The 72089-nt window shown below is 39.2% G+C and overlaps 1 protein-coding gene across 1 annotated transcript; it reads left to right on the top strand.

Moving 5' to 3' along the window:
• The first annotated feature begins 23557 nt into the window (after window positions 1-23557).
• zgc:174356 (uncharacterized protein LOC100137120 homolog) lies at window positions 23558-65261 on the top strand. The gene is made up of 7 exons (XM_056245541.1): window positions 23558-23883; window positions 35103-35850; window positions 38026-38123; window positions 42944-43082; window positions 45470-45553; window positions 49721-49877; window positions 65100-65261. The coding sequence occupies exons 1-7, from the start codon at window positions 23767-23769 to the stop codon at window positions 65149-65151; spliced, it is 1395 nt and encodes a 464-aa protein (XP_056101516.1). The 5' UTR covers window positions 23558-23766; the 3' UTR covers window positions 65152-65261.
• The last annotated feature ends 6828 nt before the right edge of the window (window positions 65262-72089 follow it).

The following is a 72089-nucleotide window of genomic DNA, read 5'->3' as shown; positions in this document are numbered from 1 at the left end:
ATATTATTTTATATATGTGTTTTTTTACCATTTGTTTATTGTGCTCTAAACAGTGTGATGACATGGAAAAAAACTAAATTCAAAAAACTTTTTTTTTCTGGGTCTCAGGAGGGTATTGAAAAAAAAAAAAAAAACATTTAAACAAATTATTTAATGACTTAGGACTATAAATATGTTTTATAATGTGAGCTTTTTTACTTGATTTTACTAAAAGAAAATTGCAAAACGTAGTCTTAGTCAATCTGTCTATTAGTTAGCGATTAAACCTCAGAGAAAGATGCTGCAGGGTGAAAATGAGCCTGAGATCAAATGGAGGAACAAACAAAAAGGTGCCCATTTCATAAACAGCTCTAGTGTAGGTCAGCTATTATTCTATGTGAAATTCAAGGTGATAATTCCAAAGTTCCCCTCTGGTAATTCATGGGACTCAGTCTGGTCCATAGATGGTGGTTCATTCAGATTCTCTGAAAGAAGATCAAATTGAATTTCACGTTCTGTGCTGATAAAATTCAAATCAGATTTTGCCATTATTTGATCTTTTCAAATTCACAGGTGGAAAATGTATTTTCTTGCAAAAGGTAATTTTACACCGTTGCCTCTATGGTTGTATGGATCAATCTAGAGCAGCATTACAGTCTTTTTTCAAAGTAAATGATATACTTCCCACCTGCTTCAGATCACACAGGCTAGCATGGCTCGTTTTTTTAATAAGCTCTTTGCCTAAATATATAGGGCCTACTGAAAATACTGATACCCTGACTTGATTGTGTCTATCAAATTATTTAAAAAAAAAATGATGTTAATTTATTTTAAAAGATAATTTTGCAATCACCATCGCACACCTGCAGGTGATAGGTGCGATGAGACCAAAATGGGTAGGTCAAACTCCCGCACACTATTACTCAGGCCCGGCTGCAAGATGAAATGACTGAGGAGGGGGCATGCGAAATTGTTAAGGGGGCTTAACTTTATACAATCAATGAACAATACACACTGACAACTCGCTTTGCAACGACAGATTTTTAAATGCAGCTCTCCCTAAAACACTTACATATGCAACTGCACTGGTAACCAGAAACTGACTAGCAAAGTTTAAACAGCAGCGTCATTTATATTATGCATATATTAACCCTTTCACGCTTAAGTTTAAAATATTCAAAGTTTTTTTCAAGGCGACCGTTATTTTAGAACGTCCCCCCATTTGACGCCATATGGGCTCCACCATGTTTCTTTGCGCCGCAGTTCAGACTCTGAATATCAAAGATAGAGGAAAGGGGTATAAATGATGAAGCATTATTTAATGTGATGTTATAAAGTTCATGTTATTATTATTACTTTTTTATCTTTCTTTGATATTAGGAATAATTATTTGTAACTGTTTATGATGATGTGGTGTTATGTATTCAGTCTCATTGAGCTTAATTCGTTACAAATGGATCTTTACGGTGATTGGTCATGTGATCATTTTAAATGGGATTGAGTTTGAATAGTTGTATATGCCTGATGAAGGTCGTGAGGCCGAAACGTTGCTAATACAATTTTGTTACTCATTTGCAAGTGTTGATAGTGTGCGGGAGTTCCTTGTTGTTTAACATTTATTTAAAAAAGAAAAAATATTTTTCTTTATTTTTTATTACACTTTTTTTTATGAGAATACAATGGGAGAAAAACAAAAAAACGCTAAACGCTGTTTTATTTATGTTTAAGTTACTTACTCACCAAACCAAAAAGAAAACTTCAAATTTTAGTTTTCATTATTGAAATGCATTATTTCCCCCTTATATTTGCAGTTTTAATCTATAACAAAATTCTGTACTTTTTTAAAAGTATAAAAAATTTTTTTGTTGAACTGTTGCCCGTTCTTTTCATTTCTCTAGTCCTGCTAGGTTAACCCCCTCAGAACATCTCAGCACAGCAACAACGAGAGTGAGAAAGAGATAAAGCCACTGCACTCAGCACTTCTTTCTTTATTACATTGGAGTGCTGCTCCACCTTTACTTTATAGCATGAGGTCCGATTCTTCCTGAAACAGCGCTGAGAGCCAAATGAACAAATGCTCATTCCGTTGGAGTTTCTGAGATGCCATTAGAGAAGTCACTCGGGTTCATTCTTCTCTTGACACATAATGAACAACAGTAGCCAGACACAAACCCATAATCTGCTAATGTGTTGGGTCCTCATAGCAAGCTTCACTGGGCAGCTATGCCGTAATGACGCTTTTGCCCTCTCTTTTCCGTGTGCATGGAGACGTGAAGCTTCACAACATCCAAACAATATGAACATAGATGATGTTTGTTTCTGGCCTGGTAAAGTCAAAGAGAGGATCACGTCTTCTCATCATGTCTGATTCACCCATCCCTCTAAAATACATTCAAATGTGCCTTCGGTAAAACATTGGTTTTTTTAATTTTCGCTTCAGAGACCGCAGAGAGTATAATAAATAGTAGGCTATAACCTCATAACAACCATTATGAAAAAAGAACTATAATAAAAGTTATTTGTACTTGAAACAGTTTTGTTGTTGCACCCTAATGCACTTTTTCCTCTTTTAACGCAGTCCATAACTTCATAAACCTTCATAAACACACTGAATTGTTGTGGCTACAACATCAACAGTGCATTTTGGTTCAGCTTGTATACTGATTTAATATGCATCCTTTGCTATTTATAGCGACATGTTGCTTGTCACATTTTAGAACAGACAGAATTCCCTCTTTAGTGGATGGTGTATTGTCAAAGTGATATAATTAGATGTGTTCTCTTTAACAAACCGCCAGAGGCAGTTCTGCACCCCTCCATTTCTTGTCCCTGTTCAGGCCGTGTATCTTTCTAAACAGGGTTTAGATTTCATCAACCTCATTTGTTTTCTCAGAATTGTCTGTTGCTGTTTAAAAGACAGATTTGCTTGAGTCTATTCACTGTAAAAAAAATCCCATTGTTTTTACGGAAAAAACTGGCAGCTGTGGTTACCAGAACTTTACCGTCAAAAATACGGTATCAACGTTATTGGTTTTACAGACTTACCTTAAAATTTACAGAAATAAACCGTATTTCATTATCTGATATAATGTTAATTTACCAACCTATTGAAGTATTAATATCTGTTTTGTACCATTGTAATACACTGACAACCAACAATCATCACAGCAGTGATGAGAGTCACATGATAAATCAAAGCTCATCACAAGCAGTCTTCCACAAGAAAGTTAATATTATTATATAGAAGCTGCACAGTGTTATTCGCACAAACATTAAACACCATCATGGTAACACACATGAAATTTAAAAAATGCAATAAACATTAATTTAACAACATTAAATGTAACATAAAACCCTAATGTACATAACTGATTAGAAAAGAACAAAGAAAACTAAGAAGAAACAGTTATTTCAACAAAAATAAATCAAATGTCAAGTGTCACGGAGGGAATTGTGGGAATGTCAATTTACGTTTTTTCACTGTAAATTATACAACGAGTTGTTCTTTTTCACTTTCAAAAATTGCAAATTTAACGGTATTTTACAGTAAAATTACATTAAATGTACCGTTAGATCTATCACAGATATTTACCGTATATAGTAAGGAAAGGTTCTGTTAACCAATTAACAGTTTTGCACTGTAGCATTTTTACAGTCTTTTACCGTTAAAATCACGATAATTTTTTACAGTGTATTCTGGGCTCCTTCTACCACCATCAAAGCCTGTGATCTTGCTGGTCTTAAACGCTATAAAACCTAGTGTATTATATTTAATACATACATTTATCAGGGCTCTAAATGACTAGCTGAAAACCTGTTGCACACAATCTACTACATGCCTCTTTGATGCACTTTGATTGATGGTTTATACTTTTTTAGTTAATAAAAGACCTTAATTCTAAATAAAAAATAAATAAGTATAAGACTTAATATAACTCTACAAATGTCCCCCCTTCATGTTTTTTTTTTCTTCCTGTGAAATCTTTAATGATATTTATTCAGTTAACGTTAAATGTTATATTGTTAGTAATATTTCTAGATAAACATTTACTGGACTGAAGCAAATTATGTAAATTAGCAAAAAAAAAAGAAAAAAAAAGAGCAAATTATCCATACATCATTTGTATGCGTTTACAATTTATTCTTGCATCAGGCTTTTGGGTAAACTTTATTCGAACATCTTTCAATCATCACTGAATTGCATTACATCCTGTTTTGCCCCATACAATTCAAAGTACAGAGCTTTGATCATAAAATGAAGCATTTAAATATGATTGTACTAAGAGATATTATATATTATAAAGATAATTTTTGTGACATGCTATCAGAAATCCATCTTACTTTTCAGCCATAACTGCACTAAATTGCATATTTTTGCTCAGTTTGGGCCTCTGAACAAAACTTAGGTGTTTTTTCTCTTCTAGTGTGAGCTATCATATACAGGTCATAAAAGCCTGATGTTTCAAATATAAAACAAAATAAAAAACAATTTTTTAGATTGTGTCTAAAGGTTTCATTTAAAGAAAAACTATTATTTCATATGTCAGGCTTTACAGGGATAATTTTGTTATGGTCTTGTGTCTCTTATTTTGAAAGTCTCTTTTCTGGTCATCTGTTGTTTTCTCACCGTCGCTGCATTTTTACAGTGCTTCTTAAGAAGTCATAAGTGGCTTAGCTATAGTGAGAATCTGCACATAACTCTTCAGGTTTTTGAGCTGAGAGTATTTTAAATGCAACTTCCAAAAACACATACTTTTACCTTTGAGATTTACACTGCATAAAAGTCACATTCACAATCTCATATCTACAATTAAGTTGCAACTTCCAAAGTTCATGCGTCTTTATAATAAAGAGAGATTAACCAAAAATGAAAATTCTGTTATTAATTACTCACACTCATGTCGTTCCAAACCCATAAGATTTTCGTTTAATTTGAACACAAATGAAGATCTTTTTGATGAATTCTGTTCCTCCATTGACAGCTACACAACTACCACTTTGACTCTTCAAAAAGTTCATAAAGAGATCTTAAAACGAATCCATATGAATTGAGCTGTTTAGTCCAACTCTTCTGAAGAAACACGATCGCTTTATATGAAGAACAGATTGAATTTAGGCTTTTATTCACATATAAACATTCATCAACTCACTCATCGGTTGTGGTAAACGGAAGCTCAATGATGTTCGCTTGACATGTGAGAACCAATGAGGTTCATTCTCGTGTGTTAAATTAAAACTAGTAATCGAGTCTCTTCAGAAAATTGAGTAATGGACAAAAAATTGACTAAACAGCTCAATTCATATGGACTAGTTTTACAATCTCTTTATGAACTTTTTGAAACGTCAAAGTAGTTGCGTAGCTGTCAATGGAGGGACAGAAAACTCTCAGATTTCATTAAAAAGATCTTCATTTGTGTTCCGAAGATGAACGAAAGTCTTACAGGTTTGGAACAACACGAGGGTGAGTAATTAATGACAGAATTGACATTTTTGGGTAAACTATCCCTTCTGTAACTACAATGCACTAACATTTAAATGAATCATTGAAACAATGCACTGATTGTGAACATGCATGTTTTTACATTGTACATATTTTCAATTTGCATGTAATTAGAGTTGTAATTAATTTATGTAATAACATCCAATGCTTGAAGTGGAAAAAAAGGGCCGGTACTCCTGGGGGAACGGGGTTGGGTGTTCAGACCGGCAACATGTGAGAAGCGACAAGAAAAAGTGAGGGTACGCTACAGATTAATAAAATATAGAAGTTCAGGTACTGTGTACCGGTGCGTAGCGGCCCACTTTGAGCACTGATTACATCTGCAATTACCCTGTTGACCCCTTAACCCACCGTTAAACCTGTGCCTAACCTTAACCGTATCCCACCTCAATGGCAGCAATACACCATTGACACAATAAGTATATTGTACTTAACAATACATTTTATTGTTACATATTACATAAAGACACCCAATATGTCCTCATTTGCTTTATAACTAAACAGTCATCATACCCACCCTCAAAGATTTCTTTTTATTCTGTGGCCTCAAACCAAATAGGTGCATGACACTGGTGCTTCTCATGTTTTCTATGTGTAGCACGTTTGGGAAAGCAAGAGGACATCATGCTGGTGCTGACTGTGGCTCTCAGAGGAACAGGTCATCCGACCTTCATGTGTGCGCAGCAGGGTTCGCGATGGCTCCCCATACGCCGCAAAAAGGTCCCTTGACACACAAACTAATTAATTTTTAAAGGGGTCATCGGATGGAAAACTCACTTTTATATGGTGTTTGCATATAAATGTGTCTTTGCAGTGTGTGGACACAACCACCATACAATGAAAAAAATCCATTCACTCCTTTTTTTTAATCCTCAAAAAGTCTAAGCACACTCAATAATCAGGCCGTTTGGATTTTCTGAGCACTATGATCAGTGCCGCCGCTTCCACCACGCGCATCACACGCTGTGAGTAGGGCACCAATGCTGAGGGGGCATCCAAAATTCCATCATAAAGGAATTATGCTTAGGGCACCAAAATGGCTAGCAGCGGTACTGACTATGATGTCATAATGCCACTGACGGACTGTCCCGTATTAGCATATTTCTTCTGCCCTCCGCCATTCGACCCCCCCATGGAAGAGAGGGGTGAGCAGTTGCTCATTATCATTTAAAGAGACATGCACTGAAACGGGAGCTGTTTTTGAGCAGGTAAAAAGGGTGTTGTTTTACACAACCATTGAAGAATTTTAACCAAAGTATATTACAAACTTTACATGAAGACCCTAAAGAATCATACCAACTTGTGGAAATTGGGCATCTGATGATCCCTTTAAGAGCAAGAAAAAAAGAACAACCTTGGACTGTATACATTTACTCATTTTCTCTTGCCTTTATATTAGTACATTCACAGTGCAAATCACACGAGCAGTCCATACAATTCACAGGATGTAATTTAAGCCTCAATTTTCACAGCAATTTTTTGCACATTTTCTCTCTCTTCCAGGTAGATCCCTAATGTGTTTTGATATCTTTTTAGTATAATGTCATGAGACTCGTAGGTGTGTGTGTTGAGCGGGATTCGGACCCTTTTGGGACGTGATGCACATGTAATAAGAGCTGTTCACTGCGCGTCTGACCTTGCAGTGCATTTGGGCTGAGCTCATGCATAAATGCAGCCTCTTACAGTCCTTTTGGACATCATTATCAAACGATACACCAACTAGACAGATATTATTTGTTGGATGTTACATATCAACACTGTCGGTGTGGCTCCGAATAAACTAGAGCACATTAAACAGATCTGTTTCATATCCTTTGTTGTTTTTATCATAGTGCTCATTTACAATATTATTTTTCATTTGAACAATATTAAGCTCAATCAAATGCATCCAAATGTTACTGAGAACGTACGCCTCATAAAAACACATCCCACAATTCCTTCACTCTACTGCACTGTGATTGTCTGCCGCTAGATTTATCTTTATTTGAACTGAAAACAATGTGTGCATGCACTGCCATGGTCTTTAGGTATTCCAAGACTGTGAAAATGTCTTGCGTGTCAAGAAAGTGATATAAATTGAGAATGCGTTTGCAGTGAAAACAATCGCTGGTAGCAGGATATCTACAAAAATGCATCTGTAGAAATAATTACAGTTGGTGGAAGCTAATGGCAGTAATAAAAATGTTAAAAGCCTTTGAAAACGAGGCCAAACCATAAGACATCAATTTGGTGGTATTAAGGCACATTTCTACTTAGTTTAACACTGAGCACTTGGAAATGAGGGTAATAAAAACAAGACTAAGTGCTATAAGTCTTCTTGACTCAAAATGCATCTGCTCAAGCTCATCATCCATTCGCCACTGTAAACAGTTTATTAGTTTGAAAAAGAATGGCTTTATAGGTCATATTAACTAATGTAAGTTTAATTAAAATGTTAAAGAAGATAAATGAATGGTTGGATACCTAGATGCAGATAGATTAGATAGATAGATAGATAGATAGATAGATAGATAGATAGATAGATAGATAGATAGATAGATAGATGGATAGATGGATAGATAGATCTTTCACTTTTGTTCTCCGACTTATGTCTTGGCAAATCTGAGCACAGTTAGAGACATTTCTCAGAGTTCTTTCGGCATAAATAATGTTTGATTACTTAGATTTTCCAGGAAAATCGAATTCTCCATTAGATGTCCATCCCATTTATGAGAAACAATTCTGAAGGAGCTCTCATTCGTGATTTTACTTTCCTACGGGAATGAAAATCCGAACTGGCACCTGCACCTCAAACAATGGGATTTGTGTTGCATTTCCGATCTAATCAACAGTTTTAAGCTCCATCAGAGACTCATCTCATCACCTATCGGTATTAACAAAAAACACAGTGACTAATAAGTTCATGTACATGCATGAATTCTTGATTTATCAGCCTCAGTGTGAATGCAGTTAGGTGAGAGACCAGGAACTGTTTTATGAAGAGGTGAGGCAGAATCCCAAGAGATATATCAGAGGGAATTGTGGTGAGAAAGAGAGAAAGACCTGGTTCAAAGCTTACTGCATCAACACTTCGAATAGACGTTTCCTGAATGAACACAGCGAAAAGAAACAGGGATAATATATGAAAGCATTTGAGCAGAAAAGACCAGATCAGAGACCTTGCCCGATGATCTAATTCACATATAATATAATGCAATTACCACATTTAAAGCTAATAAGAAGCGGTTCTTAATTTGAAACCGCATATTGAAAGCAATACAGTTAGAGTCAAGATCAGGTTTTGTGGCTGAATGGGAAATGGAATAGAAAACCGTGCAAAACACGCCGTAGCGTGACAGAAAACCTGCTCTGCTGAGAACACCATTTTCTCAGTGAAAAGAAAAACGTAATAAATTCTTAACAAAATGAGTGAACTAAGACTAGGAGATGACACATGATTCACTGCGCATCGGAAAAGAATAAAACAAGAGAGAGAGGTTTTAAAATGAGAATCATTTTCTCTCAGAACGGGTGCATGTGTACGTCACTGTTTCTAGTGGTCTGTTCACAGAAAGGGCATTCCTATTTCTTTCATTTTGTGTGTGGCTCTTATGCACTTAAACCTTTATCTTAGGAGTGGACGCTTGTGAGTGTGTGCCCGGTTCACCGTGTCTAACAGCGTTGCGACATTTTCATCAAAAGAGCAGCACTGGTGTGACCTACTGCTATAGCACTATTACAAACTTTGTGCTAAATACGTCGGCCGTTCAGTGAAGGTCAGGCCATTAATCTCACCCTTCAGGAGAGCTCCAGTGTACTGGGTTCCGCACACGAGCACACAGTCCTAATGTATAGCGTGGACGAGGTCCAGGGGAAAAAAACTGTTTCCCTTTACAGAGCTTTTACGCTTGCAATTTTATGAGGTAATCTGCAACAATTACAGTTTTCACCAAGTAGAATATGCATTAATATGCATTAATTATTCACTGCTGTCTAGTCAGGTCAGTGCAGTTCTATGCAACGGTGTAGAAATCATTTTGAAAAAAATTGGGAGTGGCAGTGTTCCATCTCCCAAAAAGGGACAATTGACCCTTCGTGGAGTACTTTCTCTTAATTAATTACACAAAAATACAGTAAGGTTCTTAAACTCTTGTTCTAGAAAATGAAGAACAAATAAATTGGCATCAGATGTACTCTGTTTTTTTAATGTTTTTAATTAATTTATGAAGCCACTGCCAACTTTATCGTTACATGTTGCATTGTTATATTATAATGCCATCATATTATGTGCAATCAATTAGCTTAACTGCGCTGTAAATAGAAAACCTTGACAATATCACTGCCTAATATTTAAGTATTGTGGTATTCCGCCATGTTTCTCAGTGACAGGCCCACAACTCGGAAAGATCGGGGCTTAGAGAAAATCCCGAGCTCCCCACTGGTATTTACGACATTGTGGTGGCGTTCAAGTGCGTTCAACTCGTAAATACGATCTATACGAGATGACTTGAACGCACCATTAGTAGATTAACATGGGAGGATTTGAACTTGAAAAACGGAATGTAGCCTACTTATGCCTTTCTGCGGTTAAAACAACATTCCTTCTTATGTTCATTCATGTTTATTTGATGCTATAAATGAACTAGAAGGAAGAGATGATCGGATCACGAGCAGCTTTAACTGATGCTCTACAGCGATCTGTCACGACACATTAAAGAGCTACAAAACGGTATTTATTGTTTAAATTTCTTTTAAAAAATGACCAAATTTGAAAGGTGAGACTTTGTTTAATATGTTTAATATCAAAAGTAACCGAAAAGTAACCTGGTCTGTCTTGTCTGTCAGCGTGTTGTCAGTCCGCGATGTATTTTTCACTGCGTGAGAACATGGTGTGTGTGTGTCAGAGCGGCGTAGTCTTTGCGAACGGTCAATTGATAGAAACTTCGAAAGCTATCTTTCCCTTTCAAGGGAACTCACGCTGCGTCAAGCGCTGCGGGAACGCCCCTGCGTGAATGCGTCATGAAGTACTCGTGAAATCAGTCCAATGGCGTGACGAGACGTCATAGGCGGGTGACGTCATTGACCAGGAAGTATATAAGCACCCCTGAACCAAACAATGTCAGCTTCTGTGTCTTCACAAGTGCTCCATGTGAAATCGTCTGGCAGTTTTGGTGTGTATTATCTTTTCTATATGGATAAGCAGCAGTTTAAGCAGTGTGTTACTCCCTGCCCTCGTTTCATCACGGGTGGGGATACACACGAGTTGTGTGTGAGGTGTTTGGGGCTAGAGCATGCCCAGTCAGCCCTCGAGGGGGCAGGCTGTGAGCACTGTGAGAAGCTGGCAATGAAAACTCTCCGGTCCCGCCGAGCACTCTTCGAGGAGGGTGCTTCGGCTCGCGTGCCTCAGGGTTCGGGTCCCGCTGCTGCCGAGGCACAGCGGAGAAGCTCGTCCTGGGGCTCGCAGATGGATCTGACGGCGGGGCTTGAGACGGGTGATCCCCTATCTCTGCCTTTACCCGTCGGATCCGACGCTTCAGTTTGCGAGTCAGAAGCACGCGCTGTGGTTTCTTCTGCTCGCGCTGAAGCGCAGGTGTTGCACCATTCCAGTTCTGAGGAATTGGATTGTTGTGGGCCTGGATGCAAATGAAGATTTTGCATTATCTCACACAACCACACACACACAAGAGGAGCTTTTGGAGGTTATTACTCGCGCTGTTGCTAGATTGAATCTAGATTGGCCAGCCCGTGAGCAGAATGAGCATCAGTCAAAGAGCAAGTTAGACGAGCGATTTTTGCCACCCAGATCTCAACCTCCAAAGCGGGGCTTACCATTCTTTCCTGACCTTCACACTGAGGTATCGAAGTCTTGGAATAAACCTTCTTCATTTAGAGTATTTAACCCAGCAACATCTGAGTATTCTAATATACTAGGGTTAAAGGAACATGGTTATGTGGCGATGCCTCAGGTGGAAGAGACGCTTGCGAGCTATCGCTCCCCTGAGTCTGCATCATCGCTGAAAGCCCCGCAGCTGCCCCCTAAGCCAGTAAAAACGACATCAGTTTTAGTGGGTAGGGCGTACTCGGCAGCAGGTCAAGCGGCCGCCAGTCTACACACTATGGCGGTCCTTCAAGCTGACTTGCTAGGGGATATAGACGATGAATGTGAAGAAGTGGGAAGAGAAACTATAGCGGAGATCAGGAGAGCAGCTGATTTATCTCTTCGAGCCACCAGGGAAGCGGCAAAATCTATCGGCCGCTCTATGGCAGCACTGGTGGCTACGGAGAGACATCTTTGGTTGAATTTGTCTGATATCAAAGAGCGGGACAAAAAGTTTTTGTTAGATGCTCCTGTCTCCCCTACTGGTCTTTTTGGTGGCTCAGTAGACTCGGTCGTTGAAAGGTTCCAAGAAGCAAAAAAGCAGGCGGCTGCCTTTCAAAAGTTTCTCCCCCGAAAAAGCTATGTCTCTGGGGCTGCTGGGCGGGAGCAGCCCCAAACGAGTACACCATCCTCTTATAGAGCCCAACAAAAGGTGAGCGTGGCTGCCCGTGCTCCCCCACAGAGAAACTGGGGACCGGGACAGCGCGCTCAGCCGGGGTCTTCCCGAGGTAGATCAGATTTGAGGACTGTGATTGTTTCCAGGAAGTCCTCAGCAAAGAGGTCCTGACGCGAAGGGCGTCAGGATTTTGGTGGCAGTCCCCTCCGAGGGGATTCGGTGTGTCGAGACACCCGTTTCCTCTCGGTGCCATCAGGGGGCCATGTTGCCAACCCTGCCATCTCCGGTGTTTCAGGGCGCAACGGTCCTCAACGAGCACATGTCTTCATGTCCGCCCGGAAATGTAGCGGCATGGGGACGCTCCCACCCTCCGAGGAGGGTTCGAAGTGGGTCAGTTCGGTTGCTTCCTGCAGGTGCGCCGTTTCAGGTCACCGAGCTGGCCGCTCAAATAACACCAGAGACCAGCCTCGAGAGGCTGGTTCCCTTAGTAGATTTTCTGGCAGCGTGGAAACTTCTGCCAAATGTCTCAGATTGGGTCCTGCGTACAGTGGAAAAAGGATACAGAATTCAGTTCGGGTCATGTCCGCCCAGGTTCAACGGGGTAAAACATACGGTAGTAAACTCCGAGCAGGCTCTGGTGATGGAAGGGGAAGTACAGTCACTTCTGCAAAAAGAGGCTATAGAAAGGGTTCCTCCCCACAGCAGACAGTCGGGGTTTTACAGCCCATACTTCATAGTTCCGAAAAAGGATGGGGGGCTGCGGCCCATTTTAGATCTGCGCCAACTAAACCGAGCAGTAAAAAAGTTAAGATTCAAAATGCTCACGTTGAAACAGATTGTGTGTCAAATCAGGTCCGAGGACTGGTGTGTCACAATAGACCTAAAAGACGCATACTTTCACGTCTCCATCCTTCCACAACACAGGAAGTTCCTCAGGTTTGCTTTCGGGGGCGAAGCATATCAGTACCGGGTTCTTCCGTTCGGCCTAGCACTGTCACCTCGCACGTTCACAAAGTGCATGGATGCAGCTCTGGCTCCCTTGAGACTGCAGGGCATCCGCGTGCTAAATTATATAGACGACTGGCTCATTTTGGCAAAGTCGGAACATCAGGTGGCTCAGTGTCGAGATGCTGTGCTAGCTCATATGAAGACGCTGGGGCTGAGGCTAAACATAAAGAAAAGCGTGCTAATTCCACAACAGAATACCACTTTTCTGGGCGTGGTTTGGGACACAAATACCATGAGAGCCCGTTTGACGCCTGCCAGGATAAGATCGATCCTGGAAGCCATGCGCAGGGTAAGACTAGGCCAGTCACTCACTGTAATACAGTTTCAGAGACTTCTGGGTTTGATGGCAGCTGCGTCCAACGTGATTCCTTTTGGCCTGCTGTACATGAGACCCTTGCAGTGGTGGCTCAAAACCAAGCGTTTTTCCCCGAGGGGAAATCCGTTTCGCATGATCAAAGTCACGCGGCGGTGCCTACGCGCTTTGGTAGTGTGGAAAGATCCTTGGTTCTTATCCCAGGGTCCGGTGCTGGGAGCTCCTTGTCGTCGCTTAACGCTAATGACGGATGCTTCCCTCACCGGTTGGGGGGCGACCATGAGTGGTCGCTCGGCTCGGGGTCTGTGGAGCGACCATCAGCTTTCCTGGCATATAAACCATCTGGAGATGATGGCCGTGTTTCTGGCACTCAGACATTTTCTCCCAGACCTCAGGGGCCACCATGTGCTGGTTCGTACGGACAACACAGCGGTGGTCTCCTATATAAATCGCCAGGGGGGTTTACGATCTCGCCGACTTTGGAGGTTGGCACATCGAGTTCTGGTGTGGGCCCAGGGGAAGTTGCTATCAGTTCGAGCATTTTCAGATTCGGGCAAGCTCAGGTGGATCTGTTTGCGTCTCAGGAGACTACGCACTGTCCCCTGTATTATTCCCTAACGCACCCAGCCCCTTTGGGTTTGGATGCCATGGTACAGACATGGCCGAGGCTATGTCTGTATGCCTTTCCCCCTCTGGCGTTATTACCAGGAGTTCTGGAAAGAGTATGCCGGGACGGAGTTCGGCTCTTGTTGATAGCCCCGTTCTGGCCGGGTCGAGTATGGCTGTCAGACATTGTGTCTCTCCTCGAGGGTCCTCCGTGGGAACTTCCGGTCAGGAGGGACCTTCTCTCCCAGGCGGCGGGGTCAGTGTTTCACCCACGTCCGGAGCTATGGAAACTGTGGGCCTGGCCTCTGAGGGGGTTCAGCTCATAGATTCAGGTCTCTCTACTGAGGTAGTGGAGACCATGTTGCACTCCAGAGCTCCTTCTACGAGGAGGCTTTATGCCCTAAAATGGAGAATTTTCGTTGCTTGGTGTACAAGCCAGTCTGTGAATCCAGTTGACTGCCCAGTTGGTTCAGTACTAGATTTTCTGAAAGAAAAGTTTTCTTCGGGGTTGTCCCCCTCCACCTTAAAAGTGTATATGTCAGCTATATCTGCATACCACATTTCTGTAGATGGGGCGTCAGTGGGGAGACACCCATGGGTAACTCGCTTCCTCCGTGGTACTTTGAGGCTAAGGCCTGCGGCTCGCTCGAGAGTGCCAACTTGGGATTTGGCCATTGTATTAGAAGGCCTGGCCCTGGCCCCCTTTGAGCCCATTGAAGAGGTGTCAGAGAAGTTTCTCACATTAAAAACTCTGTTTCTTCTCTCGATCTCTTCTCTTAAGAGAATCGGGGATTTACAAGCTTTGTCAGTTGCTCCCTCTTGTCTTGAGTTTGCGCCTGGTATGGTGAAAGCGTTCCTGTTTCCAAAGGAAGGATACGTGCCTAAGGTCCCCACTAATGTGGCGGGTCCTATAATGCTGCAGGCCTTTTCTCCGCCTCCATTCCAGAATCCAGACCAGGAGAAATTAAATTTGCTCTGCCCAGTTAGGGCTTTGGATGCTTATGTCCACAGAGCTGCCCTGTGGCGCAAGTCTGATCAACTGTTTGTGTGTTTTGGGTCCCCGAGTAAGGGGAAGCCCGCATCTAAGCAGACTTTAAGTAAGTGGATAGTCGAGGCTATCTCTCTTGCATACGAGGCGGCCGGTCATCCTTCACCACTAAAGGTCCGAGCCCACTCGACTAGGAGTATGGCTGCTTCTATGGCCCTGTTGTCAGGGGTTTCACTTCAAGAGGTATGTGATGCTGCAGGGTGGTCCTCTCCGCACACCTTTTTAAGATTTTATAACCTGGACGTGGCTTCTACTCCGGGTTCTCGGGTGTTTTTAGTATAATGTGCGTTACGATTTCACATATACAGGCACTTGAGGATTATGGCGACGTGGGTATTCCGTTCTCGCAGCGCTTGACGCAGCGTGAGTTCCCTTGAAAGGGAACGTCTCAGGTTACGTATGTAACCATGGTTCCCTGAGAGGGAACGAGACGCTGCGTCGCTTTGCCATACTCCCGGCATGCCTGTGACCAACTTGTTCGACCTATCAGAAGCTGACATTGTTTGGTTCAGGGGTGCTTATATACTTCCTGGTCAATGACGTCACCCGCCTATGACGTCTCGTCACGCCATTGGACTGATTTCACGAGTACTTCATGACGCATTCACGCAGGGGCGTTCCCACAGCGCTTGACGCAGCGTCTCGTTCCCTCTCAGGGAACCATGGTTACATACGTAACCTGAGACGTTTTCATGTAATTTTTTCACCATTTTGACTTTGTGTCTGTGACTTTATTTCTCACGACTGCACATTTATATTCAACAATCTGACTTCATATCTTATTATTGCAAGGTTATTTCTCAGAATTCTGACTCATAATTGCGACTTTCTACATAATTTCTTGTAATTGTGACTATTTCTCAAGATTGTGCATTTATTTCTCACAATTTGACTTCATATCTCACAATTGCAAAGTTATTTCTCACAATTTTGACTCATAATTGCAACTCCACACTTTATTTCTTGTAATTGCGAATGCGACTATATCACAATTACAGATTTTTATCTCACAATTGTTACTATTTCTCACAATTTTAACTTCATATCTGATAATTGTGATTTAATTTCTCATAATTGCAAACTCATACTTTATTTCCTGTAATTGTGACTTTATTTTGTCACGATTGTGCATTTATATCTCACAATGTGACTTCATATTTTACAACTGACATTATTTCTCACAATTTTGACATTTATAATTGCAACTTCTTACTTTATTTCTTGTAATTACGACTTTTCATCACAATTACACATTTTTATCTCACAATTGTTACTATTTCTCACAATTTTGACTTCATATTGGATAATATTGATTTCATTTCTCATAATTGCAACTTCATACTTTATCATATTTCTCACATTTTGTGCATTTATATATCACAATGAGACTTCATATCTTACAATTGTGACATTATTTCTCAGAATTTTGACTCATAATTGCAACTTCATACTTTATTTATTGTAACTGCAACTAAGATTGTGCATTTATATTTCACAATGTGACTTCATATTTTACAATTGCAACTTTTTTTCCCCTTACAATTACAACTTCATACTTTCTTTCTTGCAATAGCAACTTTAATTCTCACAATTGCGCATTTTTATCTCACAATGTGAGGTCATATCCCACCATTGCAAATTTACTAATCTTCGGCATAAAACGGAAATTGCAAAAATCTGTCCCCCCATTGTGATGTTTATTCGAGTGAAACAGCTTCTCGAATAAGAAAAATGTCGGACGGGACTTGATTTTGTTCATCGGGAATTGATTGTATTGATTAGAGATGTCTGCAAGAGGGAGGGGACATTTTTTTTTATTGAAGATTATAAGGGCACATGAAAAAAAAAAAGATGTGCATCGATAAATCATTTATAATAATACTCCAATATTCAATTAAAAAACAAGAATTGTCAATTTTGATTTCATGGTGACTTTAAGTGACTTAATATTTTTAATTCATTACACTATTTTTTTTATCTTAACTAAGCTTGTCGCAATGTATTCTGGGATTGCTTTCTCAGCATCACGCCTATAGCGCACTACGTACGAACAACACTGATTCAGATGGTTATATATGGGGAATGTGGAATAGAGGTGATGTACATATCTGAGTGTATATGTAAACATGTACATATACACAGTTTAAGTATATATGTACACAGCATGACACAACACACTCACATTCGACATGAGTTTTTCAAGCTGAATAATGTTTAACGATAAACATTATTAAACATTTGAGCAGCAACAGAGGCAATACTGAAGAAGACAGATCTAAGAGAGTGCCGTATGATAGACCAGTCCCTTGCGCAGACAAATAAGACTCCTCAGCCAGTGCGCCTGTGTAAATATTTGAACTCTACCCAGCAGATATCAGGGCCTCTAGAGAGAAAGACACTAGTTCAGGTGAGAAAGGGTTCATTCCCGTACTGCATGCCTGCTGCCTCTGATCTCTCCCGCAGCTCATGTATTCACGCTCTGCATACAATAAGTACATAAACAGAATGAAATCATCTGGGGTGCTGAGCAAAATGTCTAATATTGAATCACAGAGATGACTACTGGATATAAAGGGTGATTTCTGAGGGGTAATCTTTTTTTCACCAAATTAAAATTTTAATTAGCTTAGTATTTGAGTGTGTGTGTGTGTGTGTTAAAGGGATAGTTCACCCAACAATTTTAATTCTGTCATTAATTACTCACCCTCATGTCGTTCCAAAACCATAAGACCTCTGTTCATCTTCTGAACACAAAATATCTTTTTGATGAAATCCGAGAGCTTTCTAAACCCCCATTAGACTGGAATGCTATTACCACTTTCAAGGCCCAGAAAGGTAGTAAAGACATCGTTAAAATAGTCCATGTGACTACAGTGGTTCAACCTTCATTTTATGAAGTAACGAGAATACTTTTTGTACGCAAAAAAAAAAACCTTTTCTCTTTTTTCTCTTCCGTGTCAGTCTTTGCGCAAAAAATTATTCTCGAAAGGAGGCATATATAGAGCCGACTCACCTAGTTACCTCAAAAGGTTTCTGCATTCCTCCGCCACCTCGATGACTCACTCTCGGCTGGTTCCTATTCCCAGCCAGGGATACGGGGGAGTACTCTGGGTTTGGGCTAAACTCTGAGCTCAGAGTCTCCACTCGCACAGCATGCCAAATATTCTTTATTCTTTTACTCTATCCGATCATTTGCCAGTGTGAACTCGTGAAAACAACTGCCACAGGTAATCAGGCATTATTTCCTTTTTTATTGATTTATTTTCAAAGATTTTAGTTTTTTGGCGTTTTTGCCTTTTTATTATGATAGGACAGTGAGTGGACAGGAAGCGAAGTGGAAGAGAGAGAAAGGGGGGGACCGGATTGGGAAAGGTCCACGAGCCGGAACTCAAACTCGGGTCACCCGAGCTGCCCACAAGGCTATCAGCGCAGACGACAGGACATTATTTTCAACTTGACCGCAGTGTTTTATTCTCCATCATTCAATGCATTTTGCCTGTACATAAATTAACCTTTATGTTATGTCATCGCAGATTAAAATCTATAAATCAAAATATTTATTGCATGTATGAAGGAAGGCTCAGCACCAAGGCTCCATCGCATATTGCCTTAATGGTGTACAGTGTCTTTGGGCGGATTGCTGAGGCGGATTGCTGGCAACATCCGTGTTAGGATTGTTATTGATTTGGTCTTAGTGACTTAGGAGTCCTCTTGAATTACCCCTAACGTCCTAAAACAGATTTAGGAGCTGGTTTTAGCGCTAAAATGCTTTGTGAACACACCCATTATTTGTAAGAGTTTCTCCTAAATCTGCAAGTTAGGGGGAGGCTCCTCACTGCAGAACAAATGGGAAGCTCTTTCTCCTAGACATCCAGCAAGGAGGAGCGAATGTAATTTGGGCCTAATGGGTGGAGCTAGAATGTCCAACCATAGCCTAACCCTACCCACAACTCTATCCCTCCAACCATTAGACGTCCTGAGAGGTGGAGCTGGATGTCATTTGACTCTGCAGTGAGTACCACTTAAAGTTAGGAGCTACTTTTAGCCTTAGGATGTTTTGTGAATACAGCCCCAGATTGTATATAATACAGCTAGGCGAATACAATTTTATGGACCCTATGACACAAGGCACAGCTAACATTTCTGTTAATTTGTCACTTAATGCATAACGTGATGCTGTAAGGAATGGGTTTCTTATCAGCTTGCTGACTGTTGTTGTTTAGATGTTACAAAACATGATAAACTGCAGCTACTGTAGAATTGTTATAGTTATGTCTGTTCTGTATCTGTTTCCCTGAGTTTTCCCCGTCATTGTGTATTTGGTTCAGTCCTGTTCCCAGTTTTCCCGCTCCTTGTTAGTGTTCAGTTTATTCACCTGTGTTCTGATTTGCCCCAGCTGTGTCTTGTTCCCTCATCCCGTCTGTGTATTTAATCCTGTCTGCTCTTTTGTTCTTGGTCAGTTATTGAATGAATGTATGTATTTTCGAGTGTCTTGCCTGTTCTGAGTTTTCCCTAGTTTGTATTATTAAAGTCTACTGCTGCATTTAGATCCGCCTACTGCCTTTGCTTCCACGCAAAACGTAACAGAATAACTGACCCACTAGGATCTAGCAGCCATGCCTACCTGGAGTCCTGATGTCCAGATCCTCCGTCTTCGCCAGGAGAATCGCGCCATCGAGGATTATGTCGCAGAATTCCTCGAGCTGGCATATCTCGCGCAAATGAACACCCACGGCCTGAAGATCTTCTTCCGCGGAGGATTATCGGAACCACTCCGGTCTCTGATGCCCGAACCTGGTCCTCACGGATCTTTAGAATGGTACGTTGACCTGGCCCTGTTGTGGAGCGGTTCCCCGTTTACTGTGGGCGTGGAGGAGAAGCTGCGAGAGCCTGCGCTTAACGTCAGCCCGGTCGCGCCCGCGCTTCACTTCAGCTGCTCAGCCGAGACCACGCTCCACAAGCCTGCGCTTCACGTGAACCGAGTCGAGCCCGCTTTCCACGACATGCCTGAGCTTCTTCCTGCCGAGACCGACATGCCTGAGCTTCTTCCTGCCGAGATCGACATGCCTGAGGCTGAGCTTCTGTCTTCCGAACCCGCACGTCGCTTCAGCCTCGACGAACCCGAGTCAAGTGAGTCAAGTGCCGCCGAGTCAAGTGAGACCGCGCTTCCCGAGTCAAGCGAGTCAATTGCCAGCGAGTCAAGTGCCGCCGAGTCAAGTGAGACCGCGCTTCCCGAGTCAAGTGAGTCAATTGCCGCCGAGTCAAGTGCCGCCGAGTCAAGTGAGTCAAGTGCCGCCGAGTCAAGTGAGTCAAGTGCCGCCGAGTCAAGTGAGTCAAGTGCCGCCGAGTCAAGTGAGTCAAGTGCCGCCGAGTCAAGTGAGTCAAGTGCCGCCGAGTCAAGTGAGTCAAGTGCCGCCGAGTCAAGGGAGTCAAGTGCCGCCGAGTCAAGGGAGTCAAGTGAGTCAAGTGAGTCTACCGAGTCAAGTGAGTCTACCGAGTCAAGTGAGTCTACCGAGTCAAGTGAGTCTACCGAGTCAAGTGAGTCTACCGAGTCAAGTGAGTCTACCGAGTCAAGTGAGTCTACCGAGTCAAGTGAGTCTACCGAGTCAAGTGAGTCTACCGAGTCAAGTGAGTCTACCGAGTCAAGTGAGTCTGAGTCTACCGAGTCAAGTGAGTCTACCGAGTCAAGTGAGTCTACCGAGTCAAGTGAGTCTACCGAGTCAAGTGAGTCTACCGAGTCAAGTGAGTCTACCGAGTCAAGTGAGTCTACCGAGTCAAGTGAGTCTACCGAGTCAAGTGAGTCAAGCCCAGTGACGCGTCGTCGCAGGAGGAGAAGGAGGTCTCGTTTGCCTCGCCAGGCTCCGAAGGGCGTTCCCAGACTCCTCGCCGGCCCCTCCCTGCCGGCCCCTCCTCTGCGCCTCGCCCTGCCGGCCCCGCCTCTGCGCCTCGCCCTGCCGGCCCCGCCTCTGCGCCTCGTCCTGCCTGCGCCCTTCAAGCTCCGGGAGGCCTGCCCGGAACCCTTTTACCACCTGGAGGTTCCTCCCGAGGATTTCCCCAAGTATTTTTTGGGGGGGGGCAGAAGGTACTCCGTGAGGGCCATGGAGACGACGTCGACATGGTCCTCATCCTCGTCTGAGTCTGCTCCGACCTGGCCACCATCTCATCGTGCTCCGCCCTGGCCTTTGCCACGCCATGCTCCACCCTGGCCTTTGCCACGCCATGCTCCACCCTGGCCTTCGCCACGCCATGCTCCACCCTGGCCTTCACCACGTCATGCTCCGCCCTGGCCTTCGCCTCATCCTGCTCCGCCCTGGCCGCCGTCACGTCCTGCTCCGCCCTGGAGGCTTCCTGTTCCGGGCAAGCCACGCCCTCGTCAGCCTCCAGGGCGCCCACCCTCCCGCCCCTATTTGATGTTTATTCGGCGCGGGGACACGCCTTATGGAAGGGGGGGATAATGTTATAGTTATGTCTGTTCTGTATCTGTTTCCCTGAGTTTTCCCCGTCATTGTGTATTTGGTTCAGTCCTGTTCCCAGTTTTCCCGCTCCTTGTTAGTGTTCAGTTTATTCACCTGTGTTCTGATTTGCCCCAGCTGTGTCTTGTTCCCTCATCCCGTCTGTGTATTTAATCCTGTCTGCTCTTTTGTTCTTGGTCAGTTATTGAATGAATGTATGTATTTTCGAGTGTCTTGCCTGTTCTGAGTTTTCCCTAGTTTGTATTATTAAAGTCTACTGCTGCATTTAGATCCGCCTACTGCCTTTGCTTCCACGCAAAACGTAACAAGAATGGGCTTTTTGTATGTTTTGTGTAGATTTGCAGTTAACTGTATAGCTACAGAAGGGCTTATTGTGTTAATAGTGGAAACACATCAAGTTTGTTTGAAACATCACTTCCTTTAAATAGAAACCAGCTAAAGCTTCTGTGTAGTAAAAAACTGTTAAGTATTCCAACTGAGACACACTACCCTTCTGAAATGATATGGCAGTACAAAGTGTACAGTGTAAGTGCACAGTGTATAGTACATCATTTGGGACTAAACCGATAAAAATAGATCCATGAACTAATGTCTATTGATCCTTAGAACGATACCTGGCAACTTAAAGGGGTAGTTCACCCAAAAATGAAAATCAGCGCATGATTTACTAACCCTGAAGCCATCCTAGGTGTATTTGACATTCTTCTTTCAGTCGAATACAATAAGAGTTATATTTTAAAAAATGTCCTGGCTCTTCCAAGCTTTATAATGGGAGTGAATTTTTTTTTTTTTTTTTGGAAGTCCATCAAACTGGGGTTAATAAAGGGGTTAATAAAGGCCTTATGAAGTGAAGCGATGTGTTTGTGTTTGTGTAAGAAAAATATCCATATTTAAAACTTTATCGACTAAAATAATTAGTTTCCGGCAGACGGCCGTACGCAAGTCGACCTACGCCAAAAGAGTAACACTTGACGATGTGTGATGTAGAATGAATGTAGGAGTAGTATATTTTTCTAACTCGAACGCATCGCTTCACTTCAGAAGGCCTTTATTAATTGAACTATCCCTTTGAGGAGCCCTGAAAGAGTGACTGAGTGAAGGAGGGATGGTATAATGGGGGGTATAATTTGATGTCACTTCACAAATATTGATTACATGAGTTTCACCCACAACAGGATTTTTTAAGTTAGGTTAATTGAGTTTGGCATTGTTGATTAACTATTGATGCTTGTGTGTAGACAAAACAAGAGTGAACAACGAGAAAAGCGTATGTAGGCTATTAATAATGGTCTTGACTGAGATCAGAAAATGTCAGTTTTTCATTTATTGTCTGAAAATGTGTACAAACTAAAATGTGTAAAGGGCAATACATGTTTTAAGGCAAAAACTAGCATGGGTGGCTATGTCAGCCTATTACATTGTGCGGGTTATTCATATTTATAGCTCAACTTTTTAACAATTTATCCGTGACAATCAAAGACAGAGTAAAAGAAGAATCATAGGCTATAAAATAAAAAAGTTTAAATAACTGAAGAGGGGTAAAATACAGATGAAATACTTAAATATATTCAAACTACAGTAGATATTAACAAGGAAATATACAATCACGATTCAAAACATAATAAATACAATCAAAATGTTTATGTTACAGCACTTTGTGGGAATCCCGAAGCTGTCAACTGTGATTGGATGAGGTGAACATTTTTATTTCCTTTTGGGCAGGTTTTGAGCCGGCTTTGGGCTGGGACCTGGCAACCCTGGCTTAGAAGGCCTTCGAATATTATCTTGGACAAAGGGAGACAAACCACTAGACTAAACTAATGTTTTAATGTTATTGGTCATACTACACTTTATACTGGAGAACTATACAAAGAAACCTCTGACAGGTTGTAATGAAGAATACTGAAAATTGTCATTGTCATTGTTGCACCTCAATAGTTGCTGCTATAACAGGAAATGCTTGCACAATTCAAAGGAAATTTCACTTTGCAAGTTTAACATTCTGAAAATGCATGCAGAAAGAAGAAGAGGATTCTCATCACTCTTTGTTTTTGCTGGGGAAGTGTGAATCTGTGGGGGATGTGTTCATAGGGCAAATAAAGGCCAACCACTTTTACAACCACACAGTAGAACAATTCCTGATAAGAGAATGTTGAGAGAGACAATTTCCCCTTGTTCCAGCTGACATGCATGTGACTAACCTAACAGTGTGTTTTAACAGGAAAACCCTTCCCTTGTCCACTATTCCCTCTGGACAAGTATGAACCATCTACATGGGTTTGCTCTATACCTAACACGGCTTTAATATTAAGAGACGGTTTCCTTCTTCCTTCCTCGCCCCTATATCTGTCACCGCTAAGCTGAATATGTCGGCATGGAAAGAGAAGCTAAGGAGAGTTGTTACAGTGGAGCCGGTGATTTTCTTCTACATGACCAGCACTTTCATCGTGACACCTGCATATCAACAGATGATTATCACAAAGGTAAGAGAGCTGCTACGTTTTGTGATTTAAAGCAAGGGAGACAGTGAAAGGGAGAGACATTAATCAAGTTGGTCCGGCGAGTCAGTGTTTTGTTCTTTGAACTGAAAAACAGGTCAGCAGGGTCCAGTTCTACACAAAACGGAAATGCCCGAAGCAGAACCACGGAGCGCTTGGAGAATAGCACTGGAGCTCGAGATGTACTCAAAACCCAAAACTGCAGCAGGCATTAATCAAGCCGAACCGGCCATGACAGTCCCAGAGCAAAACAACAGGCGCTGCGATCACTCATGCGCCAGATTAAACAATCGCTGACAGTCATTAGTCTGTACTCTGTTGCTATGCCTGAGAAACTTCAGGATCTTGATTTTAACTTTGTGGGCAACTGACTTGAAATTTGACTTTTTGGAAAGTTGACATGTCCAGTGATCTGACATACAAAACATCTGCATTTTTTTTTAAACATCTTTTGCAATAAAAAAAAAAAAAAAATGAATTAGGAGACTACATTGTATTTGAAAAATCTATTTTCATAATTAATTTTTCATGCATTAGAAATGAACAAGCGCAGGCAAAAAGATGATTAAAAAACAAATCCATTTTGCATTTAATTTAAAAAAATATATTTTACAGTAAAAAAGTGCAAATATTACCTGCATGGTTAAAAAAAGACAATCATTGTACATTTATTAATTTAAACTTTTTACTTGGTCAGTCCAAACTCGCACATAACACACACACTAATAGCATATACACTCACCTAAAGTATTATTAGGAACACCTGTTCAATTTCTCATTAATGCAATTATCTAATCAACCAATCACATGGCAGTTGCTTCAATGCATTTAGGGTTGTGGTCCTGGTCAAGACAATCTCCTGAACTCCAAACTGAATGTCAGAATGGGAAAGAAAGGTGATTTAAGCAATTGTGACCCGTCACGGAAACCAGGGACACAAGTCGGCAGCACAACTTGCGAGCAAAATGAGAAAGAAGCGTTTTTTTCCAAAATTGGTGATTTCCGCTTTTTTGCAGAATCTGTTAGTTGAGATCATGAAGAAGCCTCTACATGTTTGAGATAACAGTATTGGTATATTTAAAAGCGTACATTTTGAGGTTGAAATCGGCTTGTTTTTCGGAGATTCTAGCATGCAGTAGGGGCGTGTCATTGTCTGTGTGTATTTCCATACTGAATAGCCGCCGGCGCTTTTGCCCCCGCCCCCCAACAGCGTGGCTACTTAATATGCAGCGCTCTGGCCGGCTCTATCTGATATCAAAATTCAATGAAGATGGACGCCGCAAAGATTGTCGCAGACGAGCTGAAGCGTGGCAGTTACACCGAAAATGTTTTCGCCGCACTTTGTGGGCTCGGGAAACTGAACCGGAGGTATGGGCGCGGCGCGCGCGCCCTCGGTGCTTGAATACGGCGGCTCGGCTCGCTGACAGCGGTGGCTAACTGTTTCATATGTGATGTCCCGATTGCTTTGAATGGGGAACGTTTTGTGAACAGGGAACAGACTTAATGGACTGGCAACAATCTCCATAGAACATGAACTGGCACAGAGAATCGAAATAGAGGATGCAGTTAAGACCTTTGCTGCGATGAAGGCCTGCCGTGCGCGTTTCTGAAACGTAAGTTAAGCTTCATTTGCTCTCTAGTCGTTATTTAAGATGCTGAACCTGCTGATGATATAATGTGCTTGCGGACATTTCATTTGTGTGTGTATACGCACATAAGAAAGTGGTGTAAAGAGATTTGCAACAGTAATCTGAGGAGGAAATATGATTATTTGGAAAATTCCTGTCATGACTGCTTAAAGAAAAATGCCAGCAGGCATTTACCTCCTGCATAAACTTTAATATTGTTGACATTTTGGGCACACGCGCGTTGCGCACTATTTGCGTTATATGTAGGCCTATGGCTTATTGGTCTTTGTGTGTTGTTGCTGGTTTTGCGTTATATGTATATGGCATATTGGTCTTTGTGTGTTGTTGCTGGTAAACGTTGCAAATAGAGGGGCAGCACAATTGTTTTTCGCCTAGAGCGGCAGAAGTGCATTCGCCGGTCCTGGGGGTGAGTTTGCATTAAGCATTAAAGTTTGTCGTTTTGTTTTAATTCTAAGAACACGTACATGTTATCTCATGTTTAGTCTGTTTAGACCTTCCCATACCTACCTATTGTTATTAGCTAGCTCAGGAAAGAAAAAAAAGCTGTAAAGCACAGGGGGAGCTTTACAGGGGGTATGGCTTATCTAAATGAGATGTAAATGAGCCCTATTGTCACTCCCAGCAGGAGAGAGAGGTGAGAATGCACAATCTTTTGAGGCCGTTTTCTCCCATTTTACCTTTTTTGAGTTCCTACCTTCAAATGGCCACAACTTCTCCAAATATTATCAGATTTCCACGTGTTACACATCGTTGGAAAGCTTGGAGACTACACTTTCAGAATCTATGAATAACTCAAAATGCCGAAGAACCGACTTGTGTCCCTAGTTTCCGTGATCGGTCACAATTTTGAGCGTGGCATGGTTGTTGGTGCCAGACGGGCCGGTCTGAGTATTTCACATTCTGCTCAGTTACTACACAGTATTAGTATGGTGTTCCTAATAATCCTTTAGGTGCGTTGGTGTATATTCAGTGTGTTACAGCAGTACGCCGGTTAATCTCAAAAAACCTGTCAAGATCACATTTAACCTCAAAATTCAAAATGTTTTTTTTTTTTGCGTTTTTTTTTCCATGACAATTAACCACATTGTCCCCAAAATACTGTAAAAGTTCCCGTAGTTTACAATAATTAATTATAGTAATAATAACTATTATTATTATAATGAAATATTTAAATTAAATTATTGTATTTATTTAATTAAATTATTTATTATTTATGATTTAATAAGATATGTTTAATTTTGATCGGTATACATTATATTAATGAGTATGGTATGGTATGGTATGGTATACATTATATAATGAGTATGGTATGGTATGGTATGGCGCCGAGTATGGCTGCCGTGTCTCTCGCACCTCCACGACCACGCAGCTTCTCAGTTATTTTATTATACTTTTGTTTAACATATGTATGTAAAGTTGTTAGCCTGCTAGCTTATGACAGAGACACTTTATTAGAAATTCGAGACTCAACGATCAACCGCCCCATTCCGGAGTATATTCATATTGACCCACTGGTTGCATTAACAGATGAATACCCATATTCCAACTCAGCGGCGAGACCAAGGCAAAGACGCAACAAACGCCGGAAAAGAGGACGCAGAGCCGGGATACTTGTGAGACTTAGGCGGCGAGTAACCCGACCTCCACTCCCCAGTATACTGCTGGCAAACGTTCAGTCTCTGGATAATAAGCTGAATGAACTTTGGGCTAGAACATCCTTTCAACGTGAGACAAGAGACTGTAATGTTATTTGCCTAACAGAAACCTGGCTATCACCGAGCGTGCCCGACCATGCAGTTGCCCCCCACGGCTTCTCCGTGTTTCGAGCGGACAGATCAGCAGACCTCTCGGGGAAGAAGAAAGGCGGTGGAGTCTGTTTCTTTACCAACAACGCGTGGTGTAATCCGGACAGTATACATCTCATAAAGCAATTTTGCTCACCTGACGTGGAGTACTTAATGCTGCTGTGTAGACCATTCTGGCTGCCGAGGGAGTTTACGGCCGTCGTTTTAACAGCAGTCTATATTCCACCACAGGCAAACACGGAGAGCGCACTGAGAGAACTGTATAACACCGTCGCCAATGTTGAGGATAAATATCCGGAGGCAGCTTCCATACTGCTTGGAGATTTTAACCAAGCTTCTTTGAGCAAGGTACTGCCGAAATATCTGCAGCATATTCATTTTAAAACTCGCGGCAATAAAACTTTAGATCAGTGCTATTCTCCCTTCCGCAATGCTTACAAACCCCTCCTCCGGCCACCGTTCGGGAAGTCAGACCACGCCTCTATTTTGCTGCTGCCAGCCTATAAGCATAGGTTAAAGCAGACAGCGCCCACCATGAGGTCAATCCCCCGTTGGTCCGACCAATCGGAAGCTGAGCTTCAGGATTGTTTTGAGACTGTGGATTGGGAGGTGTTTTGGGTGGCGACTGCTGATATTCATGAATATGCCGACGTGGTGATGTGTTTTATACTGAAGTGTTTTGAAGACATTGTCCCTATGCAATCAGTCCGTGTCTTTCCCAATCAAAAAGCATGGCTTGATCACTCTGTAAGACTAGCCCTCATTGCAAGAGACAAAGCCTTTTCTTCTGGGAACTTGGAGGAGAAGAAAATAGCTCAATACAACCTCCGCAAGGCAATTAAGCGGGCAAAGAGGCAATATATGGAAAAAATTGAGAAACAGCTGAGTGAAAACGATTCACGCAAGGTATGGCAGGGTATACATTCCATATCGGACCTCAAGGCAAGACCTAGTTGCACAACTAATGTCTTGCCTACACTGACGGATGAGCTGAATCTTTTTTATGCCCGGTTTGAAACCACCAACACGACCCCCCAGAGTAGTCCCGCCAGCAGTGCAAACACTACCAATAATACACCAAGGACATTCTACATCACAGAGGGTGATGTGCGACGTGTGTTTGAACGAGTGAACATTCGAAAAGCTGCTGGGCCGGATGGGATTCCTGGCCGGGTGATTAAAACTTGCGCATCACAACTTGCAGGCGTGTTTGTGGATATTTTCAACCATTGTCTGTCTCTCTCTGTATTTCCCTCTTGCTTTAAATCCTCTGTAATAGTGCCAATTCCCAAGAAAACCAAAATCATGTGTCTAAATGATTGGCGGCCTGTTGCCCTTACTCCGATAGTGAGCAAATGCTTTGAACGGCTTATAAGAGATTACATCAGCACTCTTGTCCCAAAAACTTTGGATCACCATCAATTTGCCTATCGAGAAAATAGATCCATAGACGATGCTATATCTACAGTCCTCCACAATACACTAACGCACCTGGAAAATGAAAACTCTTATGCCAGATTACTTTTTATTGACTATAGTTCGGCATTTAATACAATAATCCCTTCTAGACTGGTCAATAAACTCAGCAGCCTTGGTTTTCCATCTGACCTCTGCAATCTCATCTTGGACTTCCTAAGTAACCGCCGTCAGGTGGTTAGGATGGGGTCTTTCACCTCTGCTCCTCTAACCGTGAGTACCGGAGCGCCCCAAGGCTGTGTGCTTAGTCCTCTTCTTTACTCACTGTACACATATGATTGCACACCATTACACTCGTCAAACCTCATTATCAAGTACGCTGATGACACCACGGTAGTGGGCCTGATTAGAGGTGATGACGAGTCGTTGTACAGGGAGGAAGTGGAGAATCTGGTACAATGGTGTCAGGATAACAATTTGTCACTAAATGTGGCAAAAACGAAAGAGCTGGTGGTGGACTTTAGGAAGAAGAAGAGAGCTGAACTGACTCCTTTGATGATTCAGGGGAATGCTGTGGAAAGGGTGAGCAGTTTTAAGTTCCTTGGGATCAACATCACCAATAACCTCACCTGGGACCTACACACTACAGGAATAGTGGGGAAGGCCCAGCAACGCCTGTTCCACCTTAGGCGTCTGAGGAAATTTGGCATGGGCCCCATTGTTCTCTGTGCCTTCTATCGGGGCACAATTGAGAGTGTCCTCACAGGGGCCATCACCTCCTGGTATGGCAACTGCACTACAAACAGCCGCAGAGCAATACAAAGAGTGGTCAAAACTGCTCAGAAAATATGCGGCTGTGAGCTTGTACCTATAGCAGAACTGTATCAGGAGAGGTGCAAGAAGAAGGCCCAAAAGATTGTCAAGGACCCCAGCCACCCTAACTGCAACCTTTTCCAGCGGCTTCCCTCTGGCAAGCGCTACTGCAGCCTGAGAGCAAAAACTTGCAGACTTAGAGACTCATTTTTTCACCAAGCTATTAGGCTTCTTAACAATAGATAGACTTTATTTATTTATTTGCCACAGTAATGTACTGTGTTTTAATTATTGTGAGCAGTTTTAAATTTATTGTTGTCATTGTTGGTGTGTGTGTGGGTGTGTGTGTGTTCTTAACATATGGATATAGGCACTTAAGCTGCTGTTGGTCGGGAGGGGGGAGACCTAAGATTTTTGCTCTTGCATTGTATGTAAATATGATATAAGATGCAACTTCAATAAAACTAAAAAAACTAAAAAATTATAAGTGATATTAATTAATTAAATAATTAAATCAAGTACAACAAATGATAATCCATAATCTATACTTGCCAGTAAGTAGATATTGATATAATACTACTAAAATCATTGACCAACTCGAAAATATGTTGATAATATCCATTAAAATAGATTTCTTTATTGCAATTTTTATTGTAGTTTTTATTTATTTAATTGTAATTAATTGTAAAAAAAGTTAAATGTCACACACACACTTTTACATTCATATATTTTTTATCATTTCAATAAATTTACATCCTAATAAATAATAAACTAAGAGAACTTGTGTCCAAAAATAAATAAAAGTAAATTACAATTAAATAAATATATAATTATTTTTTTTAAAAATGCAGGAAAAATAGTATGTGAACTGCAAAGACATTTCTATGAATATAAATAATGCAGTGAATATATGCATTTGCTTAAGGTGGCGCTTTCCAAAACATGCAGCTGTTTTTACTTCCTGCTCTTGTCACTCTGCATTTTTTTTTTCTGAGTGAGTGTCCTTCCTTTCCTCTCTCCTTTCAATTCTCTTACCCTTCCAATGAACTCTGCAGCTCCACACATAACAGCTCTCCGAAAAATGTGGATGAATATATCATACGAATGAGCACAACTCCACGCAGTGAAAACTGTTCAAAGATTAAAGAGGGTCCAATCATTTATTGCAAAGTGCTCATTTACGCCACTCTTAATGGCTTCGATTCTTGCCATTTGCTCCTTGATATCATCATATTTGTGCGGTTGCGGTTCGTGAGATTCCCCGAGGCTTGTTCTTACAATAACTGAGGGCGTCCCCTGGTGCGATGAGTTACTGCCCGGGTTGTGCATCATTCCCATAATGCCTTAGAGCATCATTACTGACAATGAATACAAACTTACAAGTATAAAATCCTCAAAGCTGACCTTAGAAGCAATACCCGCTTTTCAATTTTAAAACATTTGATCCAACTAAAAATAAAGACTGTTAAAGCTCTAGTCTCGTATAAAAATGCTAAGATTAAACCTGTTCGCGATTCTTTGATTTGATAGATTTGACAGATTATGTTGGACAGAAGAGAGAAAGATGTGTTTGTATTAGAAACACTCACACAGCAGTCATTTCTGTAATTTAATGCCAAGGTAATATAATATAAACTATAATATAGTTTTTATAAGTAGTATATGCTGTATAATTTGGTAAATTTAATGTTTTTTATATAATAATAATAATAATAACTTTATTTTGTATAGTGCTTTTAAAAGTTAATTCTCAGAGCACTTTACATAAGCAGAATTAAGAAAACACATAAAAAAAGCATGGTCGCAAAATACAAACAAAGTATTTCGCACAAAATTACAAACCTAAAAACAAATTAAAAATAAATATCAAGACATAGAGAAAACCATAAGATACATCTCATTAACAACCACCAATGGGTATAAAAAAATATATATGAAAAATTTAAATAATAATAATAAAAAACCTACTAGATTAACTCGTCATCACAATCTGTTAAAAGGGTCCATTAGGATTAAGCTGATAATTAAGCTGATAATTGGAAAAAATAAAATCATGATTGAAAATGTGATATACAACTTCAATGAGGTTTATTAGGCCCCAGTGATGTGTTTAGGCATGGAGTTAGGGGTGGAAAATCTTTAAATTTTCATACGATTCACATGATACCAATCCATACACAATCAAACGGGTTACAGAAAACACAATGCATTGTAGTCCCCATCTAAAAGTTTAAAATATAAGCATTAGCAGTGCTTTCCCTGTGTACAAACAGGGAAACAAATAACTATTTTAATGAATCTTTTAATGAATCGTTCAAAACAACTCACAAACTCAAGAGTGAGGTTTTACATATTACCTGCAGATTAAAATAATTTAGTTTCGAAATTAATTTTTCTGAAGATTCGTATCATTACCGACACATTGAGATGGTCCTCACTGCGGAACACGAAATCCAGGGGGAGGAGTTGGATCCAGATCCAACTTCTCCCACCTTACATATACCTAAACCTACCCATCTCCGCCCCCTGATCCCTAACCCCACCCCTAATCCTACCCATCTCCACCCTCTGATCCCTAACCCCACCCCTAATCCTACCCACCCCCACCCCCTGATCCCTAAACCCACCCCTAATCCTACCCATCTCCGCCCCCTGATCCCTAACCCCACCCCTAATCCTACCCATCTCCACCCTCTGATCCCTAACCCCACCCCTAATCCTACCCACCCCCACCCCCTGATCCCTAAACCCACCCCTAATCCTACCCATCTCCGCCCCCTGATCCCTAACCCCACCCCTAATCCTACCCATCTCCACCCTCTGATCCCTAACCCCACCCATCACCGCCCCCTGATCCCTAACCCCACCCCTAATCCAACCCATCTCCTCCCCCTGATCCCTAACCCCACCCCTAATCCTACCCACCCCCACCCCCTGATCCCTAACCCACTCTATCCTACACATCTCCACCCCCTGATCCCTAACCCCACCCCTAATCCTACCCATCTCCGCCCCCTGATCCCCAACCCCACCCCAAATCCTACCCATCTCCGCCCCCTGATCCCCAACCCCACCCCTAATCCTACCCATCTCCGCCCCCTGATCCCCAACCCCACCCCTAATCCTACCCATCTCCGCCCCCTGATCCCTAACCCCACGCCTAATCCCTAACCCCACCCCTAATCCTACCCATCTCCGCCCCCTGATCCCTAATCCTACCCATCTCCACCCCCTGATCCCTAACCCCACCCCTAATCCTACCCATCTCCACCCACTGATCCCTAACCCCACCACTAATCCTACCCATCTCCACCCCTTAGATCTGGATCCAACTCCGCCCCCTGGATCTCGTGTACTGCAATGAATGGCTACTGGACACATTTGCAACAGCTTTTTGTACTAATTCAATTCAACTCACATTTATTTGCATAGCGCTTTTCACAATACACATCATTTCAAAGCAGCTTCACAAAAAGTGCATGAGTCAACATTACAATTTAGAGTCATCAAAGATTCAATTATTGTTGTGCAGAAAAAAATATACTTACACGGTTACACACCTCGGGTCGTTAGCAGTGTTGGGAAGGATACTTTCAAAATGTATTTCGTTACAGAATACAGAATACATGCCCAAAAATGTAATTTGTAACGTATTCCGTTACATTACTCAATCTAAGTATAGTATTCTGAATACTTGGATTACTTCCACAAGTAATACATAATTTCCATTCAACTTTTTGCCTGCAACAATAGAATAATGACAAACAAATAATAATAATTAAAAAGAGTTTAGCTTTTAACACCTTTTACATGACACAGTTTCTTTTCTTGGCCATTGGTTAAAAGATTTTTTTTTTTTTTTACAGAAAAACACTATTTCAGTTTAAAAAAAAAAGATTTCAGTGCTTCTGATGTTTTCTTGTATAAGCCTACTTTCCTTATGTAGGCTTCTAGGTCGCTATCAAAACAGCAATCACTTGTTTAGCATTCATGTAAACACTACATTCAGTTTCATCAATCTGAATGAATTCAGTCCGATTGAAACAAAAGGTGTGCATAAACATAATGAATGGCGACTGTAGAAAGCAAAAGCCGAATCCCCGACATTTTGGGTGATCTAGAAATGGGCGGCCGGACGCATTTATTTAGGTCCAAAAAGAAGACATGTCCGGGAAAAAGAGGACGTATGGTCACCCTAACGTTAATGTCAAATGGGGCTAGTCAGTCTTTCAACGGCTCGGGGGCTAGTAAATCAGCACATAGGAGAATGTGAAGTCGCACGTCAACTAACTAAGCAGGTAGCTACCGGATATATAACTATTAATAGCAAGGTGACCAGTAAAACTACAGCAGACGACTAACGTTAATAAAATAAATATTAAAAAAATTACTTTAAGATGCTTCTTCAGCTTGGAGATGGAGTCTTTGGACGCTGAAAGGAAGCAGAGGTTGCACTGCACAGTTATATTTCGTCCCTCTCCCTTCTCTTTCTTTAACGTAAAATACTGTTTAAATTTCCAAGATATAAATGCATTCTTGCTCTGCTGTTGTTCCGGCTCCATCTCTAGCTCCCGCTGCACCTCTTCCAACTCCAATGACTGATCACGCACGCAAACCGCGCATTTTTTTCGTTTTCATATTGGGGCTTCTGGGAAATTTTGAGTTGCCTTCATTTATTTAGAGTGAATAAACTCGTGAAACAGAGAAGTATCGTCATGTAATCCATTGATTTCAACAATGTAACTGTATTCTAAATACCAACTATTTAAATTGTAACTGTAACGGAATACAGTTACTCATAATTTGTATTCTGAATACGTAACGCCGGTACATGTATTCTGTTACTCCCCAACACTGGTCGTTAGTGACCCTATACAATTTTTACAAAAAATTTTTTTGTGGAAAAACAGACATTCTTTTATAATTGTATTTTTGTTGTTATATTGTTTACAATGAATTGATTGAGGAATACTAAGAAGGGTGATGTCTGATTTTAAAAACTGAATGAGGAGAAAGGTAGTGAATGAAGTCCCGGGTCACTAAAGTGTTGTTCTTGGGAGTTTGTTACATAGGTATTAGCACATTAGCTATGTATGAAATGAAGTTTAGTTGCTGTTAAACTGCAAGTTTCACCCAAGCAAAAAGATAGTAATGTAATAACTTACTCTCACTTAAATTGAGAACTGCTCGAGACCTGTTGGTGACTTAGAATAGATTTGTTGTTTGTTTGCAGTAGACCATAGTCAGGGTAGCACCCTTACAAGACGTTCATTTATTTTTTGACAGGAATGAAAATGAGGCTGCAAGCAATGGAAGTACACTGCGTTCAATGAATCGTACTGTTGTTTAAAATACTGACTGTTCAGCTGCCGAAACTTGTTTTCCTCTAAAATAAAGCTTTCAGCAGACAAAAAGCTCAGGGACATGTAGATGTTGTTGTTGTGTTTAATAGACAATGTTGTGGTGATTTAAATATCGATAATGATGTAGTTTGGATTGAATCACTGTTGTCTTTTTGTAGGTATGTCAAGAATTGCTCAAGAATGAAACTCTCTGCAGTAACCCCGAGCACCACAAAGGGGACGAGGAGATTGAGACGACCGCCTCCTACATCCTTCTTCTGTTCAACGCCACCCTGAGCCTGGTCTCCATCCCTCCGGCTATAATGCTGGGCTCCTGGTCTGACCGCGCCGGCCGTCGGTCGGTCATGGCGTTCCCTTCTCTGTTGTCCCTGCTGAGTGGGGGTTTGCTCTTGGCTGTAGGCCTGTTGGGAAACATCAGTGTTTACTGGACCCTGCTGGCTGCTGCCCTCACAGGCCTGACAGGTGGACATGTCTCTATTTTCCTCAGCTCCTTCAGCTACCTGGCCGACTTGACCATGGGCTCCAGCTCCAGTCGCACTTTACGTATGGCCGTGGCCGAGTCCATGATCTTTGTCGGCGGTACAGTGGGCTTCCTGCTTGGTGGATTTTTGGAGCAAGAACTTGGGGTCAAGGCAGCGTTCGGGGCTTACATTGGCTGCCACGTCCTGGCATTACTTTATATTGCGCTTTGGCTGAGAGACCCTCCGACGGGGAAAAATACATGCATATCTGCCTATAAAGAGGACACAGCTGAGCAATGTTCTCCAGAAGACCAGTCTCGGCTGTATATCCTAAAGTACGCCAAGCTGTCTTTCAAAGCAGTGTTCAAGAGGAGGTCAGGGCAGGAGAGACTGAAATTGCACTTTCTCATTCTCTGCACCTTCATAAATAACCTGGTGGCTGTTGGTCAGTGCAAACACACACACATACACAAACGCACACACACATATATATATATTCAGTGTGTCGCAGCAGTGTAAAGGTTAATCTCAAGAAACCTGTCAAAAATATGTCAAGATCACATTTAACTCCAAAATCCAAAAGAAAAATATAAAAATAGATTTTTTTTTCATGACAATTAACCACATTGTCCCCGAAATACTGTAAAAGTTCCTGTAGTTTATAATAATTAATAATAGGAATAATAACTATTATTATAATTAAATATTTAAATTCAATTAAAAATCATTTTAATGTATTCAATTCAATAATTGATTATTTATGATTTAATAATATTTGTTTATTTTAAATCGGTATACATTATATTATAAATGATATTAATAAATTAAATAATTAACCCTTGCGCCTCATTTAAAAAAAGTTACACACAGCTCCATAGAGAACAAAAATGTCCACGTCAAAAAACTGTCATAAAAATGTTAAGCTTGGGAGCACAGACTTAAGTTTGGTATCATTTTAAAGAAGACCCATGGCAGATTATTGCAGAAGTAAAACTGAATAAGTCAATCAAAAAAAAAGTTATGAAAATTATTTATGAACATTATTTTATATAAAATATATATTTTATAAAACAAGTTCAACTCAAAAACGGCTAGAAAATCAAAGCCATTAATATAACTAAGTTGTGTTCCAAATTTGAGTAAGATATCTAAAAAAATGAGCTTTCAGTAAGATTTTGTTTGGGTGCAGTAACAGATTTTCCCCATTGGATGCCATGCAGCAAAACTCCACTGGTGCACACAGTGATTGGATTTTAGATTTGCAGTTGAGTTTTTCCTCTCTCAATATTACAAACACACACACATATATATTTTTTTTATAACACACATACCAACCACACTCTGACATCCATACCAACACACCCACACAAATATCGTTGCATAATTTATCCAATTGGCTCTATAATATGCCGGAGCAGAAAACAGGAATAAAGCGAGAATTTGCTTTATAGACCAAACCTGAAAAAATGGCACCATCTGATAAAAAAATAGTACAAATTTAAATTTTGAAGCCTTGCCAACAGAATAAAAGCCTCTTAACAAAGATTGCATCATTTTATAGTTAAATGGCACTGGGATAAAAAAAATGCAGTTTTAATGGGTTTCAATGGGGCCATTTTTGTCCTAAAGGCGCCGAGTATTTTGTGTACCTAGTGGAAAAAAGATTTTTTTAAGGAAATAGCGTTGAAATAGTAAAATTACAATAAAAATACACACCTGTGCCAAATTTTATGCAGTTAGCATTAACACAGGCAAAGTGATAAAAAAAAATAAAAAAAAACTGAAGACCAAAAATGTCACAAGGGTTAAACAAATACTACCACGATCTATTTTTTCTAATTTAGATGACATATTTACATATTTGTATTTCATGCAAGTAAGCAGATATTAATATAATACTACTAAAATAATTGACCTTCTCGAAATTATGTTGGTAATGTCCATAAAAATAGATTTCTTTATTGTAATTTGTATTTATTATTTATTTGTAATTGTAATAATTGTTGTTAAAATGTCACACACACGCACACACACATATATGTATATATATATATATTTTTTTTTTTATATATATATATATATTTTTTTTTTCACACAGTACAACACAACAAACTGTTGGTGACTTTTTATTTATTTCATCCTTTAAGAAAACATTAACTTTTTGTAAAGAGAGTGTGAAATGAAATACATATGAAATAACACTGCATAAACATTCATTTAAAAATAGCTGTTGCAACTTTGAGCTGGCTGTAATGAATGATGAGTGCATGTGTCGGCTGTGTGTGTGATGACCCTGCTGAGCCACTGCAGGGAGCTTTTAAAGCACTCAATCTGAGGACTGTCACTCCTGAGGCCAGAGAGAGACATGGGGATTTCTACAGATGTCTCTACCAAGTTCCGGAAAGTCTTAAAATGAGTTATTAGTGGTCTTAAATATTAGCATCTTTAATTTAATTGTCGTTTATTTGTATAGGTTCATAATTAACGTTCAATCATCTCATTTGAATTACACACTGGATTGCTTTGAAAAACATTGATCTTTGGAAGTCATGCCAATAGAGAGTTTGAGAGAGAGTGGACATAAATAATAATGTGTTTTTATGTGCGTTTGTCTCTGCAGGGGATCAGTCGATCTTGCTGTTGTATTTGATGTACGAGCCTCGAGAGTTTACGACTGCCCTGTTTGGGGTTTTTAACTCTGTGAGGATGCTCTTGTTGGTAAGTGGTCTTGTTTAGTGCAGTAATGCTTTCTCTGATGACTCATGTCTCTCAGCTCACTCTGAGTGGAGATCATGGATGTCCTTGAAATGCCACTAAATCTTTGGATTTCAGGCTCAAACAGCAGTGGCCCTGCAGAACGGCCATCGACTGGACACAGCTGTGTATCTTTGCTTTCTCTTCTTTTGATTCTCTTCTCTGCTAGCACACACAGCGAGGAGCACGAGGACGAGGTTTGCGGTCTCGGGCCACCAAGGCACCGTTGTTGTGTAAATGGGCGGCCGGAAAAAAGGTTTCTGTTTTCGGTTGAAAACGGTGTTGTGTAAACGGCCCCTAAATGAATAACTAATGATTTTTACAACCGAAATGAATCAATGGTGAACTTACTTAAACGTCTAGACTTCTTAGACTTTCTTCTAGCCCTGGTGCTGTGTTAAAAACCCTACAACACTTGTGATGTTCCCGGTCAAAAATGACCGGCCTGCAAACATTTGCTTATAAATATCTCGTTATGCTACCGTATCACCAAATATTGGATTCTATCTTTTTGTCAGCTTGTTTTCTTTCAATTAGGACAGGTTTTGTATTTATTTTTGAAACTGATCGATCGTAGGCCTTATTTATCCGAGCTACGTACCTCAGTTTTTTGAGTGAAAAAACTTTATTTATTACATAAAATGTGGAAAAAAAAATTGCACTGTTTACCACAATTGGGTGCTTTATGTTTAACCCGAAAATTTGTTGGGACATTTTTTTTTATTTTTTTTACAAAATGGCACAGTCACACTTGTGGTGTTCCTGGTCAAAAATGACCGGCCTATAAAAAATGGGTTATAAATCACTTGTTATGCTATTTTATCACCAAATATTAGATTCAATTTTTTTGTCACCTTGTTGTCTTTCAGTTAAGACAGGTTGTGTTTTTATTTTTGAAACAGATTGATCGTAGGCCTCAATGATCTGAGCCTCACCGTTTTGAGGATAAAGTTCATCTTTGTGAAAAAGAAATACTCAAAATAGTTTGTTTGTGCACACACTGTGTGTGTGTGTGTGTGTGTGTGTGTGTGTGTGTGTGTGTGTGTGTGTGTGTGTGTATATGCGAATGCACAAGTATGCATGTATCCACACATGCACAGGTCTGAGGCCTTTATTTTTGCAAGCCCACATTGTACATATGTGAACATGGACATGATGAACACACTATTTGTTTCTCTGATTTTCGACTCCCCCATTCATTTTCAGTGGGCAGTCATTTTTGACCAATATAAGTTCAGATCAATGAGGCCTACGATCAATCAGTTTAAAAAATAAATACAAAACCGGTCCAAATTTAAAGAAAACAAGTTTAAGATAAAATAACATAAGAGATTTATAAGCTAATTTTTTTTGTAGGCTGACGAGGAACATCACAAGTGTGACTTTGTGCCATTTTGTACAAAATAAAAGCATTTCAAAACATATTTCCTGGTTAAACATGAAAGCACACTAGTGTGATAAACAGTGCACATTTTTTTCCAAATGACTTTTATGTAAAATTGACAAAAAGATCCAGAAATAATGCTTTTTCCACTCAAAACCTAAGGTATGTTAGCTCAGACAAAGTAGTAGAAGTAGAAGATAAGGTAATGACACAACTCTTAACAGACTACACATTCAATTTCAGCGTCAGTTAATTCAGCTTCTTCCGTGACACGGCAGTTCTGCTCCATACCATACGGGCTGCAGTAATACGGGACAAAGGCACATGTACATTCACATGCTGTAAAAACAAGAATGTAGGTTATTGTGGACAGCAATGTTCCAGTCTTTATGACTGTGACTATAAAGATGTGCCATCTGACATCATACTAAAAGTCTTAGATGAGCAATTGTAATCTCACATTGTGACAATATTTCTTGTTTTAATCTTTATCTCAGTTACCTTTTTTATCTTTTGCTTTGAAGCAGAAACATGCTTCTATACATTTGCACTCTTCCCAGCATGCACTGGGATGTGGATAATTAGCATGATTGCAACATTGTTTGACTGTTTGACGGTTTTACAGTATTTACAACGTTGTTTATTATTGGTAGTGCTTTTGTGTTATTTTATTTGATAAGTGATATTTTTGGTTTGAAGCAATTTGCTTTCCATTACACTACCATTTGGGGTCAGTAAGATTTTTATTTTTTTCTGAAAGAAATGAATACTTTTATTGAACAGCAATAAATTGATCAAAAGTGACAGTAAAGACATACATTGTTACAAAACATTTCTGTTTCAAATAAATGCTTTTATGCTTTTGTTTTACTTTCTATTCATTAAAGAACATATGGAAGCTTGTTTCTGCCACTGAATAAAAACTAAAAAAGGTAATTCCAACTGTTTATCTCACAATTCAAACTTTTTTTCTCAGAATTGCATTTTGTAAAGGTGCCATTCTGACTTTTTCCCTCAGAATGGCGTGATATAAACTCGCATTTGCGAGTTATTAAGTCAGAATTGCAAGAAATAACCTCAGAATTGCGAATTTTTTCCCCACAGAATTGCAAGTTTATATCTAGCAATTGTGATTCTAAATTGTCAAAATTCTGAGATATAAATTCACAATAGTAAGGAAAAAAAATCCTCAGAATTGGCCTTTGTAACTCGACTTTTGTCAGAATTGTGAGATAAAAAGTCGCAATTAGCTGTTTATTTTATGACATGGTGGAAACAAGCTTCCATATGAACAAAATATATCACGCTTTCTATAAAAAATATTAAGCAGCACAACTGTTTTCTACATCGATAATGCAAAATGTTTCTTGAGCACCAAATCAGGATATTTGAATGATTTACTGGAGAAATGGCTGCTGAAAATTCAGCGTTGACATCACAGGAATAAATTATATTAAAAATATATTAAATAGAAAACAAGTATTTTAAATGGTACTAATACTTCACAGTATTACTGTTTTTACTGTGTTTTTTATTAAATGAATTGCTGCGCATAGAGACATCTTTCAATGTTCAATGATCAACATTTTTAACTAGCGTACATTTCTCACAGGTAGCATGAAATGAAGCATATTGAACAAACGATACTGCAGAATGTTCTGTTTTTTGGGAAGAAAGTAAAACTAGTGAATAGTGAGTTTTACTATTGATTGTGGTGTTCCTTCAGCGTGGCATGAGCTGAATAGCTCTGCAGTTTGAGACGGTCTGTACAGCAGTGATGGGAAACAGGTTGAAGGCAGCTTTGTTTTTGTCACCTGCCATGGGAAACTCTTCTTCTGAGCAGGTCGATGCCGTGTCTTAGAGTGACACTTAAACAAAGCCTGCCAGTTTAAAGAGCACCCTTCCTGATTGGTGAGGTGACGGCTCTCCATTTATACCGGGATGCACCACTGGGGCTCCAATCGCTTTGCTGCCTTTTGTGTGGAAGCCGAAGGCATCGATCCTGATGGAACCTATTATACACTCTGTCAGTAGGGTATGTCAGCTAGCGAGCCGCCACCCAATACGTTAAGCAAAAAGTTTTAATTAACCGAAATTGAAAGAGTCAATTGAGGGGAAAAAAAGGAACTTTTTCGAATACAAAGGAATCGCGGAGGGGAGCTGATCTTGTGCTTCTAAAGATCTGAGGCATCAAAATCTTGGCTCACATGGCTCCACGCTCGCGGTTTTTATAAATGGCTGCAGGGCTGGAATTGACTTGTAATTAGGGTGGCGTGGAGTTGGAGAGGAATTATTAAACACTCCAGGCTCTAATGAGTTGATGAAAGTAAAAACACGGAGCGTTGACCTTTTCCGTGGAATGTTTATGCATTCCCATTATGTTTTCTGCTGCGAATCAGAGGCGGTGGCAAAGTCTGTTGACACCGGGCCCTCGCCGGGCAGGCAGGGTAATTAAATCAGAACTGTTTGCATGAGCAGGCAGGGCAAATGAGTCACGCCACGTCTCGCGCACCTCTCACGCAAACGTGGAAGCAGGTGAGTTCGCTTTCAAGTGCTCTCAGCCGTTCTGAGTGAAACAGCCCGACTGCTTCTGACACCGTTTCATCAGGCACAAACCCTGAAGGTTAATTAATGCACTGGTTAGACGCATCTGAGAGAATCTAAATATGTATGGGCTTTGTTTTTATACAAACTGAACCCCAGAAATGTCTAGTGCTTATGTAGTGCCGTGATATTATGCAACTTTTATATTACATTATTCGACATCAGCATCGTTTGAACAATTTCGAATTATACATAGATCATAGTACCACCTAAATAATTGGTGATAAAATACAGGTGAAAAATTCCATAGATTTACACTGTAGGAGGGGGACCTAATATCTCAAAGAGACAAATATCTCTAAGCCACCGCGAATATTAACAATACTCCACCTAAACCACCTAAGGAGCTACAAATCACTCAGAACACTTTTGCAAATGAATAGCAACATTATGGCAAATACATATACATCGACCAAAATTTTGACATCGATACCATGGGGAAAAACTGCCATATAGATATTTTTAATGTTATCTCATATTTTGGCAGCAGGTATAATAGGCTGGCTTAGCTAATATTCAAGTTTTTACAAGGGACTCTGGATTACATTTATGGTTAATGCTTTTAAAGTTGTTTTTTTTAATTATACATGCATGGATCTTAAAGTGAAATGAATTTGGGTAAGCTAACAATGACCCATAGCTGATTAGATAATAATGGATCCATTTAGCTTTTGTTCCATTTACATTCTTTGCTCATTTTCAAGGCATTTAAATAGGCTACAATAGGGTGCTTCAGTTATAATTGACTGAGCGTCATGCCAGCACAGATCTAACCTGCTGTGATGCTCTCTGACAGGGCTTTGGTCTGCTGGGTCTATTCCCTGTGCTGATGAGGTGTATTAAGGAGATGACTTTAGCAAAACTCAGCGCTGTGTTCAGAATCGCCTCTTACGTCCTACTCGCCTTCTCAAACAACACATGGATGGTCTTCCTTGGTAAGTTCCCATCACTCATATGACTCATTTAAATGATGTATTGACACAGTGAAGCAGCTCCTTGCAAAGATATTGTGCATGAAGAATGATCCATAAAATCATTATGTCAAGTTAATTTTGCAGAAGGGTCATGATGATGCTCATTTATTTTGTCCAGGCCTGTTAATTAACTCAAAAAGACATTCAAAATGCAATTCATAAAATAACTTGAATACACATTTTCTATGATAAGCATGTTGGAAGCATGTTGCTTTCTGAATTCATTTAGATATTTTCCTATGGGTGTAAAGTAAAAAATGTCAGGGTGAAATGTCAACTCTCTGATATCATAATGAAGAAAAGCCCTGTGAAATACTGGAATTATTTTTAATATGATATATTACACTACTTTCTAATAAAAAAAAATATATATATATAATTTTATTCAGTAAGGATGCATTAAACTGATCAAAAGTAATAGTGAGGGCATGTATGTTACAAAATATTTCTATTTCAAATAAATGCTGTTCTTTTGAACTTTCTATTCATCAGAAATTCCTGAAAACAATGTATCATGCTTTCCACAAAAATATTAAGCAGTACAACTGCGTTCAACATTGAAAATAATAAGAAATGTTTCTTGAGCAGCAAATCAACATTTTAGACACATTCAGCTTTGCCATAACAGGAATAAATTACATTTTAAAATATATTAAAAAAGAAAGCAGTTGTTTTAAATTCTAATAATATTTCACAAAAGAACTGTTTTAGTCTATTATTTTAGACTATAAATTTTAGTCTATATTACTCTATTTTTGATCAAATAAATTCAAAGAGATGTGTTACAAATAGATTTAAAAACCAGGTAACGCTTCCTTTTACAGTACAGTACTTACGTGTACTTACAGTGTACTTACCTAGAAAGTACTGACTAATATAAGGTAAGTACATCGCTACATTATATTTTTAAGCAACAAGGAGGTAACATCGCTGTTTTTGAAGGAATTAAACTCACAACTTCATTGTTGGTAGAGAGAGACGCAGCATAGACGCAGGTAATTCACACACACATCTCTCTATCTCAATGTTTAATTCAAATACTATAATTCACTCATTCAAATAAACATGGTAACACTTCCTTTTACAGTACAGTAATTATTTGTACTTACAGTGTACTTACCTAGAAAGTACTGGCTAATATAAGGTAAGTACATGGGTTAGGGGTAGGTTCAGGGTTAGTACCTCGTTATTACCCAGTAATTATAATTACTATAATAAGTACATAGTAAGTACATGGGTAACAGGACTGTAAAAGGAAGCGAATGTGATTTACTGTGACATGTTTGTACACGGTAAGGTTTTACTCTCAGAAATTTCAAGACGGTTATAAACAACACAACTGACCCTATTTCCAATCTGTCAGCGAGCATCAAAGCACATCTCTCTTTCCTAAAACAATGTCGATTTCTTTTGTCTGTATGTGACATTTCCCACTCGAGGCCTGACATCCTTCACTTGAGCTGACTGTTTTAACAAGACAGTCAAATGGGTAAATGCTCTGAAATTTTTTTTATTAAATAAAGGTCTACCGACCAGACTTTTTCTGGTTCACATCCTCACTGCTGTCTTAACTCCATGCCTTGTTCCAGAAGGGAAAGAACAGTTCTCAGAGTGGTAAGTAATGATAACATTGTGGAAGGCGGCCACTCTCAGGGAGAGACAGCCGGATCAGAGTTAATACTGTTAATTAAATAAATGATTGAGGAAATTGTTAGGAAATTCTAATCGATGTGGCGGACTAAAGCCTTTTAAAGGGAGATGAGTGGCGGCTCTGATGAATAATCAGTGCCAGAGAAGGTGGAATTTGCATGCTGGTCTTTTCTTTTGGCTGCGATAATGAGGGGCACAGCGGCGGCACACGGGAGTCATAACCTCTATTCTGCTAGTACAGCGCATGTGTGGTGTGTGTGCAGAACCGGCACACACACGGACGTGTGCACAGATACACCTCACCGCATACGCATCAACGCAAATGCAGAAAACATTTTGTTCTCTTGAGGATCTGCTTTTCTTGATCATGCATGATCAGGCTGCCGAGACGAGCGAGTGACTTTACATTCTGAGCTATTAGGAAAAGCCCATGCTCTGTGATCACAATTACCTCGCAGAATTCCATGCATATAGATCAAACTCATGAATTATTAAATATTCCATTTAGATTCACTTACTTCAGAACTGGTTACATTCTTCTAGTCTCACTAAATTAGTTAATTGTGGCTTATGTGTAACTTTAAGTAGTGTTTTTGTTGTGTAAGCTATGTTTTATATATGTAGGTCTATGTATAAATTATGGTTTATTATTAATCTTAACAGTTTTCTAAAGTGGTATTTGTCCTGTGGTTTTGCAGTTGCTGTAGTCGGTACTCCAGCTGGTATCAGCCAAGCAGTGATTCGTTCTTTGTCTTCTGCCATCGTGGGACCTGATGAACAAGGTACCGTGTTAAAAATTCACGTTCACACAAAACATACTAAGACTCTCAGAGAGACACACACACAACAGACAAGAAAGTACTAAATGTATGGTGGTATTGCCATGTTTTTTTTTTTTGAGTAGTCCTTTTGGAAATGAATGTACAGTATGGTGTGAAAATGCCAATGAATCTGCCCAAAAAACATGGTTACTACAGTTTTACTATAGAAACACCATGGTTAATTGTGCCATAGTAAAATATGGAGAGACCATAGTAGCATTATGATTTTTTTTTTTGCTATGGCGTCAAGGTATTTATTTATTTGATACCATATTAAAACCAATGGTAATACTATGGTTTTAGGATATGGACACAGCACTTATTTTTAAATCATGTTTTTCTTTTTTTTTTGTAAATACCTTTTTTGGCTTCTTCCTTTTGGAATTGGAAATGAACCAGTGAAAAGTGTAGTAAGACCACATATTTACCATTGTTATAGTAACCATAGTTTAACTATAGTATTTGTAGTAAAACTGGTAATAAAAATGATAAAAAATGTCAAAACAAAACAGTTTCACTATGTTATGTTAATAAACATGAACTATTAAAAATATAATACCACAGCAAAATCGTGGTTTCTGTATGATACCATGGTAATGAATTGTTCTGAATCTAACAGGAAACACCATGAATATAGTAATAATTCAGTACTATGGTATTACCATCTAATAATGCCATCACTGTGCTTTTTTGTATGATCCTTTGCGTAATGTGTACACGACACAAATGAACTGAAATACGGTGAGGAAAGTGTTTTGACCTTCACCATGACGAATTGATTTGAGTCATGCTTTTATTCTAAATCTTTACTTTCTTTGACATTTGTGTCTGCATGATAACATAGCTAAAAGCCCAAGATTTAATCTCCATTGTCCTTTCACAAATCCTTAATGAGAGGCATCGGAGTATGCATAATTAACTGGGAAACTGAACACCGGCTTTCTCAAAAAAATCATAGAATTATCAAACTCGGCTAAGTGGAAAACAATGCAAGGGGAACAGAGAAACAACAAACAACATCTTGAGCAGACTTTCATATTCATATCCACACCGGCTCGTTTCCACTCGCGCAGCATGCCGCTGAAAGCCAAACCCACAGGAAACATCCATTTAGTTTGTGGACACAAACATCTTTCTTCCCATTACTTCTGTTGATGCAAGAGTGATACAACTGTGAAAGGACATAGTGATGACAGGCCATGTCCATCCATAAATGCACTGTTTTCACTGTGCAAGTTGCCCCTTTCCACTTTGACAGCCTTTTCAATGCTTGTGTCTTAGATTGCATGTCACTGAATCTATTGCAGTTACCAGTCATTCAGGGGCACTCACACGACTTCTAGCTTCGGCGAAGATCAATACGTATTGCATGTTCCAAGCACTTACGGGCTGCCCCGATGCTCCGCGACTCATTCTGCTCCAGTTAGTCAGAGTAGTCACGAAGTTCAGCGTAGCTCAGGGAGATATTTTATCAAAGTGAATCAAACCATTATTCATGCCAACAATCTACTGCACAGACCTCAGTTTCCACGGCCATTACTCTTTCATTCAGATAAAATCATGGGTTAGGAATTTCAGGTGCATCCACCGCATATTAATGAATCGGTTCTGGTTTTATCCAGAAATGTTTAGATATCTTTATCAGTTAGTAAATGAGGGTCACAGACTGACTACTTAAAAAAAATCATGTTTACAATGTAGGGGTAATTTTTGGGCTCCACTAATATTAAAATATTATTATAATCCATCCATCCATCTTTATTATACACTTTAAAGTCCCCCTGCAGTCAATAATTTTATCACTTAAAACTCATCTTTGATCACCAAAATGACATTTAAACTTTTTTTCCTGCTTAAAATAGCTTGAATGTTACTCCACACCCTTGCTTCATTTAGTATCCACAATTCTATGAATATGCAAATTAGCCCCGCCTCCACTCACTCACACCAGCTCAGAGATCCACTTGTTGACGATCACATGTTGACGTGATTGGTTACAAGGTAGTTTGTGACGTCAGAAACGCCAGCGATTTTAAACTGCGTTTTTGAGACTGTCTTTGGTTCGCCACAGTTTTAAGGTGAAAATATTCAGCAATGGTGTTGACTTATGCTTTAAGACAAACCATTTAAAAAATGCATATTAAAAACACCACATAGACATATAAACAACATTAAAAGCTTGATTTTCACCACAGGGGGACTTTAAAGCTGCAGGCTCTAACTTTTTGTGTTCAAAATTGATCTAATAAGCGACTACATCATGAATCAATTTTCCAAACCATGTTTTTGTCTTATTCTGAATCACTATGGTACACCTATAATAATTGTTTATATTAGGACTATTTTAGACTGGTTCGGGTTGCACCGCTGCGGAGTAGCCGGTACCTGCGTGACTCGTCATAAACATAAACAAAGAGAAGTAGCTCCGGCTACAATGTTCTTCCGCAAGACTCATGCAGTTCTGTTTATTAACCGCTATAGTGCCACAAGTTATGGACTGTAGCTTTAAACATCCAACAAAACATTTCCCACCTCATGCATTAAGGCTATTTATTATTTTCTATTGTCCGATTGGATTTCCCAGGGACCCCATGTACTTTAATGCACTATTCTGTAGGTGATTTGGATAAAAGCGTGTGTCAAGTCGTGTAGCCTATCAATATTGCAATTGCACAACAGGTGTTTGGTCAGAATTTTAGTATAATACTTTGTGCCCCATAAACTAAATTAATAAGTACAAATGACTACTGCATATATGTAAATTCTCATATTTTTTTCTATGCTGAATAAAAGTTGGGAAAAACAACAAAAAACCCACCTTTTTGGGATTTTTTTTATCAATCAAGTCACCATAAAATCAAAATGGACAGTTCTTGTTTTTTTTATGGAATATTGCAGTATTTATTATAAATGATTTATCCGTGCACATCTGTTATTTATAAAAAATTAAATAAAAAAAGTGTCCTTTTTAATCTTTAATTAAAATATTTCCCCTCAATCTTACTGTTAGGTTTTGGGTAGGTGGAAGTAGCGAGGACTCAAGTGGACTTGGAAACAAGGGCTTTTTATTAATAATAAAAATAAAACAAAATACAAACAAAAACTACCCCGAGGAGGAAAACAACACTGACTTGATTTTGACCTGACTTGACTCTGACCTGACTTGACTCTGACCTGACTTGACTCTGACCTGACTTGGATCTGGTCTGACCTTGACCTTGACTTGATTTGACTTGACAACACAATAGGAACATAACAGGGTAAAGTTACGACGTCGAACTAGCACAGGACTGCAAACACAGGGAGAATAAATAGGGAGAGCAAAGCAGGTAGGGAGGACAGGTGGGGAAAATGATTAAAAATCAGGTTATAAGATGGGAAGGGCTAGACAATTGTCAGGAGAGCACATGGCACAAGGAAACGTATATGACAAGCCATGTTCTCACACCAAACATGACAAAAGCACAAGCACATGGCCAGTAAAACAAATCACAAGCCATGTGCTAACACAAAACGAGACATGAACACGCAGCAAATGAGAACACTCATAAGCCCCGTGTTCACACAAAACATGACAACATGAAAGAACAGATCTAGTGTAAAACACAATCTGCGTGCTACACAGTACAAGACAAAAAATGACACGAAGGCACATGAAACAAGGCACACAGAAAAGACAAAACAGGAGTGTCAGGGCTCTGTCACAAAACCAAGAAATAGACTAGACAGAAGTGACGGAACCCTGACACTTACAGCAATATCAAGACTATTGAAACTTCCGTTTCATGCATGTTCATCGAAGCTTTTTGTATGTTGTTATTTCCCACTTGTGTTTCTAAAATGATCATCTTCTCATTATATTAGTATTTTGATGAACTGATATTTTAATAAGTTAGAGGGGCTGAAATATTACTGAAGTGCAAGAATTGCCCATAAGATTTTTTACACTTCTTTTATCTTTATACATATTTTACTTTTAAAAATATTCCAAGAAATCTGTGTTAATCATGTAAAATGCAACAGGAATTGACTCAAATGTATTTCCCACAGCCAACTGAGTCTGTTTCAGCTGAATTTCTCTAGATGTCTGTTTCATGTCTTTATTGACCTGAATGTTGATGTCCTCAGGTGCCATGTTCTCCTTCTCTGCCTCAGTGGAAGCGACCTGCATCCTCATTGCTTCTATGATCTTTAACGGGCTGTACCCCCTGACCCTGACTACTGTTCCTGGGATGCCCTATATCATCATGGCGGTCTTCATGCTCATCGTGCTCATTCTCTTGCAGTAAGCTCATCATTCTTTTATATGTAAACTGACTGCAAAATGTAATATATTTGTATTATTTAGTTTATACACCATTCAAAAGAGACTGAGGGTAAGATTTTCTTACCCTTTCTCTTATGCTCACAAAGGCTGCATTTATTTGACCAAAAATACATAAAAACAGTAATATTGTGAAATATTATTACAGTCCTAAATAATGGTTTTCTACCTTAATATATCGCTAAATATAATTTTTAGCAGCCATTACTACAGTTTTCAGTGTCACATGATCCTTCAGAAATCATTCTAATTGTACACTGATGAGCCAAACCATTATGACCAGTCAGGGATGAAGCAAATATGGTTGATCATCTCCTAATAAGGCCACATATTAAGGTCTGGGTAGATTAGATAGTAAGCAGACAATCAGTTCTCGTAATCAACATGTTGGATGCAGGAAAAAATGGGCAGGAATACACCTCTGACAAGGGCTGAATTGTTATAGTAAGGTCAGAGTATGGCTTGGCATGGCTTGTGTGCTGCCCCCGGTCAGTAGTGGTGAGAATTTACCGACAGTTTTCCGAGGAGGGACAAACCATACCACGGCGACAGGGTGCTGGGTGCCCAATGCATAAAGGCAACAAAGGCTATCTTTTCTGGTCTAAGCCAAAAGAAGGTGGCACAAGTCACACAAAAATGTAATAAAGGTTATGGGAGGAATGTGTCACAACAAACAGTCCATCAAACTCTGCTGTGTATGGGGCTGCATAGCCTCAGATCAATCAGAGTGCCTATGAAGACCCCTGTCCACCGCCGAAAACACCTGCAGTGTCGGAACTGGACCTTGGAGCAATGGAAGAAGGTCACTTGATCCGATGTGTCCCGTTTTATTTTACATCACATGGATGGCCATGTATGTGTGCACCGTTTACCTGAAGAAGTGATGGCACCAGGATTCACTGTGGGACGACGACAAGGCGGTGGAGGGTGTGTGATGCCCTGGGCAACGTTTTGCTGGATATATATATATATACACACATCAACAGCATATTAGGCATGTGGCCATAATGTTAATTTGTATATATATAACTAATCAGCAAATCAAATGGTCAAAATGATCTACTGAAGTTCAGACTGAGCATCAGAATGGGGAAGAAAGGTGATTTAAGTAAGTTTGAACAGTGGCATGGTTGTTGGTGCCAGACGGGCTTTTTGGAGTATTTCAGAAACTGATGATCTACAGGGATTTTCACGCAACCATTTCTAGGTTTTATAGAGAATGGTCCGAAAAATAGAAAATATCCAGTGAGAGGTTGGGTCAGAATTTGGCGTAAACAACATGAAAGCATGGATCCATCCTGTCTTGCATAAACGGTTCAGGCTGGTGCTGGTGGTGTAATGGTATGTCTTGGCACACTTTGGGCTCCTTAGTATCAATTGAGCATTGCTTAAACGCCACAGCCTATCAGAGTATTGTTGCTGACCATGTCCATCCTTCTTCTGATGGCTACTTCCAGCAGGATAACACGCCGTCACAAAGCTCAAATCATCTCAAGATGGTTTCTTGAACATGAACAATGAGTTTCCCACTATACTCAAATGGCCTCTACTGTCATATCTCAATCCAATAGAGCACCTTTGGGATGTGGCGGAACAGGAGATCTGCATCATGGCTGTGGAGCCGATTAATCTGCAACAACTGCGTGATTCTGTCATCTCAATATGGACCAAAATCTCAGAGGAATGTTTCTAGCACCTTGTTGAATCTATGCCACAAATAATTAAGGCAGTTCTGAAGGCAAAAGAGAGTTCAACCTGGTACTAGCTGTACCTAATAAATGGCTGGTGAGTGTATATATGTTTGTTCTACAACATGAATTGTAACCTAAAACGTTGCTATGGTTGCTTAAGTACACATCAGTTATTAAAGCAGGCAGTAGTGTTGGGGCTGTTTTCAAACATTCATATTAGCCCATCTATTCAGTATTTGAAAGGGATACATTAGGACTACAACCTGAACAGCTCTATTCAAATATTTGTATAGATCTTTTCACAATACTTATTTTTCAAAAAGAAGCTTTACAAGGAATAGTGCCTTAAACCCCCAGTGAACAAGCCAACTTGATGAGGCAAAACCCGTGGGAGGAACCAAGGCACAGTTGGGGAAGCCCTCCTGCTCAGGCTGGCACATATTTAAAAGCAAACGTAAATGCATGCATACATAAATGTTCATTTGAACAGATGTCGTGCAGCTACATAATATTCATTATAATAATATTATTTAAAATACTGGCTAATTTGTTTTTCAATTAAATGTCATGATCAGTGTTCTCCTATTGTTTGCTTCCACAATTCACAATAGTGCCTCAGAAATACAGTGTGATTGTTGGCATGGCAACCCTTATGGTCAAATGGGAATCACAGTTATGGTCTAATTTTAATCTTAATTGCTTGCTTAGTGTCTGGGATAATTGTATTTAATAATTGTTTTTAAGGTAGTGACAAATGGAGCCGTAGTTCAATTGGAAATACTGAAAACAAATGATTATTTTAATAGCTGGTTAATAAGATACTCAAATAAACAGATTGAACCGCATTGTCTTTCATAAATATTTGAATTACCTTCCTACCGAATAAGGGTTGTCATCTGGTGTCATCAGCTTTCCTGTAGCTAAAACAGTAGATTGTTGGTGCTTGCAACGCCAAGGTCATGGATTCGATTCCCAGGGAAAGAAATAATAAGAATTTATTTAAATACGAATTAAAAAAATGTGTACTTTGAAATGGAATGTATATAAGTCGCTTTGGATAAAAGTCTCTGCCAAATGCATAAATGTAAATCTGGTGGGCAACCAGGAACACTGTCCCAGGCTCATTATGTTCTTCTGTGGTATACCCACCCGATCACACTAAATGCGTCTGTATAGCACGCAGTGTGTTTATAGTGTAATTTATATGCGAAAATTAGTTTTTACTTGCATAGGATACGCATGGGTTGGTTATGGTAGGTTTAGTAGTGGTGTGGGGTGCGTATGTATTATACGTTTGGGTGTGGTGTGGGGTGTGTGTGTATTACACGCAAGTGAACTGTGTATCAAATGCACGCGAAAACTGCGTATCATATGCACGTAAAAACTAATTTTCGCGTATAAATTGCACGACAATACACAATGCGTGCTATGGAGACGCATTTACGTGAGAACAGGCTGGGTATACAGTAGTATATCCCAGTGGTTCTTAAAGGGATAGTCCAAAGTTCTGTCATAATTTACTCACCCTAATGTTGTTCCAAACCTGTCAGCATTTCTTTCATCTGCAAAGCATAAAAGAACATGTTTTAAAGAATGCTGGTAACCAAACACTTTTGCTTTCCACTGACTTCCATTGTATGGACAAAAAATATATAATTGAAGTGAAAAAGAACTGAAACTGGTTACCAACATTCTTCAAAATATGTAATACCAGGTGGACTATCCCTTTAACTTGTTTCGCTTTAAGATCCGAAAATGAAATCATCGGAAATGATTGGAAATCAATTGCCAAATCAACATGGCAGCAAAATTGTTTATCATACTTAATAATTTACAGTTTCAAATGATAACGGTAATTAATGTGATCTTTTAATGCAAAGTTCTTGTTAATATTGTATGCTACGTACTGTAGTGGGCTTAATATGTGTTTTACTTTGAAGTATGTCTGCATCTCCACTGGTTTGATTTTTATTTAGTTGGGGAAGATGAGCATGACATTGTGTGCTAATAGCATAACATAAGTACTTGCATTTGTCATGTGGAGAAATACAGAGGATGGCAAATTAGATATTGATCCATCACTAGCGTATTCTTCAGTATTTACAATGAGAGAGGGATGAGCTTAATACACTTCCACTTCTCCACATGTCCCACCTGTGATGTGACCACTACAGGTCTAAAGTCAATCCAGAGATAGAGGTCGAGATTTAAATAGTTGCTTAATGTTTTCAAAAGCTAAATAATCTGGAGTGCTTTAAAGGTCAGTCCTTATTTGGTGATATCAGTATTATAGAAATGACAATTCCCTTTTAAGGTAGTTAAGCGTGGCCACACTGGAGTTTGTGCTGGTTTGAGGGTCTAAGACTGTAGAATTAAATGCCTTGTTTGTTTATCAAACACTTTCTTCTAACATAATAGAGCACTGTTTTACAATAATGTGCATTACAATAATGTGATGGTAGTGATGGCTCTTGATAAATGCTCTTTATGTAATGGTCTTTCCATTTGCCATTATGGACAGATGGGCTAGGTCTATCAAAACACATTAATATCTCATACTCAACCTGACTACATTATGTTACATTAGAGCACGGTGCTACTAGCAACATCAAGGTCATGGGCTCGAATTCCAGGGAAAGCATAAAGTGATATAATGTACACCTTTAAGGCAAATATAAGTTACTTTGAATAAAAGCATCTTCAAAATGCATACATTAACAAAAGTACAAAAGTACATGAACTCAAAATAAAGAGTTATGTAAAGTTATAGAAAAAATAATAGTCATTTTAATGTTAAATCACATTAAACACACAAAAATATATTTTAAATAATGTATCAGTTTCCTTCCTTTTGTCCATACAATTAAAATCAGTGGTATCTAGTGTAGTTTGGACTTTCAAAATATTCTATATCATGTTTCATAAAAGCGGCACGGGGGTGAGTACTGTTGAAAAAGTTTGGGGTGGGTAAGATTAATACTTTAATTAATACTTTTATTCAGCAAGGATGTATTAAATTGATCAAAAGTGACAGTAAAGACTTTACCATTGTTACAAAGGATTTCCATTTCAGTAACACTTTATTTTACAGTCCTGTTCCCCATCTACTTACTATGTACTTAACATAGTAATTGCTGGGTAATAACTGGGTAATAACCAGGTACTAACCCTGAACCTACAGCTAAACCTAACCTTAACCCATTACCTCATATTACCAGTACTTTCTTAGGTAAGTACACGTAAGTGCATATACTGTAAAATAAAGTGCAAACTCCATTTCTTTTTTTAAACCTTTCTATTCATCAGAAAACCTATCATGGTTTCCACAAACATATTAAGCAGAACATAGCACCAAATCTAACACTGAAGACTGGAGTAATGATGCTGAAAATTCAACTATGCCATCACAGGAAATAATGTTTCTAAAATAGAGCACAGCTATTTTAAATTGTAATAATAATTCCCAAATTATTATCAAATTTTTTAATCTTCCTTCTTTCAAACATTTGACAAGAAAAAGAAAATAAATAGTATGAAAGTATATTCTAATCCCGTGAAATCCCTAAGTTTACGGACTGAATCTGTGCAGTCTGCATTTTATCTCTAGCATATTTAGTTCATTGATGAAAAAAAGATAACCTGCTATGCACAATCACAGTAATATCCCTTTCAAGGGGTTCCTCGAAAAGCTTTGATCTAGCAGAGCACTTGTCAGGTTGGCAATAAACAACTCCACCGCCTCCATTATCAGCCTTCAAATTGATTCTGACGTGCATTTGATGTTCTTCCTCAGACTATATAATTAAGTGATTGTCTTTGGTAATGAAGGCATTAAGTAATGTACACCTGCAATAAAGCCTGTGTGTGGTGGGTAGTGAAGTGTAGCGTGGTTATCACACCCAAGCTGTAATTACACCACTAATGGGCTGTTCCCAGAGGCAGTGCCCGCTCAGGGTCGGGCAGTCTCCTCTGCGTCCCAAGCACTATTAAACCTGTGCAATTCAGAGGAAGACATACGCTCCTTAATCCATACTTAATCCATTATCCTGCTAGGAAATGATATGTGTCCAATCATAAATTGCAGGCCATCTTCTGAAAACTCAAATTACACCCTTTGACGCGTTGCTTTTTTATTTGCGTCGAGTGAATTTAAGCATGGGGGCTCATTGGGAAAACATGGACATTTGATTTTCCCGCCACTCCTTTGTTACCATGGTCACCGTCATTATGAGTTGGTTTGTTTCAGCTGTGTCTCGTTAATTACCTTTCACTGTGTCAGTACTTAAGTTCCTCCTTTTCCTCTGTTTTTTGTCCGGTCACGTTTACGCTTATGGTGTGTTTTACTACCCGTTTGGAATGCTGCCTGTTTTTGACTATTATTATTCAATTTCGCATTGGACTTTATTCATCTGCCTCTTCATCTGTCTGCCTGCACAGACGTGTGGCAATATATTAGGGCTATCAATAGATTAACATTTTTAATTGCATACTTATTGTGAAATTAAGCATACATCATTAATCTTGTTTAACACATTCATTTTGCAATCATTTGCTATATCCAGCAAAGTAAACTATCAGATTGATTGGATAAATCTGACAAACCACTAGTTATATTTTCATCATCATCAGTGCCAAGAGCATCACCACAGTTCCATCTCAGCCTTAAGTGACATTTTTATTTTGTGTGTGTGTGTGCTTGTGCACGTCTGAGGATGTCAGTCAAACTGAGGAGGAATTGCAGAGTGCATGATACCTGACCCTATGGAATATTGATGAGTCTGAGGAGGAATAAAAGAAAAAGTAATGACAGAGTCCGGGTGGGTGAGTAAGCGCAGTCTGCCTCTTTGGTGCCACTGACTCAAATCTGAGTTTACACAGGGACTCTGGAGACTGCAGACTTAAGACCAGTCTTAATCCATCCATCAAACCCTCTCTCTCATTACACTCCACAATTACCGGGACTACGAAGGGCTTGTCTGTTAAAATCTAACTTCAAACAGTCTTTTTTTGTATTTAAGCGCTTAGGCCCTCTTTCTTTCTCCTTCATCTCTGGCCTCATATTCAGGATTTCGAATGTGATTATATCTGCTCAAACATCGTAACTAGAGCTGTACTGTTTGGAGAGAGTGGCACATGACTCAACACAGATGCAAAACAAGGTTGGATTTTATAATTCATCAAATCCTCACAATGGCTCTGTCACCCTAAGCCTCCTCCACATTTTGGTGACGTAGTACCACATAGACGTGAGAGACCAATGATGTGTCATTTGAGGCAGGACGGATGTGTTATTTAAGCGACCTGAAGATACAAAATGGGCATTCATTCTTTGAAAAAAGAAAAAAAGAAAAAAGGTTTTAAAGCCTGTGTCACATGAGGTTTCTGTTTGACCAGTGTTAGGTACATTTACACGACAGCGATGTACTAAATACGGAAAAAGTTTTTCCTTTGCGTTTTTCGGGTACAGACGACAACGATCCCCGTTCACATGGATCACAAAAAAAGGGTTGTATTCTGCTGCCAGGCCAGTAGTTGGCGATGTCCCTTTGTAAAGAAACACTACGCGCCTATCCACCTTATTCCTGACGACCTTACTGCGTTTTGAATTATGGGTGGCACTTCCGGTTTGGGGAACTTCCATTCAAAAAGGCTGAAACGAATCATTTCAAATCATAAGGTTGCCCTACAAATAAAGCGGATCCGTCAATTTTCCTTCATGATTTATTTTCAGACATCATTAGAATAACGTTATACTTGGTATTTCAACGTAACATGTTATAACAAGAATATCTATGGAAAGAGCTCTTTTTAGTCGCTGCTTTCTTTTCCTCATGATGATTTTCTTTTTTTCCTTTGCAATCCGCTGTAAAAGTATGAAAAAGGACAACATGTACGGCACATTTGTGGTCTGTTCTCCCGAATTTAATTTCCGATATTCCATTAATAATTCACTGGAATGCACAAAGAATCTCTCGTTATTCTCCTCAAATCCTCACGTCTCTTTCCAGGTTTGTTTTCACAGGTAAATGCAATTTATAATCTGTCAAAATGACGGAAATCACTTTGATATAGTATCACGTAATGCTGAAGTTAATGAACATTTTTGATTAAGGCGTGTTATACAATACAGATATATATGTGCCTACTACAGTGATATTTAACGAAAGACTCGCGCTTATGGGGCTATTTTTGGTCTGTTGAAAGTACCTTGTTGATTCTTTTAAACTTTTAAATTTCATTTTAATGTTCGATGGTTGAAGGGTGAGTCGATTAATGTCATCTCATTGTGACACTTTTTTAACGTATTGCGTTCATAGAGCGAGCCTTTCAATGATAATTGACCCATAATTCGCGCAAAGCAAAAAGCCCCCAAAAAGCCATTGTCATGTAAATGAATGGCCAAAATGCATAAAAAGTGTTCAGGTTTTAGTTGAAAATGTAATGTAATTCAGCATTTTTAGTCGTTGGGATCATTTTAACCAACATCTGCACGCTTCATAAAGACATAATACATGTAATCCATATAAATCTAGCAGTTCATCTACAGTAAGTCTTCTGAAAAGACTTTATATGATGAACAGACAGGGGGAAACAAAGACATTTTTTCTTTTATAATTGAAAGTATGTAACAAAAGCTGTTGATGCAGCTTCACTGTATGTACAGCATTATTTTTTCAAAGTGTTGGAGTGGTATGATTGTAATTGTGGCACAATAATGTGCCAAGATGTTTAAGACATCTTGTTTTTTTCAGTCATCCATAATGTAGAGTGTGAGGTAGAGTGTAAGGTAAAACTCATTAAGAATTCAGAACCTGCTAAAGATGTTTTGCTGCTCATCCAGGCAAAACCTGGCAGAAAGCCTTTTTCTCACATTTGTATTTTAGAGAGGTGCAAGAAGGATAGTTTTTCATACTTCATTCACACAAATATGCATACGTATATTGTATGTGTAAAAACATGCACTACTGATCAAAAGTTTGGAGGTAGATTTTTTTCGTTTTTGAAAGTATCAACTTTCAAACTTACTAAAATACAGTAAAATTGTGAAATATTTTTTAGTTGAATATATTTTTGCATTTGTGTCTGCATTGTATTTGTTGAGCCTAGTCTTTCTTGATGAGCCTATGAGATACTGGCAGCGGCATGATACAGAATAGTTTCAGGTAGACATGACTGACATGTGAAACCAAACATGGAGTTTTGCTAAACCTCCTGTGATCATTTAAACTGCATTTATTCTGTTATTCATTGAAAACAAATCCACAGGTTGGACCTTTATTGCAGAGCTTGAAGCTAAAACGTCCATGGCAGTTGGTCAATACATTCCTCTTGTTTTAATTGTTTATTTATTTATCGGTTCTACTGAAGAAATGTGTATTGGCGTTAGCCTAGAGGGAAGTACAGTGTTGAGCCCCTTGGAGTAAATTGTGTGTCTGGTTACCATGGCGGCACCATGAAAATGAGTGTTGCTTTGTGCTCTGAATCTATAATGACGATGAGTTCCAGCCTGGAGATTATAAAAGAGATTTGTGAGGGCTGTGGCCAAAATATACACTGCTTTGACATCTGCACCTCAGGTTTTGTAAAGCAGCCATTTTTCATGTCTCAAAAGTCAATTCACATTGCAGAACGTTGTTAAGATTAATGTTTGATGACTCTTAACTTTATTGGACAGACACGGGATGAGTATGCGCAATTTTGAATGCAGAGAGGAGGGCTTTTGCACGGCTGCATTTAAATATGCAAGACCCCTGAGACTTTGCTTGTTGTTCTATTTTCGTCATGAATAATTATGCTTTTTCTCAGCCAAACAAACAGCGTGGAAGTTTTGCAGGTGTAGGTTATGGCCCAGTGCCTCAAATGAACCTGTCAACCAGGGCAAAATCAGAAGCCACACAGGGTACATTTTAAACCTTGCATTGACTAACATTCCAAATGTGCAGAAATTAAATAGAATGAAAGCATTTTGATAGAATAATTGTAAGGCTATTTAAAGGCCATGTAAGGCCATTTACACGGCACCGTTTTCAACTAAAAACATAAGACTTTTTATGCATTTTGGCCTTCATTTACACGACTATGACATCTTGGGCCTGAAAACGCAAATTGCTTGAGTGGATGTCTCTTTATCATAGCTGAAGCGAAGCAAAATAATGCAAAATAATGCTAAAGTGAAGATGACGAACGAACCACAAGAAATAACAAAAAATGTACATACAATACACAAGAGTAAATACAAGCAAGAGTGTATTTTAAAGTTTCGAATTACAGCTTTGCGTTATTGGGAGTTGCGCAGTGAAAATTACCCCAACGTCCAACTGACGCTAATACTGTTATAAACTGTTTAAATGTGAATACAGTAACTGCACTGGGGTGAAAATGATATAACAATTCTAAGCCACACCACGCCTGGTTAGTTCTTCTCGGATAGTTTCATGTGTGATTTCACCATATCGCCTACTGTTGCTATTTCGGGATCTAAAACAAGAATAAAAGCCTTTATAACATGTAGACATGAACAATTTAGAAAAATGTAACAACTATGGGACACCGCCGTGCAGCAGCGAGCATCACAACAGAGAAAACCTCATGAATGATCCAAGTGTATGTGTTGGTAAAGGCCACCATTCCTATATTTTGCCTGGGGGCCCCAAATCACTAAATCCGCCCCTGCTAGCTAACACTAACAATAGCAATCTCGGTTCTGTGAAACACAGCAAAACCAATGTTACTCGCTGTTACGATCCTCGGTATCTGTTTTGTGTGGGTTGTTGTTTTGTATATGAGTGCAGGGATTGGCTGCCGTCGGAGGAGCCTGATTGGTCGCTTTAAAAGGGCGGCGCTAATCGAAGATGTCGAGCTCATTCAGGCGTTGGCCTGGTGGCGTGAAGAGCTACGGATTCCTCCTCCTGTCGGCAGATCCCAAAAACCTTCTGTTGATCATGTTCGTTTGTTTGTGATGATTTAATTCAGTTCTTTCTTATGTTTTAGGAGCGTAGGGTTGTCCTGCCATTTATTTTGCCTTTGTTTGTGATTTTTTTTATAGGGAGTTAGGGAAGTTTCTTTGTAATTTTGTTTATTCTCTGATTAGGTAATTTATACAAGTCTATTTTGTTTATTATTTTGGCCATGGGGCACGCTGAAGCCATTGCTCCTTAATACCACCTTAAATAAATTATACTTCTTGTGGAACTCAGGATTGTGTCTTTGGTGATCTGTCGGCTGGGGCTGGTTTCCTTTTACCAACTGCAAAAGTTCACGTCAACACCGTCTTTATTGTACGACCCGTAACACTCGCGTATGGAGCAGAAACAACTCAACCTCTGCGTCCGTTTTCAGGCCTTCCCGCTTTGGTCTGTCCAGCACTCTAAAGCTTTTCCAATATTAAAGCTCTTGTCTGATCATAACACTTCTTTTTCCAGTGATATTCCTCTGACATTTTCTCTTTTGTAATGCCTCTCAGTCATCTCTTTCTACAGTCCTTCTTCAAATCTCCCTCTTGCTCACTCTGTCTCCTCCCCCATCATGAGTGGACATACTACTGATTGTGTGTCATACACAAGTGTGTTTTGCTGCTCGGTTCAATCCAGTTTCAACGTTTCTCAGAAATCATTTACTGCACCTTAAAACAAACAAAGCAACAGTTTCCCTCACTCTTTCTCAATACGACTGTAATTTTGAATGTGCTGAAATGAACATTTCTGATACAATTTTGCAATTAGTGTCCTATTCAGCCTCAGTATGGCTCAGACAACGCGGTTCAACAAAACTATGGGAAAATGGCAATGCCAGTGACCACTGTTTAGCGCCTGCACTCTCTCATTAAGCATGAAAATAAAGGCCTATCTCACTGTCTGCCAAAAGCCAAATGCATTCAGACTGAGCCGCGTGACACACCTGCACTCGCCTGACAACAACAATTATCTGTCCACACTGCAGTGCACTCGAACCCTCCGCAGAATCAGCACTTTAATTAGTGTCATTCAAGCACTGTATTGTTAAAGTCTCTTTTCGAGATTGCATGAGGAGGGAATGGCTTCTGCATATTTATTATTGACCCGTACTAGAATTAAAAAACTATTATGCTCATTCTCATATGCTCATGCCTGGAAAAGCAAACCTAGAATATTTATTAGGATATGGAGATGGACTTAGATTAATGTGTCTGAAAATGGGAAAAAGTGCTTCTCTGATTGCATGTTTGCGAGTTGCAAGCAAAAGACTAATTCACCCAGCTGTTGCTGTCAAAAGTATTAGTCAAATTTATGGATAGCACTTATTTACTAGCTTGAAATCCAGGCATTCTCTCCATTAGTATCTCCTTTTGTGGAAATCGCTTCAACCTGGTTTCTCCTGGATGTCGTAACACTTTACTTTTACAGATGTACTTTCAAACAAGAAACATACAAATATATAGTATCATAGTGTACATTTAACTACATATTTATATTGCGTAAAGGAAACAATACTAGGGTGTTGTAGGCATTGTTATGCAGTTGCTACGGTGTTCTAAGTGTTTTTACTAAGGATATTCTGGTGTTCTAAGTGTTTTTACTAAGGATATTCTGAGTGGTTACTGATTTCTGGTTATTATGTAAGGCTCAGGTCCTTCTTTTGATGTAAGTCTATGGGATTTTTCCATATCTAGTGGCAAAAAGAAAACGAATAGCACACCTTTCCTCAATTCAACCCCCTAACCCATCACTAATAATATTTGTAATAGAATTTGTTAACATTAAATGTCATGTGTATGTTCTGTTTTGGTTTTATTCTAGTTCCAGTCTCCTTTGTTCTCTTTGACACGGCATTGGTTTGTTTCTATGGTTGTTAATTAGTTCCCCACACCTGTTCTGTTTCTCCCTTTATTACCTTGTGTTTATAAGCCCTGTGTTCTTTGTCCAATCTCGTTTATGGATAGTGGATCCATGGATAATGTTTATGGATAATGAATAAACTAATGCTAAAAGAATTCAGCAGCTATTTATATTAAGATGCACTATTGAATGTATTTAGTATATATCATGCCATATACAGATGTTTTTCGTTAATGTTAACTAGCCCATTAATTATTAACAAATACAACCTTATTGTAAAGTTTTACCGAAATATAAATAAAAAAGTTATTTAAAATGTTACCTAAAACTATAAAATTTTAATATGAATAATTTCTTTAATAAAACATATAAGACATTTATATTTGTAATATTATTTAATATTACTATATTCATATATTGTACATAAATGTTACATGTATGGTTTATTTAATAATGACGAATTTACTTTAAAAATCATTAATATTATTAGTAGTATTTTTTATTTAATATTAATTATTATTTACATAAAAAACCTCAACACAAAAACATAAAATATTCCATTTAGTTACATTCCAAATATACAAAGATCCTAATTAAACTACATTAAAATCTATTCAATGAAAATACTAATCAGTAATGCAAGTAGACCTTTGCAGGAATTAGAGGGCAAAACCAGTGGAAAACATACAGTATATCAGTTGCATTTATGCATGTGGCCAACACTTTTATTCAAAGCTACTTATGAATGCAATCAAACTAGGAAATGAAACATGTGACCTCTCTTCCCATTGAGCTATAGTCACTATAGTGAAAGCTACAGAGGCTTTAGTTTTAGTTTGCCCTTGACAATGCTTAAATCTTCATGTGAATTATGAATGGCCTATTTATGACACCTGGTGGCCTGGTGCCATTCCTAAGCCAACACTGAATTACACATACAACAAGTTGTTATTATTAGGGGACAACCAAGCACTGAAGGTGCGAAGACACCTTATGTATCTGTTAGTATTCTTCTTCTGCTCTTGAAGTCTATGGCAGTCCTTAGAAACGTTTGCGGCAAAATTATGAAATTTGGCACACAGATAGAGGACAGTCTGAACATTAACCAGCGCAATTTTGGAGTCTCTAACTCAACCCCTCTAGTGCCACCAACTGTCCAAAGTTGCACTTACATTTATGCTAATAACATTTGAACCACAAGGACTAGAAATATTTTTTTCCTCTGATTCCTTGGCTCTAGACGAACACTAGTCTGCCATTTAGATTTTTTTTTTAAAAACTACTTTTTCGAGCGAGTTATTAAAAGCTTTTAGATACCGTTCTCAAATTTGATGGCATGGTGCCAAGCTGATTCTGAGGCTGTATCTTGCAAGCCTTTGGCATATTGACACCAAATATCATTGTCATTATCACCTCACACTGACCACACCCTATCAATTTGGTAATAGCGCCACCTAATGTTCAAAAGTGATACGCAATAAATCATATTAAAGGGCCCCTATTATGGAATTTTTTTAAATTACCTTTCATGTAGTGTAAGTGAATGAAAACATCCTGCAAAGTTTTAAATCTGAAAGTGCAATGTATGTAAGGGTTAATGCCCGACGAGGTGTCCATTGTCAGGTATACTAATGGACGACGGCGAGGCGTGAACCGTCCGATGCGCAGCGGAGGACGGTTGCCCCCGGCTCAGATTGATATGGTAAAATCGACGTCATTGTTCGTTACGGTCTTTAGTTTACGGTGTAGGAAGCCTCAGGACAAGCAGAGCTGACGTTGTTATGGCAATGGCCATTTTTGTTTTCGACGGATGCGCGCACTATGCGGTAAGCCAATCACAACAGACTGAGCTGTCTGGCCAATCAGAGCAGAGTAGCTCACGGAGAGGAGGGATTTAGAGAGATTGATTCATCTGACGAGTCATTTGAGAATCATTGAAAATGTGATGATGTGCAAATGTATATTATGAGGAAATTAAACCGTTTTTTTTTTTTTTTTTTTACCTTTGATGCATGTAAACCTGTTGTAGGAGACTCCAAAACAACATTAGGAAACTTTAAAATAGCATAATAGGGGCACTTTAATAGTAGCTTCTTGTATTTTTTTTAATTGCTGCTATTTTATATATTTTATTTTGTCCTCTTATTTTGTTGTTGAAAATGATGCATTTCCTCTCATATGGTTTCATTATATATAGCATGATATTGGTTTTCCTGGCCTTAAAAAATATTGTAAATCTCTAATTATGCTATATTATATCACAAATTTTGTATTCAATCTTTTGGTCAAAAAGTCTAAAAAGACTGAATCTACTATTTGGTAATAACATAACATAGCATAGCGAGAGATTTATAAGCAATTTTGTGTATGCTGGTCAGGGAACACTAGTATAACAAGTATAACAGGTTGAAAAAAAAAATCTCCAAAAAGTAAAAAAATTATAAACAAAAACAATTGGCAAGTTGTTGTACCCTGTGTGAGCAAAGTCAGTAGATTTTAATTCAATGCGAAAAACTAGCTTTTTTGTGGAAAAGAAAATCCTCTCACAAAACATGAGGGTTAAATCACTGGGGGGATGGTTTAAACAAAGAACAGAAATACGTTGCCAAGGAAGTGTCGAGTTCTTTTGTTTTGTGGCAACTCCTCTTATTGTGACATGTCTCTTTGTTGGATTTTAGGTGGATTAGCGAGATGCCCGCCACTCATCCTCGCCTTGTGCTTTCAGACTGAATCTCCTCCTGGGTAATTCTTCCAGCACAAAGTGGATCCATATTGGACGCTTTTCTGTGACAAACTGATCTTCTCTAAATGTCCAACTAAATGATTCTGCATCCAGGGAATTTTTTATTTTTTTTTTTCATTTGTAATATATGTAAGTACTGTATAATAAATATCAAACTACAGAATGATTTCATGCAGCAAAGACTTTTCTTGAGTTGTTTCGTGAGCTGAAATGCAGTGAAGTCTGATTGAGCATGTGGTGAGAAAGCATTGATAACCTCTTAATAAAATGAGAATGGTAAAAGGTCAAATCCAGAATTGGAAAAAAGTAAATGAGAATCGCTGCCTGATACGCCATTCACCACAATTAGACTGACACAGGGTAGAATCCTGAAATTGTTTGACAATTAAATACACTTCAAGTCATCGTGGATAGTTAACAAGCATTTCCTCTATTAACTGGGCCACAGACGTCTCTTTGTATCTCTTCATCTCAGAACTCAGAGTGGCAGAAAACCATATGGGCTCTGAAGGCAACCGCAAAACTGCAATCAAAGGTAGTCTGTTGGGGAAGGAACTAAATATGGAGAGAAAGATTAAATGGGAAGTTTGTTAATGGACTTTTGAAAAAGGAATTTCTTTTTCCAAACTTTACACAAGCGTGCCATAAATGAACACAGACGCTGTTCATGGCGCATTAGCGTTATTGGTAGCCTACATGGACAAGCCTTTTCAAATCAACATGGAACGATGTTCACAACCCATTTCACTTCTGAAATCTGACATATTTCCAAGTGAAACAGGTGAAAAAAAATCTGGAAAGATGGAATTGATTGGATATAGTGAAAAGTGGTCTTTATTTGACCACATTTACACTGGTGTGTGTAGTCAGAACTTTTTAAATACTTTCTTTCAGACAGGATGCATTAAATTTATCAAAAGTAAAACATTTATACTGGTACAAAAGATTTATGTTTCAAGTAAACGTTGTTCTATTTATAAAAGAATAAGGGGGGGAGGGGGGAGGGGGGGGGGGGTACCACGTTTTCCACAAAAAACTAAGAAGCACAACTGTTTTCAACATTGATAATGATAATAAATGTTTCTTAAGCAGAAAATAAGCGTTTTAGAATGATTTCTGTAGGATCATGTGACACTGAAGGCTGGAGAAATGATGCTCAAAGTTCAGCTTTGTCATCACAGTTACAAAATATATTTGACAATTCAAATAAATAAAAAAGAAGCCATTTTAAATTGTCTTTTTTTTTTTTTTTTTACAATTTTATCTGTACTTTTGATCCAGTAAAAAACGCATCCTTGGTGAGCATAAGAGTTATCTTTCATCAAAACGGACTGTGATACACTGCTATTATTTTTGTAACGCTAATTTGCTCATTAAGCTAGCGACAATAAATATTTTGAGGGACACAATGCCATTTCTTTGAATGACACCCCTTGCTGCAGCTCATCCCAATCACATCTGCAGCGTTACGATGTAAAACAGTATCTTGAGGCTGTTTGATACTGACTGGCTGATTGTGATGAGAATGAGAATAAGAGAGCCCCCTCAAGAGCCTTTGGAAGTTTGGACATATGCAAACACATCCAAACACACATTAACATACACGCACAAAGAGCGGTGAGGGCCAGCGTCTCCCAAAACTACCATCTCTGATAAGGCTGAAGAGAATCTCATTACAAGCAACACACACACACCGCAAACGGTTCCCATCAGTTGTAATTATCATTGGTATACCCAGTGCAAGCGCTGGCAAGTTCAATCCAATCACGGCACTGCAGCGTGACTGAAATTGAATTGTATCGTATTTAAATGATCAGACCGATACCAACCGCATCAAGACGGTTTTGCACAACTGAAAATGAAGTAATCCTCGCAAAGCCCATTTAGTGTGCGGCTCGGTTTTGTTCCTCCGGAATATGGAGGCAGCAGCATGTGCACATCATAAAGCCAGGGCAGCTCAGTGTTTGTGTTTCAGGAGACTGCACTGCCCTTGAGCCCCAGGTACAGATGATGCTGACACCTACTATAATGAGAAATAGAAGAAGCCATTAATTGCCTTGCACACATCGTGAAGCGGTCGAAAAAGCCTCTCAGAGCAATATCTATGCATAAGTATAGAAGAGAATCATTATTTTTCAATAGTCTTCTCTAATTGCAGCTCTGATCAATACAATTGCACACGGCCGGATGAACCTGTGGAGGGTTTCCATGGCTTTATTGCATCACTGCCTGCATTAGTGCTGACCGAGGGGGTTTGTGCGCCAATATTAATTGACAAAACATATCATTTGAATTGTATTGAGTGTTGTATTGAGGCAAGTCTAGATGGGAAGGGAGATATGACGCTTGAGTGACGCTATCATTTTGCGGTTCTGAAGATATATGATCAAGAGGCTGTTTTAAATGGATTTTCAAGTCACAGTCTTGCAGGCTCAAACGAATCTGTGGATTTTTTTTTCACATTTTCTGTGCTCTTTGTAGGGGGTAAATGCTAAATGGATTTAAATATGGTACAGTAGTATGTTAAAGAGAAAAAAAATAGGTCACACTTTATTTTAAGGTGTCATTGTTACAGTGTAATTATATATTTAAGTACTGAGTAATATTAATTAACTATAGAGTTAGGGTAGGGTTAGGATTTGGTTGAGGGTTAGTTGCATGTAATTATGCATAATTTACTGTTATTACTATGGTAAGTACATGTAACATATGTAACAAGGACACTGTAAAATAAAGTGTTACCAAAAACTAATTATTAGGCATTATTAATGAAATAATATATAATAAACACACATACAAAGGAACGTGTAGAAATTTGTGGATGACAGACTTTCCAATTCTGTTCAAATCTGCAGACATTCAGTGTGGGTCTTTATAGAAGTGTCAACTGATCCTGACATTGTGCAATGCTTGGTCAAACTTGATCTCATGTGTTATGTATGATCTCATACTGTATATATGCTATTTTTAAGATCACCTACTCTTCAAGATCACCTACAGTTTGAAGATATAGCCTGTCCTGTATCTTTTGTATTTAACTTTTTATATTTCCTCCAAGCCTCCAATTGCAATTTTCCGTTCATGCATCAAACGAAGCAAACACAACACAGGTGAGCTGTTGTTTTCCGACAGTTTCAGTCCTCAAGACTTGCTGTGTTGTCGCTAACAGCATTGCTGCATTTCACAGATGGTAAGAAATCCAGTGAAATGTTATTAACACATTCTCCTCTCCAAGGGAGGCATTTATACAGTTAATACTGTACAACACACTGTCTCCCCAATGCCAAACACATAAAAAAAAGTCTTCAACCTGTGGCCCCTTGGCCCTGAATTAAATCAGATACTTGTGTGAGGCATTTACCATCATAACTCTGAATCTGAACTGGGAGAGAAAGAGACATAGAAATCTAAATGGAAGAGGAAGCTCGCCACCTTGACACCCACAAACTCAAGACAATCACATCTGACACGCAGTTCATCATTGTCATAGGCTTGTAATTTTGAAGCACTTCAGATGTATCAGTTTGTGGCAGAAACACAAACAGAGAGGTTCCTCTTAAATACTTCAGATGACGCACTAGTAATAAGAATGCTAAAGCTTTTGGGTTATGAAACAACAAAAAACATGAACCAATATTGAATTACGTGTGCATTTTATTACGTCTTATTTCAGTGATAAACACAACAATTGCGTTCCTTTGTGAAAGCCTTTGTGATTAGCAGAGCGTACAGCTAAAAGGTTTTGCCGATCCAGGTTATTTTATCTGCCCAAGTCGGTCCGTGTTTTTCCTGTTTGTCAAACACAATCAGTCAAGGAATTGCTTTCAAGCACGGCTTCAGGAAACAGCAGTGCAAATGGTGCATTGCTTCAAATCAGTCAACTTCAGAGAAAGATATGTTTGTAAAAGGCATATTTCATGATGTTTATATCTAAAATGAATTGTAATACATAGGTAATTGTGGCTGATGAGTGGAAAATGTTAATGTGCTAATAACTGATTCGCGTTAAAGACGTTACCACATTTGTTTCAAAAGAGCACATTGCCAATTTACTTTTTTTTTTTAAGCTTAGATAAGAAATATTATCATCCACATGTGGAAAACTGTGTCTTTGACTGCACAAATATGTTGTGTGTGTTTAAAAGACTATTAAAATACTACAAAAAATATAGCTGCAATTAGCCATTACCGGGGCCAAGCGCAAGAAGCGGCAACAGATGCCATCATGGGTGGAAGTGGCAGATCAACTGCAGCAAGGAGCAATTAAAGACATTTTAAGAGAATTTTGGTAAAATGGCTGAAAAATCAAATACATTAACTAAAAGTATGATTTAATGGATTATCACTTTTGACCAGTAGCTGGCGCAGTTACGAAATTGATATGGTGTGGTCAGAGTGAGGTGACAATGACACATACAAAGTTTGGTGTCAATATGTCGAGGCATTGCAGATATAAAGCCTGAATAGTCCTTTTGGCCACATGCCTCAAATATGCTGCTGCAGTATAAGAAAACGGTTTCGTCTATCAACACGAAATCCATAACTTTTATTCAGCACGGTCTGGAGATGATACGATTTGAATTTGGTGAAAATCGGACAAACCGCCTAGGAGGAGTTTGGAAAAAGCATGTATTCAATGAAAATCAAGATGGCGGACAGGAAAATCGTCCAAATACGTCAAACTTGGTGTCTATGTTCTCGGCATGACCCAAGGAATCTATTAAGACCAGTGTCATCACAATAGGCATATTTATTAAAAAGTTATTAGCATTTTTGGAAATTTAATTTTAATTTTGACCAACAGGTGGCGCGGTCTCAAAATCTTTTGAGTGCCTTCAGGGGATGGTGCTGGTGGCAAATTCTGAGTTTCATAATGTTACAGCAATGCATTTGTTAATATATCAGTCGACTCGGCATGACGCCCTGAATCTACCGAGACCACTTTTATGATTTCTGGACAAACCGTTCAGAAGTTATGAGCAAAAATAGCCATTTTTCATATCTCCGAACCAGTAGGTGGCGCTGCGCCGAAATGCAGCATGTAGCCTCAGGTCATGCTTATGATGACATATACCAAGTTTGGTCTGAATACGATTAAGCGTTACGGAGATACAGCCTTACGTCTGTTTTCGCAAGCGCTACATAAAATTAGTTTGTGCATTTATCGACTTATTAACTGTTAAGCGAATCATCTTGAATTCCATAACTTTTTGTCGGCACTGCCTGGAGATGATCTGGTGCAATTTTGGTAAAAATCGGACAAACCGTCTAGGACGAGTTCGCAAAAGTAGGTTTTTTGGACAATTTAAAATGGCGGACATATTTTTATGACAGAAAATGACGTCATAGGATGCAATCGAATCGTCGTGAGCTCAGGAATCAGAGGAAAAAAGAATTTTGTTGATAGGCCTTACGGTTTAAAAGTTATTAACATAATATAAGTGAAAATTTGGACAGGTGGTGGCGCTAAAGGGAATAAGTTAGAGACACCAAAATTGGTGTATTTAATGTTGGGACTGTCCTCTATCAGAATGTCGAGCCAAAACAACTTTCCCGCAAACGGTTGTATGGGCTGCCATAGACGCCCAGTCGGAAGAAGAAACGGAAGAATAAGAAGAACCAGAACAGATACAATAGGTGCTTGGCCCCTAACAAAAAAGTAGATGTAATTAATATAATATAAAATAATTTAATATCATAATATAATATGATATAATATAATGAACCACCTGGTGTCACAATCACGTTAGTTTGGACACGTTATGTTTCGTCATCGTTTGCCTTCGTCACTCATTTGTTGTCACGGACACTATTATGTTCAGTGCACTCATCATCAATCACCTGTATATATGTTCAGTTTGGCGTCCGGTGTCATCTATTGTGGAAGTGTTGTATGTTGCTCTGTTCCTGTTCAAATTACCCATTGGATTTATTAAAGATTACCTTATATACACTATATGTATCTATCCTAAGTCTTGTCAGTAAAGAGCCACTGTTATGATTGCCTAACAGTGCACATTAATAAACTTTTCAGTAAATGTGCCAGAGTTAGCCAAGGGCTATTTTTCCCTGGACAGAAACACAAGTGTTTTGAAAACATTTTCCATATAAATCCATGTGTCATTTACAGACAAAGCATTATGAAATCATTCACTTACGCGTTTTAACGCAGCTGCAGTCAGTTTTATTCATATAGCTATTCTGAAGGTTTTTACAGAGGGGTTTGTTAAAATATAATTTGCCTAAATAAAATGTATTCCTAAAATTCTGGCTGTTTACAGTATTTGTAAGTGATAAAAAGAGATTTAACTCTCTGTAAAAACCTTTAACTCCAATATGTCAAAAAATAATAATAATTAAACAAGAATTTTGAACCTGACTTCATCCAATGTTCAGATTTTTGTTCTAGAAATGTATGCAAATTAGTGCATATTTAATAAGATAACGCCTCATGTGCATATTTAAACATAACATTTCAATACACTGGTAATAAGTTGTTGTTGTTGTTGCAATTCTTAAAGCAATCAATCCACTGGGGAAGTATGGTGATACCTATTTGTTAATTCGTTTCACCTTATCACCTGGGGTGTCTTAAATTTAAAATCCTTTAGATATGCAGCTAAAAATAGCTCAAATGTGCAGTATTGGTAAATGAGGGGGCTGTACAGCACCTTTTACCTACATCAGTTTGCAGCTGTTTGAATACCAAGCACAGAAACCCTTTCAAACTCAGTCATGAGAGCCGGATGACATCTTGCATATTCAGTCAGAGCAGATGCTCTCTAATTGAATCACATTAGACTTCCTAATGCGACCTTAAATTGTGAATGACGTTTAGATCAGATACTATAAACACTCATTTATTCAGATCTGGATTTTCCGTTTGAAACAGTTCTGCCGTCGATCGCGTAAAGGACACGGCTGA

This window comes from Rhinichthys klamathensis, unplaced genomic scaffold, assembly GCF_029890125.1.
Source record: "Rhinichthys klamathensis goyatoka isolate OS25496 unplaced genomic scaffold, OSU_Roscu_1.1 h1tg000032l_1, whole genome shotgun sequence".
In the NCBI taxonomy this organism is placed as follows: Eukaryota; Metazoa; Chordata; class Actinopteri; order Cypriniformes; family Leuciscidae; genus Rhinichthys; species Rhinichthys klamathensis.
The sequence above is the reverse complement of the archived record's forward strand: the minus strand, read 5'-3'. Positions and strand labels throughout refer to the sequence as shown.

Coding starts and splice junctions, on each gene's coding strand:
- zgc:174356 (XM_056245541.1), top strand. CDS start 23,767: ATGTCGGCATGGAAAGAGAAGCTAAGGAGAGTTGTTACAGTGGAGCCG. Junction 38,124..42,943: donor CTGTGAGGATGCTCTTGTTG/GTAAGTGGTCTT, acceptor GCTCTCTGACAG/GGCTTTGGTCTGCTGGGTCT. Junction 49,878..65,099: donor ATCGTGCTCATTCTCTTGCA/GTAAGCTCATCA, acceptor GTTGGATTTTAG/GTGGATTAGCGAGATGCCCG.